The 72,089-nt window shown below is 40.6% G+C and overlaps 3 protein-coding genes across 6 annotated transcripts; all 3 read right to left on the reverse strand.

Annotated features, from left to right (window-relative positions):
- Positions 1–5,146: 5,146 nt before the first annotated feature.
- LOC131190352 (zinc finger protein 850-like) lies at positions 5,147–38,465 on the reverse strand. Its single transcript, XM_058167673.1, has 6 exons — positions 38,245–38,465; positions 32,025–33,871; positions 31,218–31,230; positions 24,225–24,316; positions 14,693–14,808; positions 5,147–9,731 (listed from the first exon to the last, which is right to left on the reverse strand). Exons 2-6 carry the CDS (start codon positions 33,720–33,722, stop codon positions 7,739–7,741), a joined length of 3,912 nt encoding a protein of 1,303 aa, XP_058023656.1. The 5' UTR covers positions 33,723–33,871; positions 38,245–38,465; the 3' UTR covers positions 5,147–7,738.
- A 1,125-nt stretch (positions 38,466–39,590) lies between these two features.
- On the reverse strand, positions 39,591–44,166 carry LOC131190353 (gastrula zinc finger protein XlCGF9.1-like). The gene is made up of 2 exons (XM_058167674.1): positions 44,136–44,166; positions 39,591–43,950 (listed from the first exon to the last, which is right to left on the reverse strand). The coding sequence occupies exons 1-2, from the start codon at positions 44,164–44,166 to the stop codon at positions 43,367–43,369; spliced, it is 615 nt and encodes a 204-aa protein (XP_058023657.1). The 3' UTR covers positions 39,591–43,366.
- A 6,945-nt stretch (positions 44,167–51,111) lies between these two features.
- LOC131193481 (zinc finger protein OZF-like) lies at positions 51,112–68,180 on the reverse strand. 4 transcript variants are annotated; one of them, XM_058173689.1, is made up of 3 exons: positions 68,120–68,180; positions 59,169–59,398; positions 51,112–53,870 (listed from the first exon to the last, which is right to left on the reverse strand). In XM_058173689.1, exon 3 carries the CDS (start codon positions 52,786–52,788, stop codon positions 51,112–51,114), a length of 1,677 nt encoding a protein of 558 aa, XP_058029672.1. In that variant the 5' UTR covers positions 52,789–53,870; positions 59,169–59,398; positions 68,120–68,180. The 4 variants fall into 4 exon arrangements, with proteins under 4 accessions (XP_058029672.1, XP_058029671.1, XP_058029673.1 ...); XM_058173688.1 differs by having other exon boundaries at positions 58,926–59,398; XM_058173690.1 differs by lacking the exon at positions 59,169–59,398 and having other exon boundaries at positions 68,120–68,153.
- Positions 68,181–72,089: the final 3,909 nt, after the last annotated feature.

A 72,089-nucleotide genomic window follows, 5' to 3' on the forward strand; every position in this document is an offset into this window, starting at 1 on the left:
TCATGATTCATTCATTTGACACATGGAAGACTACCCAGATCAAAGTTCCAATATCCATTCAGTGTTGAAATTCACTTGTTGACTGGGTCAATCACAAAATCTTAGCAGTGCAAAGGTTTTTTTCAAAAACCCTCTTCAGCCGAAGGGGGGGAAAAAAAAGAAAAAAAACCCAGGATTTAAAAGCCTCCTCTGGTGTCTAACCAGGCTGGAATTGGTATTGAAACTTTTCCCACAATCAGGACATTCAAATGGTTTCTCTCCTGTGCGAGTCCTTTGGTGAATCACCAAGTTGGAATTATCACAGAAACATTTCCCACAATCTGAACACTCAATGGTTTTCTCTCCTGTGTGATTCCTCTGGTGGCTAATAAGGCTGGAATTCAGACTGTCTGCTCTATGTGGCTTTCCAATTGACCTTTTCCTCCCCACTGACTTCCAGGTATTTCCCTCTTTTGCTCAATGGAAAAATAATCTCCTGTGACTTTTTGTGTACTGTATGCTTGAATTTCACACTCTGCTTTTCCCAGCTAGAAATCTCTTTCTGATTTTCTCTCATTTCTCTCTCACTTGCTGAGGAAGGTGAAGAATCGTAGGCTCTGTGAAGGAAATGGAAAATATTTTGATTTCTGGACTGACTTGCTTTGCTGTTCAATGTTGCTTGTTATCCTCATTTGTCCAGAGTGCTCTTATTGCCATCCTCTTTGTCTATAAGATTCAAATAAAAGGATATCTTTAATGGTTGCAGAAGATGAGAAAAAAAGAAAAAAGAAAAAAGTTTACATTACAATGAAAAAGCAAACATGCCACAATGCTCCAATAAGCTCTTACATTAATCATGATTCATTCATTTGACACATGGAAGACTACCCAGATCACTTAAGTTCCAATATCCATTCAGTGATGAAACTCACTTGTTGACTGGATCAATCACAAAATCTTAGCAGTGCAAAGGTTTTTTTCAAATATAGTCCAGTGAAAAAGAAACTACACTCTCTTTGATTTCTAGAATATTATACAAATTTATATGCTAAAGATACAATCTTGAACATGGATATTGATAATTATTTGAAAGAGTATAAGGCTAAAGGTTTAACCTTAGAACAAAGGGAAGAACTGAATCGGCCTATAACTTCTGAAGAAATTATTTTGGCACTAAAACAATAAAAAATGGGAAAAACCCCTGGTACGGATGGACTTACAGCAATTTATTACAAAAATTTACAGAATGAGATAGTAGGCCCACTTAAGGAATTATTTAATCAGATACAACTAGGAGGGGGAATACCCTTATCATGGAGAACTACTTTTATTTCATTGATACCAAAAGAAGAACAGGATTGTACTAAACCTGGGAATTATAGGCCGATTTCACTTTTGAATAATTATTATAAGATTTTTGCTAAAATAATAGCGAATAGATTAATGTTAATTTTGCAACAAAGAATTCATACTGATCAATCGGGATTTATAAAGGGGAGGCAGATGAGGAATAATGTTAGACAGATTGTAAATTTATTGGAATATTTAAAAAAGAAAAATCAGATTTCAGCAGTATTTATTTTTTTGGATGTAGAGAAAGCTTTTGATCGATTGCACTGGGAATTTTTATTTAAATTAATAGACAAACTGCAATTTGGAGATTGTTTTATGAGAATAATTAGGGCAATTTATGGAGAGCAAACAGCCCAGATAATAATTAATGGTAGTTTGACAGAAGCTTTTAAGATTGCGAAAGGAACAAGACAGGGGTGTCCTTTATCACCATTATTGTTTATTTTAACTTTGGAGCCACTAGATAAAATAAGAGAGTTAAAGGAGATAGAGGGAATTAAAATTAGACAACATGAGTATAAAGTGAGAGCGTTTGCAGATGATTTGGTGATTATTTTGTCAAATCCTATAAACTCAAGTGTATGTTTGTTGGAAATAATTGGTCAATATGGAAAGGTGTCAGGGTTTAAAGTAAATCAGAATACATCAAAAGTGATAACAAAAAATATGACTAGACAACAGAAATAAAAATTAGAGGAAACAACAGGATTTGAAATTGTAAAAAAGGTTAAATATCTAGGGGTTTATATTACTTCATCAAATGTGAAATTGTATAAGAATAACTTTGAGGTGTTATGGCAAAAAGTTGAGAAGGAAATGCTCAGTTGGAAAAAATTACAATTATCACTATTGGGGAGAATAGCAGCTATTAAAATGAATGTTTTATCTAGATACTTATTTTTGTTTCAGATGATACCAATAATTAAAAAAGATAAAAATTTGGAAGAATGGCAGACTGGAATTAATAAATTTATATGGGAAGGTAAAAAAGCGAGTTAAAATGAAAATAATTCAAGATTATTTTATTTTATTTGAAAGAGGAGGTTTTATTTGAAAGAGGTTTAAAAATGCCCAACTTTAAATTATATTATGAAGCAGCTGCTCTTTCTGTAATAAGTGATTGGTTTAATTTAACGGAGGAAAGGATTTTGAATATAGAAGGTTATGATTTATTATATGGATGGCATGCATATTTATTGTATGATAAAAAAAGTGGATAGAGCCTTTAAGAATCATGTTCTTCTGCGTGTCTGGAAGAAATATTATCACAAGTTAAATTACCAAATTCCTATTTGGGCAAATCCCGGGCATGCAATAGAGAATATAAATATAGAACAGAAACAGGAAATGATTACTTATAAAGATCTTCTATATACTGAGAGAGGTAATTTATAATTAAAATCCTTGCATACACTAAAAGAAGGGAGAAATTATACTTGGTTCCAATATGGGCAATTACGAGCTAGGTGGAAAAAAGATCAGAAAATTGGTATCATGCAGAATGAAGAAAATTTGGTAAAACAAATTAGAAATCAAACCCAGGCGCATATAAAGAGATTGTATAATGTGCTGATAGAAATAGATTCTGAAAGGGATTTAGTAAAGGATTGTATGATAAAATGGCACAAAATATTCAGGAACCAATATTTTTGGAAACTTGGGGAAAAAATTGGGTTAGAAATGTTAAGTTTACACAAGCACAGAACTTAAGAGAAAATTTTTATAAAATGTTTTATAGGTGGCATTTAGAACCTAAGAAATTATCATGTATGTATCCAGATATGCAAGCGAAATGTTGGAGATGTAATTGTGGTGGTACTACGTATTTTCATATTTGGTGAACTTGTAAGAAGATTAAGGCTTTTTGGATAAGGATCTGGTGGATTATACAAAATGTTTTGAAAAAGAAAATAAAGTTCCTACCGCAATTTTTATTATTGGGAATTATTACAGACTGTACAGTAACTGAGACTAAGCTGATTTTAAACTTAATAACAGCAAGACTATTGATAGGACAATACTGGAGGAAAAAAGAATTACCTACTATAGAAAAATGGATATTGAAAGTTACTATTTGGCTGAAATGGCCAAAATCTCAGCCTTTTTGAAAGACACTACACAAGAAAAATATCTAACTGAATGGAAAAAAATGGATTGAATATACGCAAAATAAATATCAGATTAAGAGATATCAGATTGCCGTTGAATGATAGGATGTATTTATCTCTGATTTGTATGGGAGAAGTTAGGATTTGAGAAGAAGGGGAGGACTATAATTTGTGTTAGGGAAAATTTAGCGTACGATTGTTTTCTTTTTGAACTATACCTTGTGTTTGGTCTGGGAAGTCGGGGGGGAGGGAGGAGGGTGGTTTTGGAGGGAGGGGGGAGGGGATGGAGGGGGAGGGGGGTAAAGGGGGTTAAAAAAATTTTGTAAAAACTTTTTCAATAAAAAAAAAACACTCTCTTTGATTTATATGGTTTTACTTCTCAGGGTATCATAAATATCATGCAACAGAACAGGAGAGAATAACAGAATTGGAAGGGACCTTGCAGGTCTTCTAATCCAACCCATGCTTCAGCAGGACGCCCTATACCCGTGATGGCGAACCTATGGCACGCGTGCCACATGTGGCACGTGTAGCCATATCAGTGGGCATGCGAGCTCAGCTCTGGCGCGCATGTACGTGCCGGCCAGCTGCTTTTCGGGCCTTCTGGGCCCACCAGAAGTAGGGAAACAGGCTGTTTCCTGCCTCCAAAGGGCTTCGGGAGGTGGTGGGAAAGGCCCATTTTTCTCTCTCACCTGGCTCCAGAGCCTCTCTAGGAGTCTGGGGAGGGTGAAAATGGCCTTCCCGACCCCCCACCGGAGGTCCTCTGGAGGTCGAAAATGACCCGTTTGCTAACTTTCGGTCCTACCCACTCATGCACGTGACCCTCCCACCCACTCCCTCCTGGCACGCGATGGCAAAAAGGTTAGCCATCACTGTCCTATACCATTTCAGACAAATGGTTTTCTCATCTCTTCTAAAAAGCCTCAATTGATGGAGCACCACTTTTTTTTTCAATAAATTTTTTATTTTATTTTAATACAAACAATCCATCTTCCATTAAACAGTGTGTAAACAGGGTACAAATATCTTGTGCGATAACAAAATTTACAGCCATATTCATTAATATATTTTCTATATTTCACCAATCTACTTTTGTTTCTAGCTTTCATATTTATTCTCTAACCATCGGTAAAATAGTTCCCATACAATATTATTTAGTTTGTTCCTTCTCTTTAATTGCAAGTGTTAACCTATTCATTTCTGCACGTTCAAATATTTTCCTAATCACATTCTCATCCGTAGGAATTTCTTCACTTTTCCAATTTTGTACAAATATAATTCTAGCTGCAGTTATTATTACATTTTCTTTACAATAAGCTTCTGGTAAAATCCTCAACAAAAATATTTCGGGTTTCAAATTAATATGTTGTTGTAACATCTTCTCCAATCACATATTTCTGCCCAGTATTTTTGCCTTCTGTGCATATCCACCACATATAATGAGACCCAGGTGTCTGGGGACATTTCCAACATTTAGCTGATTTATCTTCAAACATCTTTGCCAATCTTGTTGGTGGAAAATGCCCTCTACAAAAATTCTTATATAAGTTTTCTTTATATACGGTTGACGTTGATTTGTAGTTTCTATCCCATAGTTGTTGCCATTTTTCTAATTCTATTGTATAACCAATTTTTTTTTTGCCCATGCTATCATTCTTCACTTGTTCTTCTTCTAATTTGATACCCAATAAACAGCTATAAGTTCCTTTATCACCCTCTCTTCTGTTATCTTACCCAATTATCTTACCCAATTCTGTCAAATCCGTATAAGAACCATATAATTTAGTAACTTTTTCATATCTAGATTGTATTTGCAAACCTCATCAATCCCTTGCTCTTTCAATTCTTGTTTATTTTTGAACTTACCCGTTTCATTCAGAGTGTCTTTATATCTAATGATATTTCCCATACTAGTGATATTAGATGGATATCTGTGCTTTGCTATGAAACTATGTGCCTTACAGCTTGAAAATTAATGAGAGTCAGCCTCTCCTCTCCCCTTCTCTTCCTCAGGCTTGCCACACAGAAACATCTCCTATCCTATCACCTTATCAGAGTTTTGCTGTGACTAGTATTATGAGATAAACCCAGGAGCAAAACACAGCACACAGAACACAGAGCCTTTAGATAATTAACAGTGGTTTATATACAACTAAATATATACATACATATACATGGTAGATACCTTATCATACAGCTACGAACACAAGGAAAGCAATAAGATACACAAGAGAGAGAGATGCCCTCTAATGGTCACCAACAAGAAAAACACAGACTTCAGAGGATAATTAGAACTGCAGAAAAAATAATTGCTACCAACCTGCCTTCCATTGAGGACCTGTATACTGCACGAATCAAGAAGAGGGCCGTGAAAATATTTAGAGATCCCTCGCAACCTGGACATAAACTGTTTCAACTCCTACCCTCAAAACGACGCTATAGAGCACTGCACACCAGAACAACTAGACACAAGAACAGTTTTTTCCCGAAGGCCATCGCTCTGCTAAACAAATAATTCCCTCAACACTGTCAGACTATTTACTGAATCTGCACTACTATTAATCGTTTCATAGTTCCCATCACCAATCTCTTTCCACTTATGACTGTATGACTATAACTCGTTGCTGGCAATCCTTATGATTTATATTGATATACTGAACATCAATTGTGTTGTAAATGTTGTACCTTGATAAATGTATCTTTCTTTTATGTACACTGAGAGCATATGCACCAAGACAAACTCCTTGTGTGTCCAATCACACTTGGCCAATAAAATTCTATTCTATTCTATTCTATTCTATTCTATTCTATTCTATTCTATTCTATTCTATTCTATTCTATATATAGACACCTCTTAAAATGGTAACAGTCTTGTGTGGACCCCATCAGAGTTTTAAACCAGCGATTCCAAATGATGAATCATTCCCATTGCATCAGCTTTCAGTTGCTTCCGCTTACAACCTTCCATCAGCTTACAGCTATTAAATCTACATTCCCTGACACCTCTTCTCTCCCTCAGGCTTTCTAGCCTTCTCTCCCTCAGCCTTACCCGACGGAAGCCTGTCCTATGCTATCTCCTTCTCTCCAGAGTTATTTTCAAGTTGGAAGGGGGAGTAGAACATCTAACTCATTAGCATCAGTGTGTGTTATAATATAGAAAATACTAATGATCTGATGATCATTTCGAAAAATCCTTTCTTAATGAGCACCTAGAAGCCAAGAGGAACATACGTGGCAAATTTCAAGTTTGTAAGCTTTTACGTTCTGGAGATTTCATGATTATGGCGTGAGTGCTTTTTGCTTTTATATATATATAGATTTTGATGAACAAGTGCTTCCATTGTTGAAAGCCAAAGTGGTATCTTCAAATAATGCTGTTCTCTAATTTTCTCCCAAACGAACAAAAAAACATTTCTTATACAGTGTCTTTGAAAGTAACCATGTATCCTACTTTCCCCATACCATACCTTTGAAGGTCACCTGCAAGGCACAACGGCATTTACATCTGAAATTTTACACTGGTTTTGTCACTACCCCAAACTCCCCAATATATTTGCTATTCATATGGTTTCTTCCACTTGTGTGCCTCATTCCTGACACAATCTGAACAGACGTGCTTAGTGCACTGAATTCCTGGAACTGTTAGGAAAAAATGAAAGTTGAAACTCCTCTACTTCTCTTCTTTCGCTTTCTCCTTATACGAGGAACCACAATCTCCAACTATAGTCCGAGTGCTCCAATCCACAAGAGATGCTGGCTGGGGAATTTTGAGGCTGAAAATCTTGGGGCAGGCAAGGAAGAAAAAGGCTGGGACTCTATATGTGGCATTTCTATCATCTCCCATGATAAAAATGCAAAGAATGCTCCCAATATATTTTTACATAATTGCACAATTTCTGCAAAAATAAATATCCCACAACCACTTCTGCTGATGGCCAGATAACCATTATCATACTAATAGGTTGCAATTTCTTTTTTTTCCCATCCCATCTAATATCATTACATATTTGCAAAAAAAAAAAAAAATCAGCCCAATACCATTACAAATTCTTTGTAGTCTAATTAAATAGTCAGTTTCTCAACTGGACTTAAAACGGGACATTAGAAATGAAATTCAAGCCTTCTCTACACTCATCACTTTGGGTCTCATGTGGATTTTCCTGTGTGCAATAAGAGTGGAACGTTGCCTGAAGGACAGTCCACACTTGGGACACTTAAATGGTTTCTCCCTTATGTGTATAAGTATATGATTTAGAAGGTTAAACCTAGTGCTGAGATCTTTCCCACAGGCTGGACACTCATAATTTCTCTCCTGTGTGAGTCCTCTGGTGTTTAACCAGAGTGGAAATATCACTGAAACTTTTCCCACAAACAGGACACCCAAAGGGTTTCTCTCCTGTGTGAATCCTCTGGTGTCTCTCTAGGCTGGAATTGGTACTGAAACTTCTTCCACACTCAGAACATTCAAATGGTTTCTCTCCTGTGTGAGTCCTCTGATGTTTCACCAGGCTGTAATTCTGACTGAAACTTTTCCCACAATCAGGACATTCAAAGGGTTTCTCTCCTGTGTGAGTCCTCTGGTGTTTCACCAGGCTGGAATTGATACTGAAACTTTTCCCACAATCAGGACATTCAAAGGGTTTCTCTCCTGTGTGAGTTCTCTGGTGTATCACTAGGTTGAAATTCTCACTGAAACTTTTCCCACAAACAGGACATTGAAACGGTTTCTCCCCTATGTGAGTCCTCTGGTGTTTCCGCAGGGTGGAACTGGTCCTGAAACTTTTCTCACAATCAGGACATTCAAAGGGTTTCTCTCCTGTGTGAATCCTCTGGTGTCTCTCCAGGCTGGAATTGGTACTGAAACTTCTCCCACAATCAGGACATTTAAAGGGTTTCTCTCCTGTGTGAGTCCTCTGATGCATCATGAGATTAGACCTCTGAGTGAAACTTTTACCACAATCAGAACATTCAAAGGGTTTCTCTGCTGTGTGAATCCTCTGGTGTCTCTCCAGGCTGGAATTGGTACTGAAACTTCTCCCACAATCAGGACATTTAAAGGGTTTCTCTCCTGTGTGAGTCCTCTGATGCATCATGAGATGAGAGCTCTGATTGAAACTTTTACCACAATCAGAACATTCAAAGGGTTTCTCTGCTGTGTGAATCCTCTGGTGGCTAATAAGGTGGGAATTTCGAATGAAACTTCTTCCACAGTCAGGAAATTCAAAAGGTTTCTCTCCTGTGTGAGTCCTCTGGTGTTTCACGAGGCTGGAACTGGTCCTGAAACTTCTCCCACAATCAGGACATTTAAAGGGTTTCTCTCCTGTGTGAGTACTCTGGTGTTTCACCAGGCTGGAATTCAGATTGAAACGTCTTCCACACTCAGAACATTCAAATGGTTTATCTTCTGTATGAATCTTCTGGTGGCTAATAAGATGGGAATTCTGACTGAAACTTTTCCCACAAACAGGACATTGAAACGGTTTCTCCCCTGTGTGAGTCCTCTGGTGTATCACCAGGATGGAATTCTGACTGAAACTTTTCCCACAAACAAGACATTCAAAGGGTTTCTCTCCTGTGTGAGTTCTCTGGTGTATCACCAGGTTGGAATTACTACTAAAACTTTTCCCACAAACAGGGCATTGAAAGGGTTTCTCCCCTGTGTGAGTCCTCTGGTGTTTCCCCAGGCTGGAATTGGTACTGAAACTTTTCTCACAATCAGGACATTCAAAGGGTTTCTCTCCTGTGTGAGTTCTCTGGTGTATCACCAGGCTGGAATTACGAGTAAAACTTTTCCCACAAACAGGACATTCAAATGGTTTCTCTCCTGTGTGAGTCCTCTGATGTGCAACAAGGTCAGAATTCCGACTAAAACTATTCCCACATTCAAGACATTTACAGAGTTTCTCACCTGTGTGAATCATCCGGTGGCTAATAAGGTTGGAATTGGTAGTGAATTTTTTTTCACAATCAGGACATTCAAAGGGTTTCTTGCCTGTGTGAGTCCTCTGGTGTTTCATGAGCTGGGAATTCTGAGACAAACTTTTCTCACAATCAGGACATTCAATTTTCTCACAATCAGGACTGTCTGCTCTACATTGATTTCCAATTGACCTTTTCCTCCCAGTAACTTCCAGATATTTCCGTCTTTTACCTAATGGAAGAATAATCTCCCTTGACTTTTCATGTAATGTATGCTTGAATTTCACACTCTTCTTTTCCGAGCTAGAAATCTCTTCCTGATTTTCTCTCATTTCTCTCTCACTTGCTGAGGAAGGTGAAGAATTGTAGGCTCTGTGAAGGAAATGGAAAATATTTTGATTTCGGGACTGACTTGCTTTGCTGTTCAATGTTGCTTTTTATCCTCAGTTGTCCAAAGCACTCTTATTGCCGTCCTCCTTGTCTATAAGATTCAAATAAAAATGTATCTTTAATTGTGCATAAAATGGTTGCATAAGATGGAAAAAAAAGAAAAACATTTACATTACAATGAAAAAGCAAACATGCCACAATACTCAAAGAAGCTCTTACATTACTCACGACACATGGAAGACTACCCAGATCCAAGTTTGAATATCCATTCAATGATGAAATTCACTTGTTGACTGGGTCAATCACAAATTCTTAGCAGTGCAAAGGGTTGTTTTCACATACAGTAAAGTGAAAAAGAAACTAAACCCTTTATCATTTCTATGGTTTTACTTATCAGGGTATCATAAATATCAGCAGACCAGAACAGAAGAGAATAACAGAATTGGAAGGGACCTTGCAGGTCTTCTAATCCAGCCTCTGCTCAAGCAGGAGACCCTATACCAGGGGTAGTCAACCTTTTTATACCTACCACCCACTTTTGTATCTCTGTTAGTAGTAAAATTTTCTAACCGCCCACCGGTTCCACAGTAATGCGCCGTGTATGCCTCTCGCACATCGTGGATTGGGTTTGGGGGGCGCCGCCGGCTACCAGCTCTGCTTGTCTGTTACAGCTGGGTGGTTTGAGGGCAGATGCGCGAGCTATTCGGGGACGAGGCTCTTTTGTTTGCGGTTGCACTATAGCGCCATTTAGTTTCACTTACGTAATGTGAACTAAACTTATGCGCGGGCAATACAAATAGTATATTTTCAGAAATTTAAAAAGGAAAGTGCTTCAGTATTGGACAAAAGCCCTACCGCCCACCATGAAAGCTGGAACGCCCACTAGTGGGCGGTAGGGACCAGGTTGACTACCACTGCCCTATATCATTTTGGACAAGCGGCTATTTCGTCTCTTATGAAAAGCTTCCAGTGATGGAGCACCACAATGGCTGAAGGCAAACCATTTTGCTGGTTAATTGTTCTCACCATTAGGAAATTTCTCACTGCTTCCATTGTGTATAAAGAGGTGAACTAGCAGCCAAGTACTGCTAATAAAGTGCCCTTGATCAATTGATCATTAGCTAGTAGACTACATCTATAAAAGCTGAAGTTGTAGGAGTTTCCTGGTCTTTGGCATTGAGGTGTGTGTTAACACAATGCCAAAAATCCACCAGCAATGATCTTAGAGAAGACATTGTTGCTGCCAATCAATTTGGGAAAGTTTAAACGGCCATTTCTAAACAATTTAAAATCCATCATTCTACAGTGAGGAAGATTATTCATAAGTGGGAAACATCCCAGACAGTTGCCAATCTTCCCAGGAATAGATATCCAAGAAAATACACCCCAGGGTCAGACGATGCAATGGCCAGAGAAATTGCTAAAAAACAAAGACTTTTATTTGAGACTCTACAGGTTTCAGTTAGAATAGAATAGAACAGAATAGAATTTTTTATTGGCCAAGTGTGATTGGACACACAAGGAATTTGTCTTGGTGCATATGCTCTCAATGTACATAAAAGAAAAGATACGTTCATCAAGGTACAACATTTACAACACAATTGCTGGTCAGCATGTTAAATGTTAAGATTCATGACAGTGCAATTAGAAAAAGACTGAACAAATCACAGGAATTCTGGAACATTGTCCTTTGCACAGACCAGACCAAAGTGAGATGGTTGGCCATAATGCAGTGACACGTTTGACGAAAACCAAACACAGCATATCAGCACAAACATCTCATACAAACCATCATGCGTAAGTTGGCCAGCGTCGCAACGGGACGGTGTGTCTCGGTGCTCTGGAGAGAACGCCAAAATTCCAGTCATTTTGGGGGTCCTTTCTGGACCATAGCTGTCCTGGAGGGACAGTGAAGAAAGGAAGCATCGGCCGGTGCAAACAGGGAAGTTCTAAATTCCCTGGAGCGCCGGCATTAGCCTCTGACCCAGTGGCATGGGAAGACAGTCATTAGGAGCTGTCAAAAGCCAGGGCGGCCACATGGAAGATTTGAGCAGGAGTAGTGATTGAACAGAGTATTGTTATCAGGTGAGTGATTGGCCAATTCACAGCTAAGAAGGAAACATTCTTAAAACTTGAAAGAAGTTCCAACCTGAAATTAGTGGCTAATTGGCATGCGGAAACTCAAAGTGAAGGAAAATAAAAAACAAAGAGGACCTTTAAGATCAAAGCCCTAAAAGGAAACTTTCCATCTGGATTTAAAATTGGACTGGGAAGAAATTAAAAATAACAAAAGAAAAAGAAAACTGAGGAAAAGTATTTTTAATAAAAGGATTTAATTGAAGAAGAGGAAGTAATTATCTTTGTGGATTAACAAGTGACATTTTATTGTGGGGGGGGGATTTGTGAATTGGAGAGAGACATCTGCTGGTGGAAAGGATTGCATTACTTAGACCACCTTAGGAAATGACTGGAGGAGTAATTGTTTAAAGAGCTGGGGCACGATTTCAAAAAGGAAATGACTGGAGGAGTAATTGTTTAAAGAGCTGGGGCACGATTTCAAAAAGGAGCGGAAAGAATAAAGACTCAAATTGGAACAGTTTATATGAACTTTTGAATTGGACATTATTTGGAAAGAAAAAAGAGACATTATATGGACTTGAATTCGAATTAAATCCTTTCTCTTTAAATTGATAACATGGAGAGTTGGGAGTATGAGTATGAGGAACTAAGGGAGATGCTTCAAAAGGTGCGAGAATCACTTAAGGGAAATAAAGAAGCAGAGGAATGGTTGAAATGTAAAAGAAGAGAGGAGAAAGAAAATATGAGTGAGAGACGGGAGGAGCAAGAATACAATGTTGAAAAGGAAATAATTGAAGATAACATAACGATTACACTGGGATTAACAGTGGCAGAATAAAAATGGACAGGGGGAAATATCTCTCAAAGAAGAAGAGAGGAGGAACAAATGGGAAAAGATTGAGGGGGAAAATTAAAAGAATAAAAATTAGAGAAAGGAGGCCGAAAGGAAGATACAAGAAAAAGAAAAAAGAAGAAGATAAGAGAATGGGAGAAAGGGAGGAAAACATTAAGAATTGGAATTTTGGAGAGACCGAAAGAAAATGGTTAAAAGGGGAAGAAATGTGTTGTGAATGTTGTAAATGTTGTACTTTGATGAACGTATCTTTTCTTTTATGTACACTGAGAGCATATGCACCAAGACAAATTCCTTGTGTGTCCAATCACACTTGGCCAATAAAAATTCTATTCTATTCTATTCTATTCTAAGAAAAATGGATAGCAGAAAGGAAATTAAAACATCAATAGGTTGATTTAAAGGAAGGATAGTAGTAGTAGAAATTGTATGTAAGAAGTAAATTAGAAGAAATATATAGATTATTGTAAAAGGGAAGTAAGAAAAAATGAAATGAAGTGTATGTAAGAAGCAAAAAAGAAGAAATATACTATTTAATGTAAAATGGAGAAGTAGATGAAATGTGAAAGATAAAATGGATTATGTTTTGTTGTCTGAGGATGCATGGATTGGAGAGAACTATACTGGATGGTAAAGAAATATGTTTTAAATATTGAAAAAAATAAAGAAATTAATTGAAATTAAGGTATAAAACTGAAAAGTTAGTAAATGATACAAGAATGAAAAGAAATATATGCAAGAAGCAAACAAGGAAGAACTATACTGTTTAAGAAAAATAGACCAGTAAATGAAATATGAAAGATAGAATGGTTTATAGGTGAAAATAATTGAAAGTGAGACATAAAATTGATTTTTTTCTTTGTTGTTTTTTTGTTTACATTTATACCCCGCCCTTCTCCGAAGACTCAGGGTGGCTTACAGTGTATAAGGCAATAGTCTCATTCTATTTGTATATTTACAAAGTCAACTTATTGCCCCCCCAACAATCTGGGTCCTCATTTTACCTACCTTATAAAGGATGGAAGGCTGAGTCAACCTTGGGCCGGGCTTGAACCTGCAGTAATTGCAGGCTTTGTGTTCTTAATAACAGGCTTTACCAGCAGTAATTGCAGGCTTTGTGTTCTTAATAACAGGCTTTACCAGCCTGCGTTATTCACCGGCCCAAATTGAATGTTAGAAAATGATGTATGCTAATGAAAAAGAAAAAAAAGCCCCTTCCCCAAGAATGAAATATTTTGGGGAATGTTAAAAGAGGCAGAATATTGTATTTCCCCAAAGGAGAAATGAAGAAAAAAAAATCTTTAAAAAGGCAGAAAGCAGCCCCAACAGTTTCCAACAGATGCCTGAAGTCTTTAGAGGTGGAGATTTTGTGCCCATTTAGAAAGAGAGGGCCAATCTATTCACAAACAAAACACCTTCAGCTCCAGTTGATGGGATTAAGAAGGACAGGACAGGACTTTTAGGACATAATGGGCCACCACCATTAAAATGGAGCATTTCAATCACACAACCCCAAAGACTGTATAAAGGCCCTCTTATCCCAACCTCATTTTGTCAACAACCTAAAAAAACCAGAGGCACATGAGTCTGAACCTGTTGCCCTGAGAAATCAGGTCCAAAGCAGAATAATGGAGTTGGGGGGGACCTTGGAGGTCTTCTAGTCCATCCCCTGTTCTGGCAGGAGACCCTATTCGATTCTGAACAAATGGCTGTCCAATCTCCCCTTAAAACCCTCCAGTGACGGAGCAGCCACAACCTCTGGAGGGAAGCCATTCCCAAAGAATCAACTTTTATTTAAAAGAGACTTTTTCAATCTTCCCAGCAGCAGAAAATTCCAGCCACCAGTTTCACAGCCTGCAGCCCCAGTGGGCTTCCATTTGGGGAGGGAAGGAACCTGCAGCAGCAGCAGCTGACCTGCTTCAGCCCAGTTGCTTCTCTGCTTCCAGGCCGTGGAGGGAACCGAACAGCCCGACTTGCTCCCCGACTCTCCTCCCACCTGCCCTCAACTCACCTGCCAGCTGCTGCTTCGACCCTGGGAAGAGTAGAAAAGCCGCTCTGCCCACCACTTTTCTCCCACGAGTCATCCGGAAGAGGAAGTTTCTCTGCACTTCTCTCTTCCCATCCTTTCTAGCAATGCAGTACTCGATGGTTTGAAAACTCCTCTTTCAAGCTCAAGGGCGGGCACTAAAGTTTGTGTGGCTTTCTAGGCAAAGATGTTGCCTGATCGCCATCTAGCGACCTGAGGTGGAAAAACACGCTTGTCCAGTCTCCACCAAGTCCTTTGGAAGATATTTTCACTAATTACGTGGCAGCAGGTCCTTTCCGACTCCTAGCAACCGACCTTTGCAACTGAGCCAAGTATTAATGCAGCCTAGGATTGTACTGGTTATTTTGGCTGTTATCACTTATTGTTGGATCACATTTAAGTGATCGTCCACTGGGACTCCAAGATCCCCCTCAAAGTTACGGGCATTAAACCAGTTTATACTGGCTCAATTCACCTAGTTTATACCTATGCAGTTGGCTTTTCTGGTCTAAGTGTAAAACTTTTATCTGTGTCATATCATTTTGTTAGATGGGGCCACTGTTCAAGTCTGTCAAGTCTTTTTTTGGATCTTGAGCTTGTCTTTTGGGACATTGGCAATTCCTGCCAGCTTAATGTCATCTGAAAATTTGATAAGTTCCCCTTCTATCCCCTTGTCTAGATTGTTTATGTACATTTTGATGAGTAGTGGGCAGGGATGAAATCCAACAGGTTCTGACAGGTTCTGGAGAACCGGTAGTGGAAATTTTGAGCAATTTGGAGAACTGGTACCGGAAATTTTGAGCAATTTGGAGAACCGGTAGTGGAAATTTTGAGCAATTTGGAGAACTGGTAGCGGAAATTTTGAGTAGTTCAGAGAACCGGCAAATACCATTTCTGGGGTGGGAATGGAGATTTTGCAATAGCTTTCTCCCAGGAGTGGGGAGGGAATGGGGATTTTGTAGTATCCTTCCCCTGTTCATGCCCACCAAGCCATGCCCACCAAGCCACATCACCCCACCAAACCACGCCAATAGAACCAGTAGTAAAAAAAAATGATTTCATGACTGGTACTGGGTCTAAACTGCAACCTGAAGGTATCTCACTGCTTTCTTTCTTCCATGAGGGTGTAGTTCCATTGAGGACTGCATGCTGAATACGATTGGTCAGCCAGTTAGAAACTCATTTTGTGTGGGTGCTGTCTATCCCACATTTTTCTATCTTGCCAAGAAGTAGTCTGTGATCTACTTTATCAAATGCTTTCCTGGAATCTAAGTATATTATGTCCACAGCATTTCACTGGTCCACTCTGTTAAATTCGGGCAATAACGAGGCAGGAGACCAGTGAGTGACAACAGCTCTTTAGTTTATAGTGAACCCAGCAAAAACCCTCCGACAAAATCCCTCCTTTTATACAGTTTCGGCTTATGCTTGAACCAATCAGCAACGTGCTTGTTTCCAAAAGTTTAAAGATACATTACACTCCTCCCCTCCCAGAACGCATTGTACCTATATTTACATTTATTTAGCATATCATTTCTCAACGTAGTCACGCAGGTAGGAAGGGCGTTTCCTGACCCTTTCGGACCTGCGCAATTCATTCTCGGGGAGTGAGTCGAGCTGTTCGGAGGGACTTTTAGTTCCTCCTAGCTCCTCCTCTTGGCCGTCCGGCCCTGGATTATTGGCAGAGTCGTCCCTGCTGTCTTCCTGAGGAACCGGTTGGCGTCGCTGGACTTCATCGGACTCAGATAAGTCTTGCGCCTCCCGGGTTCAGATCAGCTGTGGGTTCAAACATTTGGTAGTCAGGGCCTGGCTGATTTGTTTCTGATTTGTTTGGTATTCGCTTCTGACTTGATCTATGTGGCGCCCATACTCGGTTGTCTTTAACTCAACCAAGTATGACTTTGGACCGTTATTCCAAGGATTGTTCCTTTTAACCATGTTGGACCCTCGCTATAGTTGTGTGCCCACACTGGGTCCCCAACTGCCATTTCCCTAATTTTTCCTTGTGTTCCCCTGTACCCATCTGGGGTGTAGGTTGGGTTTAAACGATCTAACGGGCACCTGAGCTTTCTGCCCATCAATAGTTCCGCCGGGCTTCTGCCTGTTGCTACTGGGGTTCTATGTTGGACTGCCAGAAAGAAGTCTATCTTTGTTTGCCAATCACTTAGACTTATCCTAGATAACGCTTCTTTTGCGCTTCTAACGAATCGTTCTGCAAGTCCGTTCGACGCCGGGTGGAAAGGCGCCGAGAGGGCATGTCTGATGCCCTCCTCTGCCAAGTACCCCTCAAACTGAGTTGCCGTGAATTGCGGGCCGTTGTCGGAGACCAGGGTGTCGGGTAACCCATGGGTTACAAACAGGTGCCTTAGGACTGATATGACTGCCTCAGCCGTCATGGATCTCATAAGGATAATTTCTAACCATTTTGAGTAGGCATCTACTACAATTAAAAAGGTTTGCCCGTGGAACGGGCCGGCAAAATCATTGTGAATTCTGGACCATGGCCCCTGGGGTTTCTCCCACTCTCTAATTGGGGCTGTAGGGGGTAGTGGCCGTGACTCTTGGCAGGGTTGGCATCTCCCTACCCTGTCGCTGATTTCCTGATCCATCAAGGGCCACCAAACATAGCTCCTCGCTAAACTCTTCATCCTCACGATTCCCGGGTGACCCACATGCAATAGTTCCAATACATTTTTCCGTAGTTTTTTTGGAATGACCACTCTATCCCCCCATAACAGACACCCCCCTTGAACCGACAGTTCCCCTTGTTTTTTCGCAAAGTCTTTGAACCGCTCGCCCGGCGCAGCTGGCCACCCTCTTGTACCCAACCGATTACAGTCCTTATTGTAATGTCCTTGTAAGATGCCTAGCCACTTCTTAGATGTGACTGGGCCAGAGTCCCAAGAGTCAATTAATAAGACTGGAATCCCGGGTGGGGTCCTCGATTGCCCTGGTAAAGGGCATCTGCTTAGAGCGTCCGCATGCCCTACGTCTTTTCCGGGGCGGTGGATCAATTTATAAGAGTATGCCGCTAGGAAGATAGTCCAACGGGTCAGCCTGGGTGAAAGTGCAACGGGTGTTGGGCGGTCGCCTGCCAATAGGCCTAGTAAGGGCCTATGGTCCGTGACTATCTCGAAGTCTCGCCAAAACATATTCATGGAATTTCTTCACCCCGGAGACTATCGCCAATGCTTCCCTATTTAGTTGGCTATAGTTCCTTTCGGCCTGGGACATTGTTCGGGAGTAATATGCTATAGGGGCTTCCGTTCCATTCGGCAATCTGTGGCTGAGCACAGCCCCCACCCCATAGGGAGATGCATCACAAACTAGTACTAATGGCAACGTGCCATTATATTGAATGAGGAGGCTATCGCTAGACAAAAGGTTTTTTACCCCTTCGAATGCCCTAGCTTCCGCCTTCCCCCAGGACCAAACAGCTTTCTTTGCTAGTAATTTGTGTAGCGGTTCGGCTATCGTTGCCTTGTGTTTTAAGAATACCGCATAGAAGTTGACAAGACCTAAGAATGCTTGTAACTCCGTTTTATTTTTGGGAGCTGGGGCCTTCCTGATGGCCCTTACCTTGCTCTCCGTGGGGTGAATCCCTTCCCTGTCTATGCGGTAGCCTAGGAATTCCACGGATTCTACCCCAATTTGGCATTTGTTAAGCTTAACTTTAAGCCCGGCAGACCGGAAAATGCCCAAAACTTTTCTTAGTCTAACTCCCAGTTCCTCTAAATTCTCAGCTGATACCAATACATCATCGAAATAAGGTACCACCCTGGGTAAACCCTGTAAAAGTCGCTCCATTAGGTTTTGAAATAGCCCTGGGGCCACACTAACTCCAAACTGGAGTCGAGTGCATTTGAAAGCACCCCGGTGCGTGACAATTGTCTGCGCCTCGGCTGTGCTGCTATCTACGGGTAACTGCTGGTAGGCTTGAGCCAAATCGAGTTTGGCGAAAACTTGCCCTTGTCCCAACGAGTGCAGCAAGTGTTGCACTACTGGAACGGGGTATGCACTCTTTTGCAACGCTTTGTTTAACGTTGCCTTGTAGTCAGCACAAATCCGGACTGATCCGTCCGGTTTGACTGGGGTCACTATGGGTGTCTCCCATTTCGCATGGTCAACGGGCACTAGTATTCCCTGGCTAACTAGCTTGTCCAATTCCCTATCAATTTTTGGCTTAAGGGCAAATGGGACCCTCCTAGCCTTTAACCTGATAGGGGCAACCTGCGGGTCTAGATTGAAAGAGATAGGGGTCCCCTCGTACTTGCCCAGGCAGTCTTTGAAAACGTCCTCGAACTCCTTCAGCAGTTCGGCCTTGAGGTCGACTTCGTTTCTGAAGACCCCGGTCACTCCCATGCCCAAAGCTCGGAACCAGTCCAGTCCTAGCAAACTCAGTAAGGTTCCATCGACTATGGTGATGGGTAGGGTCTTTTTGAACTGTCCATACTTGACTTGGACGGACGTCACCCCTCGAACAGGGATTCGATTTCCTTGGTAGTCCTGCACTCTCAGCTTCTGGGTCTGTAGCTGGCGCTTCGCAACGGCTGGCAAGTCTTTCACGAGGGTGCCCCAAGACATAATTGTGATCGATGAGCCGGTGTCCACTTCCATCTGGCACGGCACTCCTTCAATGTACGTCTTGGTAAAAATATTTTTTCTCCACCTTGGTCGATGCGAGGCCCACTCTCACAGCGGTCTGGTTTAAGTTCGCGCCTTTCTTGTTTGAGCCAATCACGGGTCGCCTTGCCGATCCAGCGCTCTGATTGGTCGATTTGAATTTTTGGCGGGAAGGTTGGGGGGCTCGACAGGCCTGCGCTATGTGACCTTTCTTTTCGCACCGCCGACAAATAGTGTCCTTAAACTTGCAGTTTTGTCGTTGATGTTGGCCCCCGCAACTCACGCAATCACCCCGGTCCCCTCTCTCCGACCGGCCGGTGTGGAAAACCTCTTCCTCTTCCTCACCTTCTGACTCGGCCTGGACTTCCTCATTGTGGACCGGTGTTGTCTTTGCCCCGGTACCCTGTGCGTTCGGCTTTTGCAATGTTTCTGCCGCTTTTGTAGACATCTCGTGAGCCCTGGCTTCATCCAGGGCTATTGCCAAAGTTAGGTTGCTCTTAGACAGCAGCCGCCTTTGCAATCGGATGTCTCTAACCCCACAAATGAGCTGTTTGAGTAAGGAGTCCTCCAAATATCTGTACTCACAGTGGTTCGTGGCTTTCCTCAACGCGGCCATGTACACGCTTATCGACTCGCCTTCTTGCTGTACCCGCTGCCTCAACTTGAACCGTTGGATGAACTTTGAGGGTACCGGTGCAAATGGTTTTAAGCAGGGTTTGCAGAGTTTGCCACGATACCGATTGTACCAGCGTTGGCTCTGAAAGTGACTCCGCGGTATCGAAAACCTCTGGACCGCAGTGGCTCAAGAAATAAGCCCTTCCTATTATCCGAAACTCCTTGCAGTTCGTTTGCTTCTAGGAAGCTTTTGAAACGGGTCATGTATGACCCCCATTTCTCTTTTGCTGGGTCAAATGGCGCTGGCGGCGTGTAGCTGGACATCGCTAACTATCCGCCCTTGAACTGGCTGGGTTCGCGTCTTCTTTTGCTCCTTCAGCTCTTTTTCCTGATCTCGCTACCTCAGAATCCCACCTTCGTCGCCAATGTTAAATTCGGGCAATAACGAGGCAGGAGACCAGTGAGTGACAACAGCACTTTAGTTTATAGTGAACCCAGCAAAAACCCTCCGACAAAATCCCTCCTTTTATACAGTTTCGGCTTATGCTTGAACCAATCAGCAACATGCTTGTTCCCGCCCAAATTTCCCTCCAAAAGTTTAAAGATACATTACACACTCATTTAGTCATTTTGTCGAAGAATGAAATAAGGTTTGTTTGGCATGATCTGTTTTGATGTTGGCTACTGTTTATAGCTTTGTTTGACTCTCCCTGTGAGGGGATCACCTCAGCATATCCTGGCATAACCTGGCAAAGGAATGGGTGGAAGTGGAAACTGGGCTCCCAGCTCCCTTTTCCTGCCTTATCTCTAGGCGCAAGAGGAAAGGTCCCTGCGTTTAACCCATTCGCTGAAGCCGTTGCAGGGAGGGGGCGACTGGGGTGCCACTGGACAACACTAAAGTCCTCCATCTGGGTCCCGCAAGAGAGAGTCACCCATATCAACCCCAAGAAAAGCCAAGGTTTGAAAAGCAAGCACCCAGATTTTAAAAAAATAGAGACTGAAAATCACTGCAATAATAAAAGAAACTTGCATGTGCATCCGCTAATCCATTTGCAATAGGGGCAAATTAGCAATGCATTGATGTTGAAGAGGGGTGAGGCAGACCTGTAGATGCCATTGGACTACAAGGCCCACCATCTTTCACCCATGCAATTCCTGGCTGGAGATGCTGCCTTTTTGCCAATAACTAAACCTTATAAAGGTTTATAAGACTCCTTAGGAGGAGTCTGGTAGCACCTTTTCTAGCCCATTGTATCAAAAGGCACAACTCCTGCAAGACTTTTCACAAAATGTCTTAGTTTGCAAAGGAGCAATTCAATGCCTTCTGAGGTTTGGTCATCGTAGACTTACAGGGTCTCTTCACAATCCTGTGGAGAATGTGTTGTGCTGAGTAGGAGGATCCATGTCCTAGCTTTCTGCTCCCGTTTTAAGGGTTTTCATTTTTCAACATGTTGTTGTTGAAAACAACATGTCAAAAAACAAACCAATTCCCCTCTTTTACTGGTAGAATTACGTATCTGTAAATCCTGGAGAGAGATTATACATACACCCATAAATGTGGCTACTGTTGGAAGAAAAATCTGATTTGGTTCCAAGCCGGGAGAAGGACGCTGGAAATAAAATGGAGGCTGATTGAAAAAGATTCTGTTTATTGATGAGCAGAACCAACAACATTATGTAGTTCTGAGAAAGCTGACAAAATGGCTGAATGAGTGGATGGAGCTTTATAGGTTTCTGTGACTTTGAAGTATGAAGGATTGTGCTATGAAGGGGCTTTTGTGTTTTGTGATTTCAGTGGTGGTGGGTTAATCCTATTATGTCCTAAAAGGTCATGTCCTGTCCTTAGAATTTGGGTGGGGGAATGCAAATTTTAATCCCATAATTGGAGTTGAAGGTTTTTTGTTTCTGAATACCTGGCCTGGATATCTTAATGGGCACAAAATATCCACCTCTAAAGATTTCAGGAAGCTGTTGGGGCTGCTTTCTGCCTTTGTTAAGATTTTTTTTCTCCATTCCTCTTTTGGGGAATTTAATATTCTACCTCTTTGAAAATTTCCCAAAATATTTCATTCGGGGGTGGGTGGAGCATGATTACTTCTTACAGTACACTCAAACTTTTTTTTTGTAAACAAGTTTTATTAGAGTTTTTCTTCCATCCTACATATTTTATGAACAGTGTTGACTGGATCACATCTTATATGTGAGGAAGATATTCCAATCTTCCTACTTTTTCCATTTTCATCTCTTTTATATAATTCTTTATCACAAATTAATCATTTTTTACCATATCTTGTTATTTCAGCTTCTATCATATTATTCTTTTTTTCCCCAAATACATTTTAGATGTTCAATTTCAGCCCTATTTTTTCCATATTTTTTTATCTCTTCTTAAAACATAATACATAAACAGTATCACTATTCACCCTTAATTCCTAATCTCTTACAATAATATCAATTAATTATCTTATTTCTCCATGTACAAAATATATTTCTCAAAATTCCCATACCACTTTTTAACATTTCAATTTTGTTTCTTAATTTAAAGTTTCAAGGTATCTTTTAGTAGTTAAGGTCACAGCTGTTATTTTCTCTTCTATCTTCCAACCAATATTCCAGTACTCTTTTTCCACCAGCAGATGTCTCTCTCAAATCCACAATATTCTCAGACTAACTAAATGTCAAAGCTGTCAAAAATATTTTAAATCCACATAAAAAGTACTTTTCCTTGCGTTTCTTTTTCTTTTCTTATTTTTAGTTTCTCCAAATCTAATTGTAAAAGTCAAAAATTTTCTTTCTTGGGCTTTGGTATTTTAACCTCCTCTTTGTTTTTCTCCCTCCGTTGAAGTTCCCAAGTGCCAATTAGCCGTTCATTTCAGCTCTGGGACACTTTTTAAAGGTATTAAAATTTTTCTTTTTTACCTGTGAGTTGGCCAATCACTCATCCGTACCATCACTCCGTTTAAACACCGCTCCTGCACAGAAAACTTAGTCTGGTTGCCCCAGCTTCAGAGCGGTCATTTTACAACACCCCGCCACCGGGAATCTGCTTGGGAAGAGACTTGGAGGCCGCCTTTGCAAACGCTTTTTGAAATAAACCTTTGAATTGTGAACCAGATCTGTCTTTACATTGTGAGTATACCATTTGGGGGTTTTATATCTCACAATCTTGGCACTCAATGTGGGGCCTGAGGGCCTCAAGGGGTTGCTTTTCTCAGTAAATTCTTGGGGGGGTGCCGGTTGATTTAAACTACTTAGAGTTATCTGAGACCTAGCTTCCAGTTGCAGGCTCTCAGCCAAACTAAATTGACAACTCTGGTCCACAAAATCAAAGGAGGAGGGAGAGTCAACAACTGAAGGCCCAGGACCAGGTAACCCAGTGTACTGGCCCAGGTAAGAAACTTTTGCCCCGAAGGAGGGAAACACGCTATTGTACCTGGGTACATTCCTTTGCCAGGTCCAGGATAATAAATGGATGGTGCACCACTAGGAAACCTTGTGTTTGTTTTCTAGGTATAGAAGTTTAAAAAAATCACAGAAGACAGCAGTGGCATTATCAGTTCCGTATTGTTTTCAAGAAAAGAAAACGTCCATCAAATCACAAGTCAACCATAATATGAAGGCGAACCAGTTTTAAAGCATGTACCACCAATGGAATAAAATCTGAGGAGAATGTAGAAACTGACATGTTTCAATCTAATTGCTTCTTATGGCTCTTGAACCATGAAGGTCACCTGCAGGGCAGAACAGCCTTTACATCTGAAATTTTACACTGCTTTTGTCACTGTCCCAACCTCCCCAACATATTTGCTGTTCATATGGTTTCTTCCAGTTGTGTGCCTCATTCTTGACACAATTTGAACATACACACGGTGCACTGAATTTCTGAAACTGTTAGGAAAAGATAAACTTTGAACCCCCGTTCTTCTCCTCTTGCTTTCTCCTTATATGAGAAGCTACGATCTCTTAACTATAGTCTCACAGCTCCAATCCCCAAGAGATGCTGGCTGGAAAATTCTGAGGTTGAAAATCTTTGGGGCACCCAGGAAGAAAAAGACTGGGACTCCTGGAAGATGGAAATTCTATCATCTACCATCACAAAAACGCAAAGAACGCTCCCAAAAAGATTTTTACATAATTGCCCAATTTCTACAAAAATAAATATCCAGCAACTACTTACGCTGAAGGCCAGATAACCATTATCAAAGTAATATGTTCCATTTTTTTCTTTTCCCCATTACAAATTCTTTGTAGTCAAATTACACTTCTCTACACTTCTTACTTGAGGCTTGATGTGGATTTTCCTGTGTGTGATAAGGGTGGATTGTTGCCTGAAGCACTGTCCACACTCAGGGCACTTGAACGGTTTCTCCCCTGTGTATATAAGGACATGATTTATAAGGTTAACACTAGTACTAAGATCTTTCCCACAGTCAGGACATTCAAAGGGTTTCTCTCCGGTGTGAATCCTCTGGTGGCAAATGAGGTTGGAATTCTGACTGAAACGTTTCCCAGTCAGGACATTTAAAGGGTTTCTCTCCTGTGTGAATCCTCTGGTGTCTAACCAGGCTGGAATTGGTATTGAAACTTTTCCCACAATCAGGACATTCAAATGGTTTCTCTCCTGTGCGAGTCCTTTGGTGAATCACCAAGTTGGAATTATCACAGAAACATTTCCCACAATCAGAACACTCAATGGTTTTCTCTCCTGTGTGATTCCTCTGGTGGCTAATAAGGCTGGAATTCAGACTGTCTGTTCTATGTGGCTTTCCAATTGACCTTTTCCTCCCCACTGACTTCCGGGTATTTCCCTCTTTTGCTCAATGGAAAAATAATCTCCCGTGACTTTTTGTGTAATATATGCTTGAATTTCACACTCTACTTTTCCCAGCTAGAAATCTCTTCCTGATTTTCTCTCATTTCTCTCTCACTTGCTGAGGAAGATGAAGAATTGTAGGCTCTGTGAAGGAAATGGAAAATATTTTGATTTCTGGACTGACTTGCTTTGCTGTTCAATGTTGCTTGTTATCCTCATTTGTCCAGAGTGCTCTTACTGCCATCCTCTTTGTCTATAAGATTCAAATAAAAGGATATCTTTAATGGTTGCAGAAGATGAGAAAAAAAGAAAAAAGTTTACATTACAATGAAAAAGCAAACATGTCACAGTGCTCCAATAAGCTCTTTCATTAATCATGATTCATTCATTTGACACATGGAAGACTACCCAGATCACTTAAGTTCCAATATCCATTCAGTGATGAAACTCACTTGTTGACTGGATCAATCACAAAATCTTAGCAGTGCAAAGGTTTTTTTCAAATATAGTCCAGTGAAAAAGAAACTACACTCTCTTTGATTTCTAGAATATTATACAAATTTATATGCTAAAGATACAATCTTGAACATGGATATTGATAATTATTTGAAAGAGTATAAGGCTAAAGGTTTAACCTTAGAACAAAGGGGAGAACTGAATCGGCCTATAACTTCTGAAGAAATTATTTTGGCAATAAAACAATTAAAAATGGGGAAAACCCCTGGTACGGATGGACTTACAGCAATTTATTACAAAAATTTACAGAATGAGATAGTAGGCCCACTTACGGAATTATTTAATCAGATACAACTAGGAGGGGGAATACCCTTATCATGGAGAACTACTTTTATTTCATTGATACCAAAAGAAAAACAGGATTGTACTAAACCTGGGAATTATAGGCCGATTTTACTTTTGAATAATTATTATAAGATTTTTGCTAAAATAATAGCGAATAGATTAATGTTAATTTTGCAACAAAGAATTCATACTGATCAATCGGGATTTATAAAGGGGAGGCAGATGAGGAATAATGTTAGACAGATTGTAAATTTATTGGAATATTTAAAAAAGAAAAATCAGATTTCAGCAGTATTTATTTTTTTGGATGCAGAGAAAGCTTTTGATCGATTGCACTGGGAATTTTTATTTAAATTAATAGACAAACTGCAATTTGGAGATTGTTTTATGAGAATAATTAGGGCGATTTATGGAGAGCAAACAGCCCAGATAATAATTAATGGTAGTTTGACAGAAGCTTTTAAGATTGCGAAAGGAACAAGACAGGGGTGTCCTTTATCACCATTATTGTTTATTTTAACTTTGGCGCCACTACTAGATAAAATAAGAGAGTTAAAGGAGATAGAGGGAATTAAAATTAGACAACATGAGTATAAAGTGAGAGCGTTTGCAGATGATTTGGTGATTATTTTGTCAAATCCTATAAACTCAAGTGTATGTTTGTTGGAAATAATTGGTCAATATGGAAAGGTGTCAGGGTTTAAAGTAAATCAGAATACATCAAAAGTGATAACAAAAAATATGACTAGACAACAGAAATAAAAATTAGAGGAAACAACAGGATTTGAAATTGTAAAAAAGGTTAAATATCTAGGGGTTTATATTACTTCATCAAATGTGAAATTGTATAAGAATAACTTTGAGGTGTTATGGCAAAAAGTTCAGAAGGAAATGCTCAGTTGGAAAAAATTACAATTATCACTATTGGGGAGAATAGCAGCTATTAAAATGAATGTTTTACCTAGATATTTATTTTTGTTTCAGATGATACCAATAATTAAAAAAGATAAAAATTTGGAAGAATGGCAGACTGGAATTAATAAATTTATATGGGAAGGTAAAAAAGCGAGAGTTAAAATGAAAATAATTCAAGATTATTTTATTTTATTTGAAAGAGGAGGTTTTATTTGAAAGAGGAGGTTTAAAAATGCCCAACTTTAAATTATATTATGAAGCAGCTGCTCTTTCTGTAATAAGTGATTGGTTTAATTTAACGGAGGAAAGGATTTTGAATATAGAAGGTTATGATTTATTATATGGATGGCATGCATATTTATTGTATGATAAAAAAAGTGGATAGAGCCTTTAAGAATCATGTTCTTCTGCGTGTCTGGAAGAAATATTATCACAAGTTAAATTACCAAATTCCTATTTGGGCAAATCCCGGGCATGCAATAGAGAATATAAATATAGAACAGAAACAGGAAATGATTACTTATAAAGATCTTCTATATACTGAGAGAGGTAATTTATAATTAAAATCCTTGCATACACTAAAAGAAGGGAGAAATTATACTTGGTTCCAATATGGGCAATTACGAGCTAGGTGGAAAAAAGATCAGAAAATTGGTATCATGCAGAATGAAGAAAATTTGGTAAAACAAATTAGAAATCAAACCCAGGCGCATATAAAGAGATTGTATAATGTGCTGATAGAAATAGATTCTGAAAGGGATTTAGTAAAGGATTGTATGATAAAATGGCACAAAATATTCAGGAACCAATATTTTTGGAAACTTGGGGAAAAAATTGGGTTAGAAATGTTAAGTTTACACAAGCACAGAACTTAAGAGAAAATTTTTATAAAATGTTTTATAGGTGGCATTTAGAACCTAAGAAATTATCATGTATGTATCCAGATATGCAAGCGAAATGTTGGAGATGTAATTGTGGTGGTACTACGTATTTTCATATTTGGTGAACTTGTAAGAAGATTAAGGCTTTTTGGATAAGGATCTGGTGGATTATACAAAATGTTTTGAAAAAGAAGATAAAGTTCCTACCGCAATATTTCTTATTGGGAATTATTACGGACTGTACAGTAACTGAGACTAAGCTGATTTTAAACTTAATAACAGCAGCAAGACTATTGATAGGACAATACTGGAAGAAAAAAGAATTACCTACTATAGAAAAATGGATATTGAAAGTTACTAATTTGGCTGAAATGGCCAAAATCTCAGCCTTTTTGAAAGACACTACACAAGAAAAATATCTAACTGAATGGAAAAAAATGGATTGAATATACGCAAAATAAATATCAGATTAAGAGATATCAGATTGCCTTTGAATGATAGGATGTATTTATCTCTGATTTGTATGGGAGAAGTTAGGATTTGAGAAGAAGGGGAGGACTATAATTTGTGTTAGGGAAAATTTAGCGTATGATTGTTTTCTTTTTGAACTATACCTTGTGTTTGGTCTGGGAAGTCGGGGGGGAGGGAGGAGGGTGGTTTTGGAGGGAGCGGGGAGGGGATGGAGGGGGGAGGGGGAAAAAATTTTTGTAAAAACTTTTTCAATAAAAAAAAACCCACTCTCTCTTTGATTTATATGGTTTTACTTCTCAGGGTATCATAAATATCATGCAACAGAACAGGAGAGAATAACAGAATTGGAAGGGACCTTGCAGGTCTTCTAATCCAACCCATGCTTCAGCAGGACGCCCTATACCCGTGATGGCGAACCTATGGCACGCGTGCCACACGTGGCACGTGTAGCCATATCAGTGGGCATGCGAGCTCAGCTCTGGCGCGCATGTACGTGCCGGCCAGCTGCTTTTCGGGCCTTCTGGGCCCACCAGAAGTAGGGAAACAGGCTGTTTCCTGCCTCCAAAGGGCCTCGGGAGGTGGTGGGAAAGGCCCATTTTTCTCTCTCACCTGGCTCCAGAGCCTCTCTAGGAATCTGGGGAGGGTGAAAATGGCCTTCCCGACCCCCCACCGGAGGTCCTCTGGAGGTCGAAAATGACCCGTTTGCTAACTTTTGGTCCTACCCACTCATGCACGTGACCCCTCCCACCCCACTCCTGGCACGCGATGGCAAAAAGGTTAGCCATCACTGTCCTATACCATTTCAGACAAATGGTTTTCTCATCTCTTCTAAAAAGCCTCAATTGATGGAGCACCACTTTTTTTTTCAATAAATTTTTTATTTTATTTTAATACGAACAATCCATCTTCCATTAAGCAGTGTTTCGTCTGGGTACAAATATCTTGTGCGATAACAAAATTTACAGCCATATTCATTAATATATTTTCTATATTTCACCAATCTACTTTTGTTTCTAGCTTTCATATTTATTCTCTAACCATCGGTAAAATAGTTCCCATACAATATTATTTAGTTTGTTCCTTCTCTTTAATTGCAAGTGTTAACCTATTCATTTCTGCACGTTCAAATATTTTCCTAATCACATTCTCATCCGTAGGAATTTCTTCACTTTTCCAATTTTGTACAAATATAATTCTAGCTGCAGTTATTATTACATTTTCTTTACAATAAGCTTCTGGTAAAATCCTCAACAAAAATATTTCGGGTTTCAAATTAATATGTTGTTGTAACATCTTCTCCAATCACATATTTCTGCCCGGTATTTTTGCCTTCTGTGCATATCCACCACATATAATGAGACCCAGGTGTCTGGGGACATTTCCAACATTTCGCTGATTTATCTTCAAACATCTTTGCCAATCTTGTTGGTGGAAAATGCCCTCTACAAAACATCTTATACAAGTTTTCTTTATATGCGGTTGACGTTGATTTGTAGTTTCTATCCCATAGTTGTTGCCATTTTTCTAATTCTATTGTATAACCAATTTTTTTTTGCCCATGCTATCATTCTTCACTTGTTCTTCTAATTTGATACCCAATAAACAGCTATAAGTTCGTTTATCACCCTCTCTTCTGTTATCTTACCCCATTATCTTACCCAATTCTGTCAAATCCATATAAGAACCATATAATTTAGTAACTTTTTCATATCTAGATTGTATTTGCAAACCTCATCAATCCCTTGCTCTTTCAATTCTTGTTTATTTTTGAACTTACCCGTTTCATTCAGAGTGTCTTTATATCTAATGATATTTCCCATACTAGTGATATTAGATGGATATCTGTGCTTTGCTATGAAACTATGTGCCTTACAGCTTGAAAATTAATGAGTAGTTACAGTCAGCCTCTCCTCTCCCCTTCTCTCCCTCAGGCTTGCCACACAGAAACATCTCCTATCCTATCACCTTATCAGAGTTTTGCTGTGACTAGCATTATGAGATAAACCCAGGAGCAAAACACAGCACACAGAACACAGAGCCTTTAGATAATTAACAGTGGTTTATATACAACTAAATATATACATACATATACATGGTAGATACCTTATCATACAGCTACGAACACAAGGAAAGCAATAAGATACACAAGAGAGAGAGATGCCCTCTAATGGTCACCAACAAGAAAAACACAGACTTCAGAGGATAATTAGAACTGCAGAAAAAATAATTGCTACCAACCTGCCTTCCATTGAGGACCTGTATACTGCACGAATCAAGAAGAGGGCCGTGAAAATATTTACAGATCCCTCGCATCCTGGACATAAACTGTTTCAACTCCTACCCTCAAAACGACGCTATAGAGCACTGCACACCAGAACAACTAGACACAAGAACAGTTTTTTCCCGAAGGCCATCGCTCTGCTAAACAAATAATTCCCTCAACACTGTCAGACTATTTACTGAATCTGCACTACTATTAATCGTTTCATAGTTCCCATCACCAATCTCTTTCCACTTATGACTGTATGACTATAACTCGTTGCTGGCAATCCTTATGATTTATATTGATATACTGAACATCAATTGTGTTGTAAATGTTGTACCTTGATAAATGTATCTTTTCTTTTATGTACACTGAGAGCATATGCACCAAGACAAACTCCTTGTGTGTCCAATCACACTTGGCCAATAAAATTCTATTCTATTCTATTCTATTCTATTCTATTCTATTCTATTCTATTCTATTCTATTCTATTCTATTCTATATATAGACACCTCTTAAAATGGTAACAGTCTTGTGTGGACCCCATCAGAGTTTTAAACCAGCGATTCCAAATGATGAATCATTCCCATTGCATCAGCTTTCAGTTGCTTCCGCTTACAACCTTCCATCAGCTTACAGCTATTAAATCTACATTCCCTGACACCTCTTCTCTCCCTCAGGCTTTCTAGCCTTCTCTCCCTCAGCCTTACCCGACGGAAGCCTGTCCTATGCTATCTCCTTCTCTCCAGAGTTATTTTCAAGTTGGAAGGGGGAGTAGAACATCTAACTCATTAGCATCAGTGTGTGTTATAATATAGAAAATACTAATGATCTGATGATCATTTCGAAAAATCCTTTCTTAATGAGCACCTAGAAGCCAAGAGGAACATACGTGGCAAATTTCAAGTTTGTAAGCTTTTACGTTCTGGAGATTTCATGATTATGGCGTGAGTGCTTTTTGCTTTTATATATATATAGATTTTGATGAACAAGTGCTTCCATTGTTGAAAGCCAAAGTGGTATCTTCAAATAATGCTGTTCTCTAATTTTCTCCCAAACGAACAAAAAAACATTTCTTATACAGTGTCTTTGAAAGTAACCATGTATCCTACTTTCCTCATACCATACCTTTGAAGGTCACCTGCAAGGCACAACGGCATTTACATCTGAAATTTTGCACTGGTTTTGTCACTACCCCAAACTCCCCAATATATTTGCTATTCATATGGTTTCTTCCACTTGTGTGCCTCATTCCTGACACAATCTGAACAGACGTGCTTAGTGCACTGAATTCCTGGAACTGTTAGGAAAAAATGAAAGTTGAAACTCCTCTACTTCTCTTCTTTCGCTTTCTCCTTATACGAGGAACCACAATCTCCAACTATAGTCCGAGTGCTCCAATCCACAAGAGATGCTGGCTGGGGAATTCTGAGGCTGAAAATCTTGGGGCAGGCAAGGAAGAAAAAGGCTGGGACTCTATATGTGGCATTTCTATCATCTCCCATGATAAAAATGCAAAGAATGCTCCCAATATATTTTTACATAATTGCACAATTTCTGCAAAAATAAATATCCCACAACCACTTCTGCTGATGGCCAGATAACCATTATCATACTAATAGGTTGCAATTTCTTTTTTTCCCCATCCCATATAATATCATTACATATTTGCAAAAAAAAAATAAATCAGCCCAATACCATTACAAATTCTTTGTAGTCTAATTAAATAGTCAGTTTCTCAACTGGACTTAAAACGGGACATTAGAAATGAAATTCAAGCCTTCTCTACACTCATCACTTTGGGTCTCATGTGGATTTTCCTGTGTGCAATAATAGTGCAACGTTGCCTGAAGGACCGTCCACACTTGGGACACTTAAATGGTTTTTAGAAGGTTAAACCTAGTGCTGAGATCTTTCCCACAGGCTGGACACTCATAGTTTCTCTCCTGTGTGAGTCCTCTGGTGTTTAACCAGAGTGGAAATATCACTGAAACTTTTCCCACAAACAGGACACCCAAAGGGTTTCTCTCCTGTGTGAATCCTCTGGTGTCTCTCTAGGCTGGAATTGGTACTGAAACTTCTTCCACACTCAGAACATTCAAATGGTTTCTCTCCTGTGTGAGTCCTCTGATGTTTCACCAGGCTGTAATTCTGACTGAAACTTCTTCCACAATCAGGACATTCAAAGGGTTTCTCTCCTGTGTGAGTCCTCTGGTGTTTCACCAGGCTGGAATTGATACTGAAACTTTTCCCACAATCAGGACATTCAAAGGGTTTCTCTCCTGTGTGAGTTCTCTGGTGTATCACTAGGTTGAAATTCTCTCTGAAACTTTTCCCACAAACAGGACATTGAAACGGTTTCTCTCCTGTGTGAGTCCTCTGGTGTTTCACCAGGCTGGAACTGGTCCTGAAACTTTTCTCACAATCAGGACATTCAAAGGGTTTCTCTCCTGTGTGAATCCTCTGGTGTCTCTCCAGGCTGGAATTGGTACTGAAACTTCTCCCACAATCAGGACATTTAAAGGGTTTCTCTCCTGTGTGAGTCCTCTGATGCATCATGAGATGAGACCTCTGAGTGAAACTTTTACCACAATCAGAACATTCAAAGGGTTTCTCTGCTGTGTGAATCCTCTGGTGGCTAATAAGGTGGGAATTTCGACTGAAACTTCTTCCACAGTCAGGACATTCAAAAGGTTTCTCTCCTGTATGAGTCCTCTGGTGTTTCACCAGGCTGGAATACAGATTGAAACGTCTTCCACACTCAGAACATTCAAATGGTTTATCTTCTGTATGAATCTTCTGGTGGCTAATAAGATGGGAATTCTGACTGAAACTTTTCCCACAAACAGGACATTGAAACGGTTTCTCCCCTGTGTGAGTCCTCTGGTGTATCACCAGGATGGAATTCTGACTGAAACTTTTCCCACAAACAAGACATTCAAAGGGTTTCTCTCCTGTGTGAGTTCTCTGGTGTATCACCAGGTTGGAATTACGACTAAAACTTTTCCCACAAACAGGGCATTGAAAGGGTTTCTCCCTTGTGTGAGTCCTCTGGTGTTTCCCCAGGCTGGAACTGGTACTGAAACTTTTCTCACAATCAGGACATTCAAAGGGTTTCTCTCCTGTGTGAGTTCTCTGGTGTATCACCAGGCTGGAATTACGACTAAAACTTTTCCCACAAACAGGACATTCAAATGGTTTCTCTCCTGTGTGAGTCCTCTGATGTGCAACAAGGTCAGAATTCCGACTAAAACTATTCCCACATTCAAGACATTTACAGAGTTTCTCACCTGTGTGAATCATCTGGTGGCTAATAAGGTTGGAATTGGTAGTGAATTTTTTTTCACAATCAGGACATTCAAAGGGTTTCTTGCCCGTGTGAGTCCTCTGGTGTTTCATGAGCTGGGAATTCTGAGACAAACTTTTCTCACAATCAGGACATTCAATTTTCTCACCATCAGGACTGTCTGCTCTACATTGATTTCCAATTGACCTTTTCCTCCCAGTAACTTCCAGATATTTCCGTCTTTTACCTAATGGAAGAATAATCTCCCTTGACTTTTCATGTAATGTATGCTTGAATTTCACACTCTTCTTTTCCGAGCTAGAAATCTCTTCCTGATTTTCTCTCATTTCTCTCTCACTTGCTGAGGAAGGTGAAGAATTGTAGGCTCTGTGAAGGAAATGGAAAATATTTTGATTTCGGGACTGACTTGCTTTCCTATTCAATGTTGCTTTTTATCCTCAGTTGTCCAAAGCGCTCTTATTGCCATTCTCTTTGTCTATAAGATTCAAATAAAAATGTATCTTTAATTGTGCATAAAATGGTTGCATAAGATGGAAAAAAAAGAAAAACATTTACATTACAATGAAAAAGCAAACATGCCACAATACTCAAAGAAGCTCTTACATTACTCACGACACATGGAAGACTACCCAGATCCAAGTTTGAATATCCATTCAATGATGAAATTCACTTGTTGACTGGGTCAATCACAAATTCTTAGCAGTGCAAAAGGTTGTTTTCACATACAGTAAAGTGAAAAAGAAACTAAACCCTTTATCATTTCTATGGTTTTACTTATCAGGGTATCATAAATATCAGCAGAACAGAACAGAAGAGAATAACAGAATTGGAAGGGACCTTGCAGGTCTTCTAATCCAGCCTCTGCTCAAGCAGGAGACCCTATACCAGGGGTAGTCAACCTTTTTATACCTACCACTCACTTTTGTATCTCTGTTTACATCGTGGATTGGGTTTGGGCTGGGGCACCGGCTACCAGCTCTGCTTGTCTGTTACAGCTGGGTGGTTTGGGGGCAGATGCGCGAGCTATTCTGGGACGAGGCTCTTTTGTTTGTGGTTGCACTATAGCACCATTTAGTTTCACTTGCGTACCGTGAACTAATCTTATGCGTGGGCAATACAAATAGTATATTTTCAGAAATTTAAATTGTCACAAGGAATTTTATGAAAACCTAATGAAAATGTTTTTAAATAATGCTATGAAAATTTTTTAAAAAGTCAATTAAATTTTTTTTAAAAAGGAAAGTGCTTCAGTATTGGACAAAAGCCCTACCGCCCACCATGAAAGCTGGAATGCCCACTAGTGGGCGGTAGGGACCAGGTTGACTACCACTGCCCTATACCATTTTGGACAAGCGGCTACTACGTCTCTTATGAAAAGCTTCCAGTGATGGAGCACCACAATGGCTAAAGGCAAACCATTTTGCTGGTTAATTGTTCTCACCATTAGGAAATTTCTCACTGCTTCCATTGTATAAAGAGGTGAACTAGCAGCCAAGTACTGCTAATAAAGTGCCCTTGATCAATTGATCATTAGCTAGTAGACTACATCTATAAAAGCTGAAGTTGTAGGAGTTTCCTGGTCTTTGGCATTGAGGTGTGTGTTAACACAATGCCAAAAATCCACCAGCAATGATCTTAGAGAAGACATTGTTGCTGCCAATCAATTTGGGAAAGTTTAAACGGCCATTTCTAAACAATTTAAAATCCATCATTCTACAGTGAGGAAGATTATTCATAAGTGGGAAACATCCCAGACAGTTGCCAATCTTCCCAGGAATAGATATCCAAGAAAATACACGCCAGGGTCAAACGATGCAATGGCCAGAGAAATTGCTAAAAAACAAAGACTTTTATTTGAGACTCTACAGGTTTCAATTAGAATAGAATAGAACAGAATAGAATTTTTTATTGGCCAAGTGTGATTGGACACACAAGGAATTTGTCTTGGTGCATATGCTCTCAATGTACATAAAAGAAAAGATACGTTCATCAAGGTACAACATTTACAACACAATTGCTGGTCAGCATGTTAAATGTTAAGATTCATGACAGTGCAATTAGAAAAAGACTGAACAAATCACAGGAATTCTGGAACATTGTCCTTTGCACAGACCAGACCAAAGTGAGATGGTTGGCCATAATGCAGTGACACGTTTGACGAAAACCAAACACAGCATATCAGCACAAACATCTCATACAAACCATCATGCGTAAGTTGGCCAGCGTCGCAACTGGACGGTGTGTCTCGGTGCTCTGGAGAGAACGCCAAAATTCCAGTCATTTTGGGGGTCCTTTCTGGACCATAGCTGTCCTGGAGGGACAGTGAAGAAAGGAAGCATCGGCCGGTGCAAACAGGGAAGTTCTAAATTCCCTGGAGCGCCGGCATTAGCCTCTGACCCAGTGGCATGGGAAGACAGTCATTAGGAGCTGTCAAAAGCCAGGGCGGCCACATGGAAGATTTGAGCAGGAGTGGTGATTGAACAGAGTATTGTTATCAGGTGAGTGATTGGCCAATTCACAGCTAAGAAGGAAACATTCTTAAAACTTGAAAGAAGTTCCAACCTGAAATTAGTGGCTAATTGGCACGCGGAAACTCAAAGTGAAGGAAAATAAAAAACAAAGAGGACCTTTAAGATCAAAGCCCTAAAAGGAAACTTTCCATCTGGATTTAAAATTGGACTGGGAAGAAATTAAAAATAACAAAAGAAAAAGAAAACTGAGGAAAAGTATTTTTAATAAAAGGATTTAATTGAAGAAGAGGAAATAATTATCTTTGTGGATTAACAAGTGACATTTTGTTGCGGGGGTGGAGGGGATTTGTGAATTGGAGAGAGACATCTGCTGGTGGAAAGCATTGCATTACTTAGACCACCTTGGGAAATGACTGGAGGAGTAATTGTTTAAAGAGCTGGGGCACGATTTCCAAAAGGAGTGGAAAGAATAAAGACTCAAATTGGAACAGTTTATATGAACTTTTGACTTGGACATTATTTGGAAAGAAAAAAGAGACATTATATGGACTTGAATTCGAATTAAATCCTTTCTCTTTAAATTGATAACGTGGAGAGTTGGGAGTATGAGTATGAGGAACTAAGGGAGATGCTTCAAAAGGTGCGAGAATCACTTAAGGGAAATAAAGAAGCAGAGGAATGGTTGAAATGTAAAAGAAGAGAGGAGAAAGAAAATATGAGTGAAAGACGGGAGGAGCAAGAATACAATGTTGAAAAAGAAATAATTGAAGAATGATTACTCTGGGATTGACAGTGGCAGAATAAAAATGGACAGGGGGAAATATCTCTCAAAGAAGAGAAGAGGAACAAATGGGAAAAGATTGAGGAGGAAAATTAAAAGAATAAAAATTAGAGAAAGGAGGCCGAAAGGAAGATACAAGAAAAAGAAAAAAGAAGAAGATAAGAGAATGGGAGAAAGGAGGAAAACATTAAGAATTGGAATTTTGGAGAGACCGAAAGAAAATGGTTAAAAGGGGAAGAAAAATGGATAGCAGAAAGGAAATTAAAACATCAATAGGTTGATTTAAGGGAAGGATATTAGTAGTAAAAATTGTATGTAAGAAGTAAATTAGAAGAAATATATAGTTTATTGTAAAAGGGAAGTAAGAAAAAATGAAATGAAGTGCATGTAAGAAGCAAAAAAGAAGAAATATACTGTTTAATGTAAAATGGAGAAGTAGATGAAATGTGAAAGATAAAATGGATTATGTTTTGTTGTCTGAGGATGCATGGATTGGAGAGAACTATACTGGATGGTAAAGAACTATACTGGATGTTTTAAATATTGAAAAAAATAAAGAAATTAATTGAAATTAAGGTATAAAACTGAAAAGTTAGTAAATGATACAAGAATGAAAAAATATATATGCAAGAAGCAAACAAGGAAGAACTATACTGTTTAAGAAAAATAGACCAGCAAATGAAATATGAAAGATAGAATGGTTTATAGGTGAAAATAATTGAAAGTGAGACATAAAATTGATCAAAATTGAAATGTTAGAAAATGATGTATGCTAATGAAAAAGAAAAAAAAGCCCCTTCCCCAAGAATGAAATATTTTGGGGAATGTTAAAAGAGGCAGAATATTGTATTTCCCCAAAGGAGAAATGAAGAAAAAAAAATCTTTAAAAAGGCAGAAAGCAGCCCCAACAGCTTCCAACAGATGCCTGAAGTCTTTAGAGGTGGAGATTTTGTGCCCATTTAGAAAGAGAGGGCCAATCTATTCACAAACAAAACACCTTCAGCTCCAGTTGATGGGATTAAGACAGACAGGACAGGACTTTTAGGACATAATGGGCCACCACCATTAAAATGGAGCATTTCAATCACACAACCCCAAAGACTGTATAAAGGCCCTCTTATCCCAACCTCATTTTGTCAACAACCTAAAAAAACCAGAGGCACATGAGTCTGAACTTGTTGCCCTGAGAAATCAGGTCCAAAGCAGAATAATGGAGTTGGGGGGGACCTTGGAGGTCTTCTAGTCCATCCCCTGTTCTGGCAGGAGACCCTATTCGATTCTGAACAAATGGCTGTCCAATCTCCCCTTAAAACCCTCCAGTGACGGAGCAGCCACAACCTCTGGAGGGAAGCCATTCCCAAAGAATCAACTTTTATTTAAAAGAGACTTTTTCAATCTTCCCAGCAGCAGAAAATTCCAGCCACCAGTTTCACAGCCTGCAGCCCCAGTGGGCTTCCATTTGGGGAGGGAAGGAACCTGCAGCAGCAGCAGCTGACCTGCTTCAGCCCAGTTGCTTCTCTGCTTCCAGGCCGTGGAGGGAACCGAACAGCCCGACTTGCTCCCGGACTCTCCTCCCACCTGCTGCCCTCAACTCACCTGCCAGCTGCTGCTTCGACCCCGGGAAGAGCACAAAAGCCGCTCTGCCCACCACTTTTCTCCCACGAGTCATCCGGAAGAGGAAGTTTCTCTGCACTTCTCTCTTCCCATCCTTTCTAGCAATGCAGTACTCGATGGTTTGAAAAACTCCTCTTTCAAGCTCAAGGGCGGGCACTAAAGTTTGTGTGGCTTTCTAGGCAAAGATGTTGCCTGATCGCCATCTAGCGACCTGAAGTGGAAAAACACGCTTGTCCAGTCTCCACCAAGTCCTTTGGAAGATATTTTCACTAATTACGTGGCAGCAGGTCCTTTTCGACTCCTAGCAACGGACCTTTGCAACTGAGCCAAGTATTAATACAGCCTAGGATTGTATTGATTATTTTGGCTGCTATCACTTATTGTTGGATCACGTTTAAGTGATCGTCCACTGGGATTCCCAAGATCCCTTTCAAAGTTACCGGCATTAAACCAGTTTATACTGGCTCAATTCACCTAGTTTATACCTATGCAGTTGCTTTTCTGGTTAAGTGTAAAACTTTTATCTGTGTCATATCATTTTGTTAGATGGGGCCACTGTTCAAGTCTGTCAAGTCTTTTTTTGGATCTTGAGCTTGTCTTTTGGGGCATTGGCAATTCCTGCCAACTTAATGTCATCTGAAAATTTGATAAGTTCCCCTTCTGTCCCCTTTTCTAGGTTGTTTATGTAGATTTTGATGAGTACTGGGCAGGGATGAAATCCAACAGGTTCTGACAGGTTCTGGAGAACCGGTAGTGGAAATTTTGAGCAATTTGGAGAACTGGTAGCGGAAATTTTGAGTAGTTCAGAGAACTGGCAAATACCACCTCTGGGGTGGAAATGGAGATTTTGCAATGTCCTTCTCCCAGGAGTGGGGAGGGAATGGGGATTTTGCAGTATCCTTCCCCTGTTCATGCCCACCAAGCCACGCCCACCAAGCCACATCACCCCACCAAGCCACACCCATAGAACCAGTAGTAAAAAAAATGGATTTCATGACTGGTACTGGGTCTAAACTGCAACCTGAAGGTACCTCACTGCTTTCTTTCCTCCATGAGGGTGTAGTTCCATTGAGGACTACATGCTGAGTACGATTTGTCAGCCAGTTAAAAACTTATTTTGTGTGGGTGCTGTCTATCCCACATTTTTCTATCTTGCCAAGAAGTAGTCTGTGATCTACTTTATCAAATGCTTTCCTGAAATCTAAGTATACTATGTCCACAGCATTTCACTGGTCCACTCATTTAGTCATTTTGTTGAAGAATGAAATAAGGTTTGTTTGGGATGATCTGTTTTGATGTTGGCTACTGTTTATAGCTTTGTTTGACTCTCCACAGCATATCCTGGCATAACCTGGCAAAGGAATGGGCGGAAGTGGAAACTGGGCTCCCAGCTCCCTTTTCCTGCCTTCTCTCTAGGCGCAAGAGGAAAGGTCCCTGCGTTTAACCCATTCGCTGAAGCTGTTGCAGGGAGGGGGCGACTGGGGTGCCACTGGACAACACTAAAGTCCTCCATCTGGGTCCCGCAAGAGAGAGTCACCCATATCAACCCCAAGAAAAGCCAAGGTTTGAAAAGCAAGCACCCAGATTTTAAAAAAATAGAGACTGAAAATCACTGCAATAATAAAAGAAACTTGCATGTGCCTCCGCTAATCCATTTGCAATAGGGGCAAATTAGAAATGCATTGATGTTGAAGAGGGGTGAGGCAGACCTGTAGATGCCATTGGACTACAAGGCCCACCATCTTTCACCCATGCAATTCCTGGCTGGAGATGCTGCCTTTTTGTCTATATCTAAACCTTATAAAGGTTTATAAGACTCCTTAGGAGGAGTCTGGTAGCACCTTTTCTAGCCCATTGTATCAAAAGGCACAACTCCTGCAAGACTTTTCACAAAATGTCTTAGTTTGCAAAGGAGCAATTCAATGCCTTCTGACGTTTGGTCATCGTAGACTTACAGGGTCTCTTCACAATCCTGTGGAGAATGTGTTGTGCTGTGTAGGAGGATCCATGTCCTAGCTTTCTGCTCCCGTTTTAAGGGTTTTCATTTTTCAACATGTTGTTCTTGAAAACAACATGTCAAAAAACAAACCAATTCCCCTCTTTTACTGGTAGAATTACGTATCTGTAAATCCTGGAGAGAGATTATACATACACCCATAAATGTGGCTACTGTTGGAAGAAAAATCTGGTTTGGTTCCAAGCCGGGAGAAGGACGCTGGAAATAAAATGGAGGCTGATTGAAAAAGATTCTGTTTATTGATGAGCAGAACCAACAACATCATGTAGTTCTGAGAAAGCTGACAAAATGGCTGAATGAGTGGATGGAGCTTTATAGGTTTCTGTGACTTTGAAGTATGAAGGATTGTGCTATGAAGGGGCTTTTGTGTTTTGTGATTTCAGTGGTGGTGGGTTAATCCTATTATGTCCTAAAAGGTCCTGTCCTTAGAATTTGGGTGGGGGAATGCAAATTTTAATCCCATAATTGGAGTTGAAGGTTTTTTGTTTCTGAATACCTGGCCTGGATATCTTAATGGGCACAAAATATCCACCTCTAAAGATTTCAGGAAGCTGTTGGGGCTGCTTTCTGCCTTTGTTAAGATTTTTTTTCTCCATTCCTCTTTTGGGGAATTTAATATTCTACCTCTTTGAAAATTTCCCAAAATATTTCATTCGGGGGTGGGTGGAGCATGATTACTTCTTACAGTACACTCAAACTTTTTTTTTGTAAACAAGTTTTATTAGAGTTTTTCTTCCATCCTACATATTTTATGAACAGTGTTGACTGGATCACATCTTATATGTGAGGAAGATATTCCAATCTTCCTACTTTTTCCATTTTCATCTCTTTTATATAATTCTTTATCACAAATCAATTATTTTTTTACCATATCTTGTTATTTCAGCTTCTATCATATTATTCTTTTTTCCCCCAAATACATTTTACATGTTCAATTTCAACCCTATTTTTTCCATATTTTTTTATCTCTTCTTAAAACATAATACATAAACAGTATCACTATTCACCCTTAATTCTTAATCTCTTACAATAATATCAATTAATTATTTTATTTCTCCATGTACAAAATATATTTCTCAAAATCTCCATACCACTTTTTAACATTTCAATTTTGTTTCTTAATTTAAAGTTTCAAGGTATCTTTTAGTAGTTAAGGTCACAGCTGTTATTTTCTCTTCTATCTTCCAACCAATATTCCAGTACTCTTTTTCCACCAGCAGATGTCTCTCTCAAATCCACAATATTCTCAGACTAACTAAATGTCAAAGCTGTCAAAAATATTTTAAATCCACATAAAAAGTACTTTTCCTTGCGTTTCTTTTTCTTTTCTTATTTTTAATTTCTCCAAATCTAATTGTAAAAGTCAAAAATTTTCTTTCTTGGGCTTTGGTATTTTAACCTCCTCTTTGTTTTTCTCCCTCCGTTGAAGTTCCCAAGTGCCAATTAGCCGTTCATTTCAGCTCTGGGACACTTTTTAAAGGTATTAAAATTTTTCTTTTTTACCTGTGAGTTGGCCAATCACTCATCCGTACCATCACTCCGTTTAAACACCGCTCCTGCACAGAAAACTTAGTCTGGTTGCCCCAGCTTCAGAGCGGTCATTTTACAACGCCCCGCCGCCGGGAATCCGCTTGGGAAGAGACTTGGAGGCCGCCTTTGCAAACGCTTTTTGAAATAAACCTTTGAATTGTGAACCAGATCTGTCTTTACATTGTGAGTATACCATTTGGGGGTTTTATATCTCACAATCTTGGCACTCAATGTGGGGCCTGAGGGCCTCAAGGGGTTGCTTTTCTCAGTAAATTCTTGGGGGGGTGCCGGTTGATTTAAACTACCTAGAGTTATCTGAGACCTAGCTTCCAGTTGCAGGCTCTCAGCCAAACTAAATTGACAACTCTGGTCCACAAAATCAAAGGAGGAGGGAGTCAGCAACTGAAGGCTCAGGACCAGGTAACCCAGTGTACTGGCCCAGGTAAGAAACTTTTGCCCCGAAGGAGGGAAACACGCTATTGTACCTGGGTGGTCAGGTACATTCCTTTGCCAGGTCCAGGATATTAAATGGATGGTGCACCACTAGGAAACCTTGTGTTTGTTTTCTAGGTATAGAAGTTTAAAAAAATCACAGAAGACAGCAGTGGTATTATCAGTTCCGTATTGTTTTCAAGAAAAGAAAACGTCCATCAAATCACAAGTCAACCATAATATGAAGGCGAACCAGTTTTAAAGCATGTACCACCAATGGAATAAAATCTGAGGAGAATGTAGAAACTGACATGTTTCAATCTAATTGCTTCTTATGGCTCTTGAACCATGAAGGTCACCTGCAGGGCAGAACAGCCTTTACATCTGAATTTTTTTGTTTTTGTTTACATTTATGCCCCGCCCTTCTCCGAAGACTCAGGGCGGCTTACAGTGTATAAGGCAATAGTGTCATTCTATTTGTATATTTTTACAAAGTCAACTTATTGCCCCCCCAACAATCTGGGTCCTCATTTTACCTACCTTATAAAGGATGGAAGGCTGAGTCAACCTCGGGCCGGGCTTGAACCTGCAGTAATTGCAGGCTTTGTGTTCTTAATAACAGGCTTTACCAGCCTGAGCTATTCCGGCCCCTTTTACACTGCTTTTGTCACTGTCCCAACCTCCCCAACATATTTGCTGTTCATATGGTTTCTTCCAGTTGTGTGCCTCATTCTTGACACAATCTGAACATACACGCTTGGTGCACTGAATTCCTGAAACTGTTAGGAAAAGATAAACTTTGAACCCCCGTTCTTCTCCTCTTGCTTTCTCCTTATATGAGAAGCTACGATCTCTTAACTATAGTCTCACAGCTCCAATCCCCAAGAGATGCTGGCTGGAAAATTCTGAGGTTGAAAATCTTTGGGGCACCCAGGAAGAAAAAGATTGGGACTCCTGGAACATGGAAATTCTATCATCTACCATCACAAAAACGCAAAGAACACTCCCAAAAATATTTTTATATAATTGCCCAATTTCTACAAAATTAAATATCCAGCAACTACTTACGCTGAAGGCCAGATAACCATTATCAAAGTAATATGTTCCATTTTTTTCTTTTCCCCATTACAAATTCTTTGTAGTCAAATTACACTTCTCTACACTTCTTACTTGAGGCTTCATGTGGATTTTCCTGTGTGCGATAAGGGTGGATTGTTGCCTGAAGCACTGTCCACACTCAGGGCACTTGAACGGTTTCTCCCCTGTGTATATAAGGACATGATTTATAAGGTTAACCCTAGTACTAAGATCTTTCCCACAGTCAGGACATTCAAAGGGTTTCTCTCTGGTGTGAATCCTCTGGTGGCAAATGAGGTTGGAATTCTGACTGAAACGTTTCCCACAGTCAGGACATTTAAAGGGTTTCTCTCCTGTGTGAATCCTCTGGTGTCTAACCAGGCTGGAATTGGTATTGAAACTTTTCCCACAATCAGGACATTCAAATGGTTTCTCTCCTGTGCGAGTCCTTTGGTGAATCACCAAGTTGGAATTATCACAGAAACATTTCCCACAATCTGAACACTCAATGGTTTTCTCTCCTGTGTGATTCCTCTGGTGGCTAATAAGGCTGGAATTCAGACTGTCTGTTCTATGTGGCTTTCCAATTGACCTTTTCCTTCCCACTGACTTTCGGGTATTTCCCTCTTTTGCTCAATGGAAAAATAATCTCCCATGACTTTTTGTGTAATATATGCTTGAATTTCACACTCTACTTTTCCCAGCTAGAAATCTCTTCCTGATTTTCTCTCATTTCTCTCTCACTTGCTGAGGAAGATGAAGAATCGTAGGCTCTGTGAAGGAAATGGAAAATATTTTGATTTCTGGACTGACTTGCTTTGCTGTTCAATGTTGCTTGTTATCCTCATTTGTCCAGAGTGCTCTTATTGCCATCCTCTTTGTCTATAAGATTCAAATAAAAGGATATCTTTAATGGTTGCAGAAGATGAGAAAAAAAGAAAAAAGAAAAAAGTTTACATTACAATGAAAAAGCAAACATGCCACAATGCTCGAATAAGCTCTTACATTAATCATGATTCATTCATTTGACACATGGAAGACTACCCAGATCACTTAAGTTCCAATATCCATTCAGTGATGAAACTCATTTGTTGACTGGATCAATCCCAAAATCTTAGCAGTGCAAAGGTTTTTTTCAAATATAGTCCAGTGAAAAAGAAACTACACTCTCTTTGATTTCTAGAATATTATACAAATTTATATGCTAAAGATACAATCTTGAACATGGATATTGATAATTATTTGAAAGAGTATAAGGCTAAAGGTTTAACCTTAGAACAAAGGGAAGAACTGAATCGGCCTATAACTTCTGAAGGAATTATTTTGGCAATAAAACAATTAAAAATGGGGAAAACCCCTGGTACGGATGGACTTACAGCAATCTATTACAAAAATTTACAGAATGAAATAGTAGGCCCACTTAAGGAATTATTTAATCAGATACAACTAGGAGGGGGAATACCCCTATCATGGAGAACTACTTTTATTTCATTGATACCAAAGAAGAACAGGATTGTACTAAACCTGGGAATTATAGGCCGATTTTACTTTTGAATAATTATTATAAGATTTTTGCTAAAATAATAGCGAATAGATTAATGTTAATTTTGCAACAAAGAATTCATACTGATCAATTGGGATTTATAAAGGGGAGGCAGATGAGGAATAATGTTAGACAGATTGTAAATTTATTGGAATATTTAAAAAAATCAGATTTCAGCAGTATTTATTTTTTTGGATGCAGAGAAAGCTTTTGATCGATTGCACTGGGAATTTTTATTTAAATTAATAGACAAACTACAATTTGGAGATTGTTTTATGAGAATAATTAGGGCGATTTATGGAGAGCAAACAGCCCAGATAATAATTAATGGTAGTTTGACAGAAGCTTTTAAGATTGCGAAAGGAACAAGACAGGGGTGTTCTTTATCACCATTTTTATTTAAATTAATAGACAAACTGCAATTTGGAGATTGTTTTATGAGAATAATTAGGGCGATTTATGGAGAGCAAACAGCCCAGATAATAATTAATGGTAGTTTGACAGAAGCTTTTAAGATTGCGAAAGGAACAAGACAGGGGTGTCCTTTATCACCATTATTGTTTATTTTAACTTTGGCGCCACTACTAGATAAAATAAGAGAGTTAAAGGAGATAGAGGGAATTAAAATTAGACAACATGAGTATAAAGTGAGAGCGTTTGCAGATGATTTGGTGATTATTTTGTCAAATCCTATAAACTCAAGTGTATGTTTGTTGGAAATAATTGGTCAATATGGAAAGGTCTCAGGGTTTAATGTAAATCAGAATACATCAAAAGTGATAACAAAAAATATGACTAGACAACAGAAAGAAAAATTAGAGGAAACAACGGGATTTGAAATTGTAAAAAAGGTTAAATATCTAGGGGTTTATATTACTTCATCAAATGTGAAATTGTATAAGAATAACTTTGAGGTGTTATGGCAAAAAGTTCAGAAGGAAATGCTCAGTTTGAAAAAATTACAATTATCTCTATTGGGGAGAATAGCAGCTATTAAAATGAACGTTTTACCTAGATTTTTATTTTTGTTTCAGATGATACCAATAATTAAGAAAGATAAAAATTTGGAAGAATGGCAGATTGGAATTAATAAATTTATATGGGAAGGTAAAAAAGCGAGAGTTAAAATGAAAATAATTCAAGATTATTTTATTTTATTTGAAAGAGGAGGTTTTATTTGAAAGAGGAGGTTTAAAAATGCCCAACTTTAAATTATATTATGAAGCAGCTGCTCTTTCTGTAATAAGTGATTGGTTTAATTTAACGGAGGAAAGGATTTTGAATATAGAAGGTTATGATTTAGGGCCGGTTAGCTCAGGCTGGTAATAGCCTGTTATTAAGAACACTGAAGCCTGCAATTATTGCAGGTTCGAGCCCAGCCCAAGGTTGACTCAGCCTTCCATCCTTTATAAGGTAGGTAAAATGAGGACCCAGATTGTTGGGGGGGCAATAAGTTGACTTTGTTAAAAATATACAAATAGAATGAGACTATTGCCTTATACACTGTAAGCCGCCCTGAGTCTTCGGAGAAGGGCGGGGTATAAATGTAAACCAAAAAAAAAAAAAATTATATGGATGGCATGCATATTTATTGTATGATAAAAAAAGTGGATAGAGCCTTTAAGAATATGTTCTTCTGCGTGTTTGGAAGAAATATTATCACAAGTTAAATTACAAAATTCCTATTTGGGCAAATCCCGGGCATGCAATAGAGAATATAAATATAGAACAGAAACAGGAAATGATTACTTATAAAGATCTTCTATATACTGAGAGAGGTAATTTATAATTAAAATCCTTGCATACATTAAAAGAAGGGAGAAATTATACTTGGTTCCAATATGGGCAATTACGAGCTAGGTGGAAAAAAGATCAGAAAATTGGTATCATGCAGAATGAAGAAAATTTGGTAAAACAAATTAGAAATCAAACCTTGACCGGGATGCCTTATGCACGGTCACTCACGCTCTTGTCACTTCTTGTTTGGATTATTGCAATGGTCTCTACATGGGGCTGCCCTTGAAGTGCACCCGGAGGCTGCAGCTAGTCCAGAATGCAGCTACGCGGGTAATAGTGGGAGCCACTCGTTGCTCCCATGTAACACCACTCCTGCGCAGTCTGCACTGGCTTCCTGTGGTCTTTCGAGTGCGCTTTAAGATCTTGGTTACCACCTTTAAAGCGCTCCATGGCTTAGGGCCCGGGTACTTACGGGACCGCCTGCTGTTACCTTATGCCTCCCACCGACCCGTACGCCCACACAGAGAGGGTTTTCTCAGGGTGCCGTCCGCCAAACAATGTCAGCTGGCGGCCCCCAGGGGTAGGGCCTTCTGTTGGAGCTCCTACGCTTTGGAATGAACTTCCTCCTGGTTCACGCCAAGTGCCTGATCTTCGGACTTTTCGCCGTGAGCTGAAAACGCATTTATTTATTCAAGCGGGACTGGCTTAAAAGTTTTATTAAATTTTAATTGGGGTTATTTATGAATTTTAGGGTTTTAAATTTTTTAAATTTCGGCCATCTTTGTAATATGCTTGGTTTTAAGTTTCTGTTTTAATGTGTATATTGTGGGTTTTTATTATCCGGCTGTACTCCGCCCTGAGTCCTTGGGGAGAAGGCGGTATAAATGTAAACCAAAAAAAAAAATTATATGGATGGCATGCATATTTATTGTATGATAAAAAGTGGATAGAGCCTTTAAGAATATGTTCTTCATGTGTTTGGAAGAAATATTATCACAAGTTAAATTACAAAATTCCTATTTGGGCAAATCCTGGGCATGCAATAGAGAATATAAATATAGAACAGAAACAGGAAATGATTACTTATAAAGATCTTCTATATACTGAGAGAGGTAATTTATAATTAAAATCCTTGCATACACTAAAAGAAGGGAGAAATTATACTTGGTTCCAATATGGGCAATTAGGAGCTAGGTGGAAAAAAGATCAGAAAATTGCAGAATGAAGAAAATTTGGTAAAACAAATTAGAAATCAAACCTTGACCGGGATGCCTTATGCACGGTCACTCACTCTTGCCACTTCTTGTTTGGATTATTGCAATGCTCTCTACATGGGGCTGCCCTTGAAGTGCACCCGGAGGCTGCAGCTAGTCCAGAATGCAGCTGCGCGGGTAATAGTGGGAGCCACTCGTTGCTCCCATGTAACACCACTCCTGCGCAATCTGCACTGGCTTCCTGTGGTCTTTCGGGTGCGCTTTAAGATCTTGGTTACCACCTTTAAAGCGCTCCATGGCTTAGGGCCCGGGTACTTACGGGACCGCCTGCTGTTACCTTATGCCTCCCACCGACCCGTACGCCCACACAGAGAGGGTTTTCTCAGGGTGCCGTCCGCCAAACAATGTCAGCTGGCGGCCCCCAGGGGTAGGGCCTTCTGTTGGAGCTCCTACGCTTTGGAATGAACTTCCTCCTGGTTCACGCCAAGTGCCTGATCTTCGGACTTTTCGCCGTGAGCTGAAAACGCATTTATTTATTCAAGCGGGACTGGCTTAAAAGTTTTATTAAATTTTAATTGGGGTTATTTATGAATTTTAGGGTTTTAAATTTTTTAAATTTCGGCCATCTTTGTAATATGCTTGGTTTTAAGTTTCTGTTTTAATGTGTATATTGTGGGTTTTTATTATCTGGCTGTACACCGCCCTGAGTCCTTGGGGAGAAGGGCGGTATAAAAATCTAATAAAATAAATAAAAATAAATAAAACCCAGGCGCATATAAAGAGATTGTATAATGTGCTGATAGAAATAGATTCTGAAAGGGATTTAGTAAAGGATTGTATGATAAAATGGGCACAAAATATTCAGGAACCAATATTTTTGGAAACTTGGGAAAAAATTTGGGTTAGAAATGTTAAGTTTACGCAAGCACAGAACTTAAGAGAAAATTTTTATAAAATGTTTTATAGGTGGCATTTAGAACCTAAAAAATTATCATGTATGTATCCAGATATGCAAGCGAAATGTTGGAGATGTAATTGTGATGATACTACATATTTTCATATTTGGTGGACTTGTAAGAAGATTAAGGCTTTTTGGATAAGGATCTGGTGGATTATACAAAATGTTTTGAAAAAGAAGATAAAGTTCCTACCGCAGTTTTTCTTATTGGGAATTATTACGGACTGTACAGTAACTGAGACTAAGCTGATTTTAAACTTAATAACAGCGTGGGACAATACTGGAAGAAAAAAGAGTTACTGCTATAGAAGAATGGATATTGAAATTTACTAATTTGGCTGAAATGGCCAAAATCTCAGCCTTTTTGAAAGACACTACACAAGAAAAATATCTAACTGAATGGAAAAAAATGGATTGAATATACGCAAAATAGATATCAGATTAAGAGATATCAGATTGCCGTTGAATGATAGGATGTATTTATCTCTGATTTGTATGGGAGAAGTTAGGATTTATTTATTTATTTTATTTATTTATTTTATTAAATTTTTATACCGCCCTTCTCCCGAAGGACTCAGGGCGGTGTACAGCCGGAATAAAATACAGAATATATACAATTAAAAGAAATTAAAATAAACTATTACTAAACGGCCGATAATTTAAAAGATTTAAAAATTTAAAATATTACTAAAACCCCAATTTAAAATCCACTATTTATGCCAGTCCTGCTTGAGTGAATAAATATGTTTTTAGCTCACGACGAAAGGTCCGAAGATCAGGCACTTGACGTAAGCCAGGGGGGAGTTCGTTCCAGAGCGTCGGTGCTCCCACAGAGAAGGCCCTACTCCTGGGGGCCGCCAGCCGACATTGTTTGGCGGATGGCACCCTGAGAAGGCCCTCTCTGTGAGAGCGTACGGGTCGATGGGAGGCATAAGGTAACAGCAGGCGGTCTCGTAAGTACCCGGGTCCTAAGCCATGGAGCGCTTTAAAGGTGGTAACCAGGATCTTGAAGCGCACCCGAAAGACTACAGGAAGCCAGTGCAGACTACGGAGCAGTGGTGTTACATGGGAGCCACGAGCGGCTCCCATTACCACTCGCGCAGCTGCGTTCTGGACTAACTGCAGCCTCCGGGTGCACCTCAAGGGCAGCCCCATGTAAAGAGCATTGCAATAATCCAGCCGAGACGTAACCAGAGCGTGAGTGACTGTGCATAAGGCATCCCGGTCAAGGAAGGGAGGCAACTGGCGAATCAAGCGAACTTGGTAAAAAGCCCTCCTGGTGACGGCCGCCAGATGTTCATCAAAGGGCAGTCGACCATCCAGGAGGACGCCCAAGTTGCGAACCACCTCCTTTGGGGCCAATAACTCGCCCCCAACAGTCAGCTGCAGGAGCAGCTGACTGTACCGGGGTGCCGACATCCACAGCCACTCCGTCTTGGAGGGATTGAGCTTGAGTCTGTTTCTCCCCATCCAGACCCGTACGGCTTCCAGGCAACGGGACAGCACTTCGACCGCTTCGTTGGGGTGGTCCGGGGTGGAAAAGTACAGCTGAGTATCATCAGCGTACAGATGATAACTCACCCCGAAACCACTGATGACCTCACCCAGCGGCTTCATATAGATGTTGAACAGGGTAGGCGAGAGAATCGACCCCTGAGGTACCCCACAAGTGAGGCCCCTCGAGGACGACCTCTGCCCCCCTGTCAACACCGTCTGCGACCGGTCGGAGAGATAGGAGGAGAACCACCGATAAACGGTGCCTCCCACTCCCAATCCCTCCGACTGGCGCAGCAGGATACCATGGTCGATGGTATCAAAAGCCGCTGAGAGATCTAATAGGACCAAGGCAGAGGAACAGCCCCTGTCCCTGTCCCTCCAGAGGTCATCCACCAACGCGACCAAAGCCGTCTCCGTGCTGTAACCGGGTCGGAAGCCGGACTGGAACGGGTCTAGATAGACAGCTTCCTCCAGGTGCCGGGGAAGCTGCCACGCAACCACACTCTCTACAACCTTCGCTAAAAAGCGAAGGTTGGAGACTGGACGATAATTTCCCAAAATAGCTGGGTCCAGGGAAGGCTTCTTCAGGAGAGGGCTCACCACCGCCTCCTTCAAGGTGGCCAAAGAAGCATTTATAATCTCCTGGAGCCAGCCTCGTGTCACTTCCTGAGCGGCCAGTACTAACCAGGAAGAACACGGGTCCAGTAAACACGTAGTTGCATGCAACCTCCCCAGCAACCTGTCCACGTCCTCGAGACTAACAGAATCAAACTCATCCCAAATAACCTCAACAAGACGAGTCTCTGCCACCTCGGCTGAATCATCGCAATCATGGTCCAAGCCATCACGAAGCTGATTTTATCGTATAGATAACCGTTAAACTCCTCGGCTCGTCCCTGCAGGGGGTCATCCCGTCCCGTCCCTCCTGTTGAAGGAGGGAACGGGTCACCCGAAACAGGGCGGCCGGGCGGTTATCTGCCGATGCAATGAGGGTGGAAACGTAGGAACGCTTCGCCTCCCTCATTGCCACTAGGTAGGTCCTAGTAAAGGACCTCACTAGTGTCCGATCAGCCTCGGAATGGCTGGACCTCCAAACACTCTCTAGGCGTCTTCTCCGGTGTTTCATCTCTCTCAGCTCCCCGGAGAACCAGGGAGCCAATTGAGATCTACGCCGGGTCAGAGGCCGCAAAGGCACGACACGGTCCAAAGCACCAGCCGCGGCCCATTCCCAAGCCGCAACCAGTTCTTCAGTCGTGCCGTGGGTAAGATCCTCAGGAAACGGCCCAAGCTCCGTCAGGAACCTCTCCGGGTCCATCAGGCGCCTGGGACGGAACCAACGCATCGGCTCCGTCTCCCTGCGGTGGTGAGCAGCGGTTCGAAAGTCTAGGCAAAGGAGAAAATGATCTGACCATGACAACGGTTCTTTCACTATATCTCCTAAATCCAGATCATTTACCCACTGACCAGAGATAAAAATCAAGTCTAGCGCGCCTCCCCCGATGTGTGTAGGGCCATCAGTTACTTGAATCAGGTCCAAGGCCGTCATGGAGGCCTGGAACTCCTGAACCACTGTTGATGACAGGCCGGCCGATGGCAAGTTGAAATCTCCCAAGACCAAAAGTCTGGGAATCTCAACCGCCACGCCAGCAAGCACCTCCAGTAGCTCAGGTAGGGCTGTAGTCACGCAGCAAGGAGCCAGGTACGTGATCAACAACCCCATCTGATTTCGATGGCCCCACTTCACAAGGAGGGATTCACAGCCAGCTATCTGAGGAACAGTGGACTCCCTCGGCTCCAGACTTTCTCTAATCACAACCGCCACCCCCCCACCCCTACCCTGGGCCCTCGGCTGATGGAATGCACGGAAACCCGGAGGGCACAGTTCAACCAGGGGTACACCCCCTTCTGTGCCCAACCAGGTCTCCGTAATGCCCATAAAGTCCGCGGATTCCCTCTGAATCAGATCACAAATCAGGGGAGCCTTATTAACGACGGACCGGGCATTGCAGAGCATCAGCCGTAGACCCAAGCTCTGAGGATCTTGACCATCCGGGGAACGAGTGAGGACTGGGGGGCCGGAGCACGTGATCGCCTTTAGACATCGGCCACGTGCTCCCAAAGAATGATACGGCCCCCTGCCTCCACCATATCTGCCCCTCCCACTTACCGTACAGATGGAATGGTACTCTTTGCTCTGTTCAGACCCCTCCCCCCCTGTCTTCGGACCAGCTAAAATAGTGTCGTGAGCACACGCTGGGACTGGACATACCCTCCCCAACGGGTTTCCCCCAACACCCGCCCTTGCCCTCCCCCCCTTTAAAAGTTCCCTGTTTAAAAATCCCCAAAGGCTCTTCCTCGACGCATGCCACCTCTGTGGGTCCCAAGACCCGTCATTGAGATAGGCCCTCGATAACGTAGAGGGCCATTTCTGCAAGGCGGAGGACCCTCGCAGATGATGGAGTTCAGCCGAAGAGTAAATCATATCTCGAATCAGGCATAAATGGCGCAATGTGTCTCTCATCCATAGAAGATGGTAAAGCAGTCATATTTGGGTTGATGACATAAGACCCACAGATGGTAAAAAACGATGGACAATTCTCACACGGAATCCTCTTTCCAGATGTTAAAATAGTCGGTGCCAGCATCCTCCCCCTATAAACACCATACACCCCCAAAAAGGGTATGTAGGAGAGGAGGGGGAGGAACCCAAGATAGGGCTGATCATAACTTGGACTAGCCAAAAAGCTAACCCAAAGCACACGCGTGATCTTAAAGTGTTCCTAATAGGTAGCCCCAGCTACCCCCATCCACTCTCCAGAAATCCGAGGTGGGGGGAGACTTGCTCCAGAGTCTAAACTCCCCAAGTCAGAGTCCTGAGTTCGGGCGGGGGGAAGGAAGGAATATCCACGGAGAAATAACTAGTCCATCGCCGAATCACAGCAGGAATGACCCGGCCCAAGGCAGTCCATCCAGTCCAGAAAGTGTCCAAGGGAAGGGGAACGAGGAGGAAGGAGTCTACTGCTATTTCCACCGCCGGAAAGGCTCCGACGCCATCCAAATCCACAACGGACGTCCTCGCCATCACCGTCGCGGCCATGGCCATGCCCCCCCCCCCACAACGATCCCCGCTCCATACCGGACCTCGCTGGGGCTCCTCGATTGTATCTCCACCGTTCCCAGCGAAAAGTAGAGACTGGGCAGAAAACCCCTCTCGCTACCAACGCTGCCGTCACCCCCCCCCCGCAGCAAAAAGTTCGAAAGCAAGCTGCCGGGGGAGTAGGCCGGAATAGGCCGATATAGGCCGGAACGCCAGCCTGGAGAATGGGCCGAGGTAGGCCGAGGTAGGCCAAAACGCTGCCCCGCCCCACACAAAGATGGCCGCCACCATTTCGCTGCCGTTCGGCTCCTGGCTCGGTGCTCGGCAGCCACGAAGCTCTCAGGGGCGATAAATCACTCTCGTGGCTGCCGGGACGATCTCCCACCCGGCCAGGGGACCGAGGCAGCCCAGGTCGTCCGCCAGCTGCATCTGCGAACAGAGAGAGTGCAGCCTTGCCACTTCGAGAGCCGGTTAGTCGTCCATCTTGGACATGCGCAGAACCTTTTCTGAGAAGAAAGGGAGGAGAAGAAAGGTAGGACTATAATTTGTGTTAGGGAAAATTTAGCGTATGATAGTTTTCTTTTTGAACTATACCTTGTGTTTGCTCTGCGAGGTCGGGGGGGAGGGAGGAGAGTGGTTTTGGAGGGAGCGGGGAGGGGAGGGACGGGGAGGGGGGAAAGGGGGGTAAAAATTTTTTGTAAAAACCTTTTCAATAAAAAAAAAACCACACTCTCTTTGATTTATATGGTTTTACTTCTCAGGGTATCATAAATATCATCGCAACAGAACAGGAGAGAATAACAGAATTGGAAGGGACCTTGCAGGTCTTCTAATCCAACCCATGCTTCAGCAGGACGCCCTATACCCGTGATGGCGAACCTATGGCACACGTGCCACACGTGGCACGTGTAGCCATATCAGTGGGCATGCGAGCTCAGCTCTGGCGCGCATGTACGTGCCGGTCAGCTGCTTTTCGGGCCTTCTGGGCCCACCAGAAGTAGGGAAACAGGCTGTTTCCTGCCTCCAAAGGGCCTCGGGAGGTGGTGGGAAAGGCCCATTTTTCTCTCTCACCTGGCTCCAGAGCCTCTCTAGGAATCTGGGGAGGGTGAAAATGGCCTTCCCGACCCCCCCCCGAGGTCCTCTGGAGGTCAAAAATGACCCGTTTGCTAACTTTCGGTCCTACCCACTCATGCACGTGACCCCTCCCACCCCACTCCTGGCACGCGATGGCAAGAAGGTTAGCCATCACTGTCCTATACCATTTCAGACAAATGGTTTTCTCATCTCTTCTAAAAAGCCTCAATTGATGGAGCACCACTTTTTTTTCCAATAAATTTTTTATTTTATTTTAATACAAACAATCCATCTTCCATTAAACAGTGTGTAAACAGGGTACAAATATCTTGTGTGATAACAAAATTTACAGCCATATTCATTAATATATTTCACTAATCTACTTTTGTTTCTAGCTTTCATATTTATTCTCTAATCATCGGTAAAATAGTTCCCATACAATATTATTTAGTTTGTTCCTTCTCTTTAATTGCAAGTGTTAACCTATTCATTTCTGCACATTCAAATATTTTCCTATCACATTCTCATCTGTAGGAATTTCTTCACTTTTCCAATTTTGTACAAATATAATTCTAGCTGCAGTTATTATTACATTTTCTTTACTATAAGCTTCTGGTAAAATCCTCAACAAAAATATTTCGGGTTTCAAATTAATATGTTGTTGTAACATCTTCTCCAATCACATATTTCTGCCCAGTATTTTTTGCCTTCTGTGCATATCCACCACATATAATGAGACCCAGGTGTCTGGGGACATTTCCAACATTTAGCTGATTTATCTTCAAACATCTTTGCCAATCTTGTTGGTGGAAAATGCCCTCTACAAAAATTCTTATATAAGTTTTCTTTATATGCGGTTGACGTTGATTTGTAGTTTCTATCCCATAGTTGTTGCCATTTTTCTAATTCTATTGTATAACCAATTTTTTTTTGCCCATGCTATCATTCTTCACTTGTTCTTCTTCTAATCTGATACCCAATAAATAGCTATAGTTCCTTTATCACCCTCTCTTCTGTTCTGTTAATATCTTACCCAATTCTGTCAAATCCATATAAGAACCATATAATTTAGTCACTTTTTCGTATCTAGATTGTATTTGCAAACCTCACCAATCCCTTGCTTTCAATTCTTGTTTATTTTTGAACTTACCCGTTTCATTCAGAGTGTCTTTATATCTAATGATATTTCCCATACTAGTGATATTAGATGGATATCTGTGCTTCGCTATGAAACTATGTGCCTTACAGCTTGAAAATTAATGAGTAGTTACAGTCAGCCTCTCCTCTCCCCTTCTCTCCCTCAAGCTTGCCACACAGAAACATCTCCTATCCTATCACCTTATCAGAGTTTTGCTGTGACTAGTATTATGAGATAAACCCAGGAGCAAAACACAGCACACAGAACACACAGCCTTTAGATAATTAACAGTGGTTTATATACAACTAAATATATACATACATATACATAGTAGATACCTTATCATACAGCTACGAACACAAGGAGAGCAATAAGATACACAAGAGAGAGAGATGCCCTCTAATGGTCACCTATATAGACACCTCTTAAAATGGTAACAGTCTTGTGTGGACCCCATCAGAGTTTTAAACCAGCGATTCCAAATGATGAATCATTCCCATTGCATCAGCTTTCAGTTATTATTATTATTATTATTATTATTATTATTATTATTATTATTATTATTAATTTGATTTTTATACCGCCCTTCTCCCGAAGGACTCAGGGCGGTGTATAGGCAAGATAAAACATACAATGTACAAATTAAAATACAATTTAAAAGACTTATTTTAAAATTAGCCTGAAAAAATTAAAATATGCCATGAACTAAAAACCCCATTTAAAATTAATAAAATTTACAAAATTTAAAAATTAAAATTCAGTTCAAGCCAGCCCCGCGCGAATAAAAAGGTGTGTCTTCAGTTGCTTCCGCTTACAACCTTCCATCAGCTTACAGCTATTAAATCTACATTCCCTGAAACCTCTTCTCTCCCTCAGGCTTTCTAGCCTTCTCTCCCTCAGCCTTACCCGAAGGAAGCCTGTCCTATGCTATCTCCTTCTCTCCAAAGTTATTTTCAAGTTGGAAGGGGGAGTAGAACTTCTAACTCATTAGCATCAGTGTGTTATAATATAGAAAATACTAATGATATGATGATCATTTCGAAAAATCCTTTCTTAATGAGCACCTAGAAGCCAAGAGGAACATACGTGGCAAATTTCAAGTTTGTAGGCTTTTACGTTCTGGAGATTTCATGATTATGGCGTGAGTGCTTTTTGCTTTTATATATATATAGATTTTGATGAACAAGTGCTTCCATTGTTGAAAGCCAAAGTGGTATCTTCAAATAATGCTGTTCTCTAATTTTCTCCCAAACGAACAAAAAAACATTTCTTATATAGTGTCTTTGAAAGTAACCATGTATCCTACTTTCCCCATACCATACCTTTGAAGGTCACCTGCAAGGCACAACGGCATTTACATCTGAAATTTTACACTGGGATTGTCACTACCCCAAACTCCCCAATATATTTGCTATTCATATGGTTTCTTCCACTTGTGTGCCTCATTCCTGACACAATCTGAACAGACGTGCTTAGTGCACTGAATTCCTGGAACTGTTCGGAAAAAATGAAAGTTGAAACTCCTCTACTTCTCTTCTTTCGCTTTCTCCTTATACGAGGAACCACAATCTCCAACTATAGTCTGAGTGCTCCAATCCACAAGAGATGCTGGCTGGGGAATTCTGAGGCTGAAAATCTTGGGGCAGGCAAGGAAGAAAAAGGCTGGGACTCTATATGTGGCATTTCTATCATCTCCCATGATAAAAATGCAAAGAATGCTCCCAATATATTTTTACATAATTGCACAATTTCTGCAAAAATAAATATCCCACAACCACTTCTGCTGATGGCCAGATAACCATTATCATACTAATATGTTGCAATTTCTTTTTTTCCCCATCCCATCTAATATCATTACATATTTGCAAAAAAATAAATAAAAAAAAATCAGCCCAATACCATTACAAATTCTTTGTAGTCTAATTAAATAGTCAGTTTCTCAGCTGGACTTAAAACGGGACATTAGAAATGAAATTCAAGCCTTCTCTACACTCATCACTTTGGGTCTCTTGTGGATTTTCCTGTGTGCAATAATAGTGGATTGTTACCTGAAGGACCGTCCACACTTGGGACACTTAAATGGTTTCTCCCCTATGTGTATAAGCATATGATTTAGAAGGTTAAACCTAGTGCTGAGATCTTTCCCACAGTCTGGACCCTCATAGTTTCTCTCCTGTGTGAGTCTTCTGGTGTCTCTCTAGGCTGGAATTCTGACTGAAACTTCTTCCACACTCAGAACATTCAAATGGTTTCTCTCCTGTGTGAGTCCTCTGATGTTTCACCAGGCTGGAATTCTGACTGAAACATCTTCCACACTCAGAACATTCAAATGGTTTCTCTCCTGTGTGAGTCCTCTGGTGTTTCACCAGGCTGGAATTGGTACTGAAACTTTTCCCACAATCAGGACATTCAAAGGGTTTCTCTCCTGTGTGAGTTCTCTGGTGTATCACTAGGTTGAAATTCTCACTGAAACTTTTCCCACAAACAGGACATTGAAACGGTTTCTCCCCTGTGTGAGTCCTCTGGTGTTTCCCCAGGCTGGAACTGGTCCTGAAACTTTTCTCACAATCAGGACATTCAAAGGGTTTCTCTCCTGTGTGAATCCTCTGGTGTCTCTCCAGGCTGGAATTCTGACTGAAACTTCTCCCACAATCAGGACATTTGAAGGGTTTCTCTCCTGTGTGAGTCCTTTGATGCATCATGAGATGAGACCTCTGAGTGAAACTTTTACCACAATCAGAACATTCAAAGGGTTTCTCTGCTGTGTGAATCCTCTGGTGGCTAATAAGGTGGGAATTTCGACTGAAACTTCTTCCACAGTCAGGACATTCAAAAGGTTTCTCTCCTGTATGAGTCCTCTGGTGTTTCACCAGGCTGGAATACAGATTGAAACGTCTTCCACACTCAGAACATTCAAATGGTTTATCTTCTGTATGAATCTTCTGGTGGCTAATAAGATGGGAATTCTGACTGAAACTTTTCTCACAAACAGGACATTGAAACGGTTTCTCCTCTGTGTGAGTCCTCTGGTGTTTCACCAGGCTGGAACTGGTACTGAAACTTTTCTCACAATCAGGACATTCAAAGGGTTTCTCTCCTTTGTGAGTTCTCTGGTGTATCACCAGGTTGGAATTACGACTAAAACTTTTCTCACAATCAGGACATTCAAAGGGTTTCTCTCCTGTGTGAGTTCTCTGGTGTATCACCAGGTTGGAATTACGGCTAAAACTTTTCCCACAAACAGGACATTCAAATGTTTTCTCTCTTGTGTGAGTCCTCTGGTGTGCAACAAGGTCAGAATTCCGACTAAAACTATTCCCACATTCAAGACATCTACAGAGTTTCTCACCTGTGTGAATCATCTGGTGGCTAATAAGGTTGGAATTGGTAGTGAATTTTTTCTCACAATCAGGACATTCAAATGGTTTCTCCCCCGTGTGAGTCCTCTGTTGTCTCATGAGTTGGGAATTCTGAGAGAAACTTTTCTCACAATCAGGACATTCAATTTTCTCACAATCAGGACTGTCTGCTCTACGTTGATTTCCAATTGACCTTTTCCTCCCAGTAACTTCCAGATATTTCTGTCTTTTACCTAATGGAAGAATAATCTCCCTTGACTTTACATGTAATGTATGCTTGAATTTCACACTCTTCTTTTCCGAGCTAGAAATCTCTTCCTGATTTTCTCTCATTTCTCTCTCACTTGCTGAGGAAGGTGAAGAAAATGGAAAATATTTTGATTTCGGGACTGACTTGCTTTCCTATTCAATGTTGCTTGTTATCCTCAGTTGTCCAAAGCGCTCTTATTGCCATTCTCTTTGTCTATAAGATTCAAATAAAAATGTATCTTTAATTGTGCATAAAATGGTTGCAGAAGATGGGAAAAAAAGAAAAACATTTACATTACAATGAAAAAGCAAACATGCCACAATACTCAAAGAAGCTCTTACATTACTCACGACACATGGAAGACTACCCAGATCCAAGTTTGAATATCCATTCAATGATGAAATTCACTTGTTGACTGGGTCAATCACAAATTCTTAGCAGTGCAAAGGGTTGTTTTCACATACAGTAAAGTGAAAAAGAAACTAAACCCTTTATCATTTCTATGGTTTTACTTATCAGGGTATCATAAATATCAGCAGAACAGAACAGAAGAGAATAACAGAATTGGAAGGGACCTTGCAGGTCTTCTAATCCAGCCTCTGCTCAAGCAGGAGACCCTATACCAGGGGTAGTCAACCTTTTTATACCTACCACCCACTTTTGTATCTCTGTTAGTAGTAAAATTTTCTAACCACCCACCGGTTCCACAGTAATGCGTCGTGTATCGTCGTCTGCACAGGCCTCTCGCACATCGTGGATTGGGTTTGGGCTGGGGCGCCGGCTACCAGCTCTGCTTGTCTGTTACAGCTGGGTGGTTTGGGGGCAGATGCGCGAGCTATTCTGGGACGAGGCTCTTTTGTTTGCGGTCGCACTATAGCACCATTTAGTTTCACTTGCGTACCGTGAACTAATCTTATGCGTGGGCAATACAAATAGTATATTTTCAGAAATTTAAATTGTCACAAGGAATTTTATGAAAACCTAATGAAAATGTTTTTAAATAATGCTATGAAAATTTTTTAAAAAGTCAATTAAATTTTTTTTTAAAAGGAAAGTGCTTCAGTATTGGACAAAAGCCCTACCGCCCACCATGAAAGCTGGAACACCACCTAGACGGCCACCAATGGGAGCCTGATGCCTGCCGTCAGCGGTGTCTGCGGAAGGAGCGGTTGCCCCTCCCCCAAAAAGGACGCCGTGACTGACCGCGGGACCTGCCTTTGTCAGAGGACCCCTCCACTGAGTGATGATAGTGGCCCCACTGACCTCCCTGTGTTTGAAAACCTCTCTGATATCTGCCAAAGGCCGACCCCCAATAGGGACGAAAATAAGACTTCCGAAAGGAGGGGGAAAACCTTGTATCCCCTCTCCTTGACAAGGCAGTCAACACCTTCTTCTTCCCCTTAGTTTCCGTCAACATGGGCTCCAAAGCCTCACCAAACAACTATGCATCTTTAAATGGCACAGAGGCCAATCGCCATCTGCGCTTTGTGTCTGCCTGCCAATTTTTTAACCAAAGAAACCTCCGTGCTGTGACCGAGGACGCAATCAACTTTGCCACATATTTCACGGAGGACATAGTGGCATCCGCTGTGTATTCCACAGCTGCCATTATCTTGTTGAAATCCTGATGAGTCCTCAGATCGGTCACCGGTACTTTCTCCTGCATTTGTTTAAGCCACAGAAGGACGGCCCTTCTGAAGAAGGATGCTGCTTTGGCCGCCCTTATACCCCAGGCTGCTTCGTGAGGGCCTGCTCCAACTTCCGATCCTCTGGCTTCAAAACTTCCTCAGGTTCAACCAAGGTGGCCGAAGAGGAAGCTAGGGCCAAAACCGGGTCATCCATCTCAGGCACTCTCAGGAGTTCCATCAGGTCAGAAGCCGTGTTAAAAAACCGTCTCTCAAGGGAGGACATGTTCGGTAATGCGGCCGGGGCTTCCCACCGTTTCTTAATCATATCTAGAAATAACTGAGGAGCAGGAACTGTCTCCGTCTCCACCATTGGTTCAGAAAAAAGCATGTCTGCAGGGTCCTGCTCTGGACAGGCGCCTTGTTCCCCTAGGAGTCCCTGTTTAGTAACCGCCTTAGCTTTACTCAACAAGGCCTTAAAAAGATGAGGCCTGAACAGCCCTTTAAACATGGGCTGCTCCGGTAAAAAACCTTCCTCCTCAGACAATTCCTGGTCCCATTGTTCATCCTCCATGGATGGGGAACTCTCCGCCTCTGAAGGTGAATCAGAGCTGTCAGAACGCGACCCCATGTGTCCGTCTGCTGGTTCTGTTTCTACCTGATCCCTATCCTGTGACTGGGCTTCCGCCCCAAGAACAGATTGCCTGTTACGACTTTTGCCTGCCTCAAGTTCCCGGTGAACCGCCTCCGCGATCCATTTCCGCACTAACTCAGGCATTTCTGTCACCTGGTCTATGGTCTGCCTATCCCCTTGCTACCAAGTTGATAGGTGTAGAACTGGGCCTCCCTGTATTGGAGCCGCTCCCTGATGTCTGGGGCGACAGGGCCCTGGCCAGAAAACTGGAAGAAGGATCCGGTTCCACCATTGGATCTTTCTCCATAGGCTGTACCTCATCCCTAATAAATGTGGACTTAGTGGCCTTGTTGGTATTCCTCTGAACCTGTCTTTCCAGCGCCTTCTGGCGGCGTTTTTCCGCCTTCTCCTGCGCTTTAGTGGGCCTTTTAAGCGCCAAGGCTTTTGCTCTAAGTTTTGCAGCTGCTTCCGAACTGCCACTCCTTGTCTTATGACAACGGCTCTTCGAGCCTTCAGTGGCAGCTCTCTGAGGTCGAGAAGCATCAGTGACCTCCATCTGGTCACTAAGTGAGGCATCCGACGCCATATTTCTAGAAAACATATAGAAATAAAATTACATATAAGTAAGCACCTTTTATAATTCCATGAATTTAATTTTAATTTTTTATTATTATTTTATTTTTATTTTTTTTATTTTTTTATTATTATTATTATTGCTATCATAACAAATTCTATGTAATACATATAAATGTCAATGTACAAGCCTCAATAACCAGTTACCATCTTTAGAACTCAGCAGCATTACAAGGGTTAATTCCCTAAACTGTTGGTCCTTTCCCTCTGCAGGTCAGAACGCCTGCTCAAAACTCCCGAGCCATGCAGCCTGGAACCGGCTGCTTCAGGCTAAATCAGGCCTCTTCACTTCTTTACTCCAAAGGCCTATGCTGTACTGGAGGGCCGATAACCAAAACCCCATGACAGCCTCTTTTCTCTTTCTTCAGTTCAATTTTTATTTTTTTATTTTTTTTATTTTCTTTGGTATTATTATTATTTAATTTTTATTTATTTATTTATTCTTTATTATTATTATTATTTTATTCCTGTTTATTTTCCAGATATATATATATATATATAAATATATATATATTTGTTTTCTGAGGTTTTCGCGGGTGTTTGTATGTAGGTCTTTGGTTATTCGGGTTTTCTCCCGCGTAAAATTGGAAGTGTCTTGGCGACGTTTCGACAAAGTCTCATTCATCATCTTCAGGCTTCAGCTTCATGCTTCTGGGAGCAACTGCGAACTTCAGTAGCTTAACAGATGGATCATTGGAGATGCAGTCATTGGTATACAGAGAGAAGAGAAGTGGGGAGAGCACACAGCCTTGGGGGGCCCCTGTGCTAATTGTACAGGTATTTGATGTGATCTTGCTTAGCTTCACCTGCTGCTTCCTGTTTGTTAGGAAGCTTGTGATCCACTTACAAGCCTGTTCTGGTACCTGTAGCTGGTTTAGCTTAGTTAGGAGAATGTCTGGAATGATGGTATTGAATGCTGAACTAAAGTCTACAAAAAGGACCCTTGCATAGGTCTTTGGAGACTCAAGATGTTGTAGGATGTAGTGCAGAGCCATATTAACAGCATCATCTGTTGATCTATTTGCTCGGTATGCAAATTGCAAGGAGTCTAACAGCGGATCCGTGATGGTTTTCAGGTAGGAAAGCACTAGCCTTTCAAAGGTTTTCATGACTACAGATGGTAAAGCAACTGGTCTGTAGTCATTCAGTTCCTTGATGGTGGGCTTCTTCGGCACTGGGATGATGGTAGAGCGTTTGAAGCAAGAAGGAACATAACACATCTCTAGTGATTTATTGAAAATATGGGTGAAGATGGGGGCCAATTGGTCAGCACAGACTTTTAAGCAAGAAGGAGTTATCTTGTCTGGGCCTGGAGCTTTTCCTGGCTTTTGTCTGTGAAATAGGTCCTGCACTTCCTTTTCTGTGATCACTAGGGTAAATCATATTAATTTACAATATGTAAAACATAATACGTTTAATAATGCCAATAAGCCAGGAAGATGGCTTGCCTATTTAATAAGGAAAAAACAGAAACGATTGATAAAATAGAATATAGGGGTAAGGAAGTTTATCAAAAGAACTTGATTAAAAAGCATTTTAGAGTATTATAGTAAGTTATATTCTAGGATATGATTGATGATACAGAGATAGAAAGATATTTACAACAACAAAATATTTGTGAGCTTACAGAAAACCAAAGAGAAGAACTGAATCAATTAATTACTTCAGAGGAAATTTTGTTAGCAATTAAACAACTTAAAATCGGTAAAGCACCAGGTACAGATGGTTTAACAGCTGTTTATTATAAAAATTTACAAAATGAGATGGTTGAACCACTTAAAGAGTTATTTAATAAAATTCAAATGGGAGATGTTCCCCCTTCATGGAGGACAGCCTTTATTTTTGTTAATACCGAAGGAAGATCGAGATGGTATTAAAGCAGAGAATTATAGGCCTAGATCACTTCTAAATACTGATTACAAGATATTTACCAAGATACTTGCTAATAGATTAATGCCAGTGATGAATCAAATAATTCATAATGATCAGTCAGGTTTTATTAAGGGTAGGCAGATGAGATATAATGTGAGGCAAATCAGAATTTACTTGAATATTTGGAACGAAACAACCAAGTATCAGCGGCATTCCTTTTTTTGGATGCTGAAAAAGCTTTTGATAGATTGGATTGGCAGTTTTTGTTTAAAGTAATAGAAAAAATGCAATTTGGGGATTATTTTATCCATGCAATTAAAGCAATATATCAGAAGCAAACAGCACAAATAATAGTAAATGGTGGGTTAACAGAAACTTTTAAAATTGGGAAAGGGACGAGACAGGGATGTCCCTTGTCCCCATTACTTTTTATTTTAACTTTAGAAATTCTTTTGAATAAAATACGTGGTTCCGATCGAATAAAGGGAATTAGAGTTAAACATCAAGATTACAGATTAAGAGCTTTTGCAGATGACCTGGTTGTTACTGTATCTCAACCAATATACTCAGTAACTGGTTTAAAAGATATAATTGGTCAGTATGGCAAAGTATCTGGATTTAAGGTGAATCAGCAAAAGACAAAGATGATAACTAAAAATATGAATATACAACAAAAAGAAGAGTTAGAAAGAACTACAGGTTTTGAAATTGTTAAAAAGGTTAAATATTTAGGAATATATATTACAGCTTCAAATGTTAAATTATACAAAAATAATTATGAGGTATTGTGGCAGAAGGTATGGAAAGAAATGGAGAGTTGGAAGAAGTTACAACTATCTTTGTTGGGAAGAATAGCGGCTATAAAAATGAATGTTTTGCCCAGGTTTTTATTTTTGTTTCAAATGATACCGGTGCTTAAGAATGATATTAAATTACAGGAATGGCAAAAGGGGATTAGTAAATTTGTATGGATGGGCAAAAAACCAAGAATAAAATTAAAAATAATGCAGGATACAAGGGAAAGGGGGGGTCTTAAAATGCCTAATTTAAAATTGTATTATGAGGCAGTTGTCTTATCAATAATTACTGATTGGATTAATTTAACTGAGGAAAGAGTTTTGAATATAGAAGGTTATGGTTTGTTATATGGGTGGCATGCCTATTTATTATATGATAACAAAGTAGATAAAATATTTAAAAATAATATAATTAGAAATGCATTATTGAGGGTTTGGAGGAAATATCAATATAAATTAGATGGAAAGATTCCAATATGGGCAATCCTGAGACACATGATAGAAAATATAAATATATATCAAAAGATGGAGGTAGTTACCTATAAAGAACTTCTTTGTATGGAAAAGGGGGAATTACAATTAAAATCTAGAGAAAAGATGGGGGAAGAAGGGAAAAATTATACATGGTTCCAATATGGACAATTACAAGCTAGATGGAAATTAGATCAAAAAATAGGTGTTAAGCAAATTGAGGATAATTTGTTAAAACAAATGAGAGATCAAGGCCAACAACATATTAAGAGGTTGTATAATGTATTAGTAGAAATAGACTCAGAGACTGAATTGGTTAAGGATTGTATGATTAAGTGGGCACAAAATCTTCAGCAACCAATAATGTTGGAAACTTGGGAAAGAATTTGGGTGAGGAATGTTAAATTTACACAAGCGCAAAATATGAGAGAAAATTTTTATAAGATGTTTTATAGATGGCATTTAGACCCCAAAAAATTGTTATGTATGTATCCTAATGTACAGGCTAAATGTTGAGATGCGATTGTGAAGATGCCACTTATTACCATATATGGTGGACTTGTAAAAAAGTTAAAGCATTTTGGATTAAAGTATGGTGGATCATGCAGAATATTTTGAAAAAGAAGATTAAGTTTACCCCGCAGTTCTTTTTACTAGGAATAATTATGGATTGTACAGCTATAGAGACTACATTGATTTTGAATTTAATAACAGCCATAAGACTTTTGATTGCTCAATATTGGAAGAAAGAAGAATTACCTACAATTGAAGAATGGACACTTAAAGTATCAAATCTGGCAGAAATGGCAAAATCTCTGCTTACTTGAAAGACTATACACAAGAAAAATATATTTTAGAATGGAAAATGTGATTGATTATATTCAAAATAAGTATCAGATAAAAAATATCAGCATATGAATAAATTTAGGAAATATTTTGTATTAGATATATTTTGAAGGAGAGGGAATTGAGAGTGTGATTAAGTGTGAGAGACTAGAGATTATTTATTTATTTATTTATTTATTATATAGTATTTAAGGACAGGCAGTTAAAATTACATATACAGATTAAAAACAACAATTAAAAACTTATTCTATTGAAATTTAAAATAGTATAATTTAGGAATTATTTTAGATTATGATTGTTAGTTTTGATACCCTGCATTTTGTTCTGGGAAGTCGGGTGGGGGAGGAATTGGGGGTTGAGGCTAGAGATGGAGTGATGGTTAATGTACAGGGATTATTGAAGATGTATAAATATAATTAATGTAGGGTCAGGTCTGCCCAGTTACCATTTTAGAGCGGTGGGAGGGAGAAAAGAGAGTAGGAGGAAAGAGGAGAAGAGGAAGAGGGGTAGAAGAGGAAGGAAGGTGTAGGGTGGAGGAGGAGAGGATGTAGATAAGAGAGGAAGGTCTGGAAAGTAGAAGGTAGAAGAGGAAGAGTGTTAAAAGGGTGGTGGTGATCAGGCCCGACTAATTGTATATAACTGTACATTGAATGAGTTGTTTGATATGATTGTAAAATAAAACTTTTTACAAGAAAAGAAAGAAGAAGATAAGAGAATGGAGAAAGGAGAAAACAGAATTGGAATTTTGAGAGACCAAAGAAATAAGGAAGAAAATGGATAGCAGAAAAAAAAAACATCAATAGGTTGATTTAAGGGAAGGATAGTAGTAAAAATTGTATGTAAGAAGTAAATTAGAAGAAATATAAAGATTATTGTAAAGGAAGTAAGAAAAATGAAATATGTATGTGAAGCAAAAAGAAGAAATATACTGTTTAATGTAAAATGGAAAGTAGATGAAATGAAAGATAAAATGGATTATGTTTTGTTGTCTGAGGATGCATGGATTGAGAGAACTATACTGGATGGTAAAGAAATATGTTTTAAATATTGAAAAAATAAAAATTAATTGAAATTAAGGTATAAAACTGAAAAGTAAATGATAAGAATGAAAAGAAATATATACAAGAAGCAAAAAGGAACTATACTGTTTAAGAAAAATAGACCAGTAAATGAAATATGAAAGATAGAATCGTTTATAGGTGAAAATAATTGAAAGTGAGACATAAAATTGATCAAAATTGAATGTTAGAAAATGATGTATGCTAATGAAAAAGAAAAAAAAGCCCCCTCCCCAAGAATGAAATATTTTGGGGAATGTTAAAAGAGGCAGAATATTGTATTTCCCCAAAGGAGAAATGAAAAAAAATCTTTAAAAGGCAGCAGCCAACAGTTCCAACAGATGCCTGAAGTCTTTAGAGGTGGAGATTTTGTGCCCATTTAGAAAGAGAGGCCAATCTATTCACAAACAAAACACCTTCAGCTCCAGTTGATGGGATTAAGAAGGACAGGACTTTTAGGACATAATGGCCACCACCATTAAAATGGAGCATTTCAATCACACAACCCCAAAGACTGTATAAAGGCCTCTTATCCCAACCTCATTTTGTCAACAACCTAAAAACCAGAGGCACATGAGTCTGAACTGTTGCCCTGAGAAATCAGGTCCAAAGCAGAATAATTGAGTTGGGGGACCTTGGAGGTCTTCTAGTCCATCCTGTTCAGGCAGGAGACCCTATTCCATCCAGAACAAATGGCTGTCCAATCTCCTCTTAAAACCCTCCAGTGACGGAGCAGCCACAACCTCTGGAGGGAAGCCATTCCCAAAGAATCAACTTTAATTTAAAAGATACTTTTTAAATCTTCCCAGCAGCAGAAAATTGCAGCCACCAGTTTCACAGCCTGCAGCCCCAGTGGGCTTCCATTTGGGGAGGGAAGGAACCTGCAGCAGCAGCAGCAGCTGACCTGCTTCAGCCCGGTTGCTTCTCTGCTTCCAGGCCGTGGAGGGAACCGAACAGCCCGACTTGCTCGGACTCCTCCACCTGCTGCCTCAACTCACCTGCCAGATGCTGCTTCGACCCTGGGAAGAGCAGAAAGCCGCTCTGCGCACCACTTTTCTCCCACGAGTCATCCGGAAGAGGAAGTTTCTCTGCACTTCTCTTCCCAGCCTTTCTAGCAATGCGGTACTCGATGGTTTAAAAACTCCTCTTTCAAGCTCAAGTGGCACTAAAGTGTGTGTGGCTTTCTAGGCAAAGATGTTGCCTGATCGCCATCTAGCGACCTGAGGTGGAAAACACGCTTGTCCAGTCTCCACCAAGTCCTTTGGAAGATGTTTCAGAATTACGTCCTTTTCGACTCCTAGCAACGGACCTTTGCAACTGAGCATATTAATGCAGCCTAGGATTGTATTTTGGCTGTTATCACTTATTGTTGGATCACTTTAAGTGATCGTCCACTGGGATTCCAAGATCCCTCACAATTATGGGCATTAAACCAGTTTATACTGGCTCAATTCACCTAGTTTATACCTATGCAGTTGGTTTTTCTGGTCTAAGTGTAAAACTTTATCTGTGTCATATCATTTTGTTAGATGTCTTACATATTGAACAAAACTAAGTACATACTAGATGGACATTATACAGACGTCATCCCGTTAAAGACCTTGAGTACAAATGATCTATGCAGCCACTGCAACTACATAGCAAAAAAAGCAAGTGTTGTAAACCTAATTTTGAGCTTCTTTCCAAAACATACACTACTAACAGAGCATATAAAACATTTCTAGACCAATGAATATAATTGTCTTCGGTTCTGCAACCAACAAGAAAAACACAGACTTCAGAGGATAATTAGACTGCAGAAAAATAATTTACCAACTGTTCCATTGAGGACCTGTATACTACAATCAAGAAAAGGGTGAAAATATTTGCAGATCTGATCCTGGACATAAACTGTTAACTATTTTGTGTTGTAAATGTTGTACCTTGATGAACGATCTTTCTTTATGCACTGAGAGCATATGCACAAAATTCTTGTGTCCAATCACACTTGGCCAATAAAAATTTATTCTATTCTATTCTATTCTAGAATGCTTGCCTGTTTGGAACCTCACATATCTCTGAATCAATACAATTGAACGGTCCAGAAATATTTTACAGAGTCATTCCTCTGAAAACAAAAAATACCTTATACCAGTTTGAAATCCTAGGCTTAGAAAACTTGAACTCTGTCGCAACAAGACCTAACTCACAGAATCATCTATTGTAATGTCCTTGTCAAAGACTACTTCAGCTTTAATTGCACACAAGGGCAACCAATATATTTAAACTTAATGTTAACCGCTTTAATCTAGATTGCAGAAAATATGACTTCTGTAACAGAATCATCAGGGCTTGGAATACTTTACCTGACTCTGTGGTCTCTTCCCATAATCCTAAAAGGTTTAACCAAAACTCAACTATGGACTCACCCCATTCCTAAGAGGACCATATGGTGTATAAGCGCACAAACATTTTACCATTCCTGTCCTATTGTTTTCTTTTCTTCCTATTTATATACTTATACCTCCTAACATTTACTCATATATATGTTTATATACTATATAATCTTTTTGTATGATGTTGTGACAAAATAAATAAATAAATAAAATAAATAAATAGATGGGGCCACTGTTCAAGTCTGTCAAGTCTTTTTTTGGATCTTGAGCTTGTCTTTTGGGGCACTGGCAATTCCTGCCAGCTTAATGTCATCTGAAAATTTGATAAGTTCCCCTTCTATCCCCTTGTCTAGATTGCTTATGTAGATTTTGATGAGTACTGGGCAGGGATGAAATCCAACAGGTTCTGACAGGTTCTGGAGAACCGGTAGTGGAAATTTTGAGCAATTTGGAAAACTGGTAGCGGAAATTTTGAGTAGTTCAGAGAACCAGCAAATACCATCTCTGGGGTGGTAATGGAGATTTTGCAATATCCTTCCCCCAGGAGTGGGGAGGGAATGGGGATTTTGCAGTATCCTTCCCCTGTTCATGCCCACCAAGCCACGCCCACCAAGCCACATCACCCCACCAAGTCACACCCATAGAACCAGTAGCAAAAAAAATGGATTTCATGACTGGTACTGGGTCTAAACTGCAACCTGAAGGTATCTCACTGCTTTCTTTCCTCCATGAGGGTGTAGTTCCATTGAGGACTACATGCTGAGTACGATTTGTCAGCCAGTTAGAAACTCATTTTGTGTGGGTGCTGTCTATCCCACATTTTTCTATCTTGCCAAGAAGTAGTCTGTGATCTACTTTATCAAATGCTTTCCTGAAACCTAAGTATACTATGTCCACAGCATTTCACTGGTCCACTCATTTAGTCATTGTCATTTTTGGCCTTCTGTGGGCCTTGGTTGATGGCCCCTTGTTTTTTTCAACTGGCAGCGGCGGCGGTGGCCTTACTCCCAGGGGCTGAGGCTTTCTATCAATGCTTGAGAATTTTTTCCATCAGTCAAAGAGGAGGAGAGAGAAAGATCTCGGAGAGGTAGTGGCAGAGGTCGATGTGTCATCTGGAGGGTTCCCTGTCAAAAGAGTTGAGGCGAGGCTGGCCTTCTTTTGGACCCTCTGCAGCTCAGCCTAGGATTGCCCAAGGTCAGCCTAAGAGTAGCAAGTATGGAGTCCTGACATCAAGGCCATATCGACAACATCATGGCCGAATGGACTGGCTTGGAGGAGATGGTCATCTGACCAAATCCCGTTTGGGTTGGGGTAGAATAACGCCCCAGAGTCCTGAAGTCCACGGTCCATCTCGCCAGCCAGGAGCCCAGTGTAATGACATTTTGACATCTTGACCGCTTGATGGACTGGGACGTTGTATTTTATTTGCAAGATTTTCAACAGAGACCTTGCCTCGTAGATTCCTCTAGAGGTCTGGCCTCCATACTATCAGGACATCTGAGGAGTTTTGAACCCAGAGTTGCATTCAAATCTAGGAGGCTCAGGGATTTTAATGAACTGTTTTAAGTTTTTTACCGGGAGTTTTAAGAATTTTAAGAGGTAATTGACGGGTTTGGTTCTGGATAACCCATCAGGGACTAGGTCCACCATTGTTCACCTAACAATAGGTCCGGGTTGTAGATGGCCCAGTTTGTCAGCATTTATTAATACGGGGAGAGGCAGATATGTAACAAATCAGGTTTCGGGTTCGCCTCTGTTTAAGCCAATCCGCCCCCAGGATTTTCTGACCAGTAGCCAGAGTAGACCTTCGCTGATGTTATGTAATGCCAGGTCCATGTTAATAAAGCCCTGATTTCAGATCTTATTCAGGAAGGACTGGACCAGGCATTAGACCTGGCACCAGGGGCCCCAGTGGACATGTGCCCACCAGGTGAGCATTCCATCAGCCTAGGGCCCAGGGTAGGGGTGGCAGGGTGGTTATTAAGGAGAGTCTTGAGGAGGGACCACTGTGCCTCAGATAACTGTGTGAATCCACAAGTGCCGAGACTCAGGTGGCTTGCTGATCGCACCTGGCTCCTTGCTGCGTGACAACAGCCCTGCTGCTGTTGGAGTTGTTGGCCTTGGCAGTTGAAACCCCTAGACTGTTGGTCATGGGGATTCAATTTGCCATCAACCGCGTGGCATCATGCTCAGGAGTTCATGGCTCCATGACGCATGGACCTGATTCAATTAATTGACGGCCTACCACGCCGGGAGGCACCCAGACTTGATTTTATTCCCAGTGGTTGAATGATCTGGTTTTAAATGATGTGGGAACCTTTGTCATGGTCAGATCATTTTCTCTAGACTTGGACTGCTACCCACACCGCAGGGAGACGAAACAATGCGCTGGTTCCGGCCCCCAGGCGCCTGATGGACCCGGAGAGGTTCCTGACAGAGCTTGGGCTTTTCCAGCACCTGGCCCACGATATGACTGCTATGCGCCTGGGAACAGGCCGCGCTGAGCTTTGGACCGTGTCGCCTCTGACCCGCAGGTCTCAACCAGCTCCTTGGTTCTCCGAGGAGCTGAGGAGATGAAGCGCCGAGACGCCTA

Source organism: Ahaetulla prasina, chromosome 2, assembly GCF_028640845.1.
Source record: "Ahaetulla prasina isolate Xishuangbanna chromosome 2, ASM2864084v1, whole genome shotgun sequence".
NCBI lineage: Eukaryota > Metazoa > Chordata > Lepidosauria > Squamata > Colubridae > Ahaetulla > Ahaetulla prasina.

What these genes read in the sequence shown, in the direction of transcription:
- LOC131190352 (XM_058167673.1), bottom strand. Translation starts at nt 33,722, where the DNA reads ATGAGAGAAAATCAGGAAGAGATTTCTAGCTCGGAAAAGAAGAGTGTG. An exon ending in AAATCCACATCAAGCCTCAA is followed by an intron (nt 14,809 to 24,224) that starts GTAAGAAGTGTA and finishes CTGCATTGCTAG; the next exon opens with AAAGGATGGGAAGAGAGAAG. An exon ending in GTCGAAGCAGCAGCTGGCAG is followed by an intron (nt 9,732 to 14,692) that starts GTGAGTTGAGGG and finishes TTTCCTTCACAG; the next exon opens with AGCCTACAATTCTTCACCTT.
- LOC131193481 (XM_058173689.1), bottom strand. Translation starts at nt 52,788, where the DNA reads ATGAGAGACACATTGCGCCATTTATGCCTGATTCGAGATATGATTTAC.
- LOC131190353 (XM_058167674.1), bottom strand. Translation starts at nt 44,166, where the DNA reads ATGAGGATAACAAGCAACATTGAACAGCAAA. An exon ending in AAGCAACATTGAACAGCAAA is followed by an intron (nt 43,951 to 44,135) that starts GCAAGTCAGTCC and finishes TTTTCCATTGAG; the next exon opens with CAAAAGAGGGAAATACCCGA.